The sequence below is a fragment of the Ricinus communis genome, chromosome 7, assembly GCF_019578655.1.
Source record: "Ricinus communis isolate WT05 ecotype wild-type chromosome 7, ASM1957865v1, whole genome shotgun sequence".
Taxonomy (NCBI): Eukaryota; Viridiplantae; Streptophyta; class Magnoliopsida; order Malpighiales; family Euphorbiaceae; genus Ricinus; species Ricinus communis.
In genome coordinates, this window is record NC_063262.1 from 4,769,091 (window position 1) to 4,833,138 (window position 64,048).

A 64,048-nucleotide genomic window follows, 5' to 3' on the forward strand; every position below is an offset into this window, starting at 1 on the left:
TTGGTATACAGCCCACTCGCTGACAAAAGCTTTGGATAATTCCTTCTTCTTTAAAATTCATGTCTTATTTTTGCACAAACTAGCTTATGAGTATAAAACCACCAATCATTTTCTTCAAATACGGTATCTTTCTTTCTTTCTGCCACAGTAGCAAGTAGCAAGGGCCAATTATGCGAGTAGCATGATTGAGAAAAGGAAATTGATAGAACATTTCATATAATTTAAAATGTTAACAATAGGTAAGGGTTGTAATAAATAAATATGAACTTTGTATAATTCTTTTTATGAAAAACAATTGCACACTCATCAAGGTTTCTTTTGTTCTCTTTTTTCTTTAACTTGATTTGTTGAGGGAACTTCTGCTGAGTTTGACACTGTGTCACAATTAATTATATTTTACACTGTTAAGTTCTTAATTGAACTGTTTTATTAGTATGGAAATCACCGAGTGTTTTGTTTTTTTCACGGGAGATATTAACTAAATACATAAATTTATAATTAGGGTACAAAAGATAAAGATCTTTTATGCATCAAATGTAGCAGGTTAATGCTTGGAATTTTTTCACTTTTGCTGTTATGCTAATAAAATGATTTCGGTTCCAAATGCGAGCTGACCCAAAAGTGATTTTGCAGTTTAATCTAAAAGAAAATATATTAAATTAATTATTTTCTTTTAAACATCATTGTCTAATTCACATTACAACATAACCAACAAAGTGGAGTACAAACTGATCTCTTCCTAAATTAGGTTCACCTTTGAAATTATTGCGATAATATTATAGTGGTTAGATACTTGTCCAATAATAAGCACAGCTAATGCTAACAATCCATCCTTCTTTTTAGTGCACTTGATAATTAAATTTTAAAATTCAGTTTGATATTTTTATTCCCATAATATTCATCCAATAATTAAAGAATAAAATCTCGCACAAATTATTCTCGTTTAGTATAATCTTCTTCTTATTTTTTTTTTCTTTTTTCCTTTTCACCTTTTCTGAAGTTCAAGTAATTTAATTATTATTACATATATGTATATATATACAAAAGTAAACAAAGGTTAAGTCGTTTTCCAAATAATGAGTCATGGCACTGGTCAGTGCTCACATCCACTGAACATATGTAAATTGCATAAAAGCCTAACACTGTCCATTAATTCTTAGGGCTGCTTATCACTACTGCTGCTTTTTCTGTATTAATCTTATAGATTTGTATTGGACCAAACTTAATTAAAAGAAAAAAAAAAAGGTTCGATCGAAGTTTCAAACTTCAACAGCTAATGAATAATCTCTTAAATGCCGCCCTTAGCTACATTTTGTTCGATATGGTGCGCGCCGCACCTTTAATTTTGTTCATCCGGCCTCTTCAATTGGACCAATATGACTGCCCTATAATTAAGGCATAATAATCTCTCTCGTCAAAAATTGATTTATATATTAGTTAGTTAGTCAGTAAGTTATAATGAGAATTAATGTCAAGTTCAAGTTGACAAGTATGTAAAAATATCTTAAATTTTATTTATTTGTAAATTATTTTACAGGATTCAAGCATATCTATAACAATTTATCTGCGAATTATATAAATTTATATATAATTTTTATATAAACAATAGAATTAGAATGGATGGAGTGTTATTTGAGGTAAATTGAAATTGAGTTGTACCTCTTAAAGAATTATTAATAAATAGGAAGCAGAAGATGCTAGTGATATGGTGATGTTGTTCTAAACTTGTGATATTATTAATTAAATTTTAGGTTTATCATGTTTTATGGGTGACCTAACTTCTCATCAGCATAGCCGACAAAGCAGTATCGAAAGTGCTGTGTAAATGTATACGTAGCAAGTAGGTCCCAAACACACTCCACATCAACTTTCTAGTTAAGCAAAGATCCGGATTCTTGTTGATGAATCATATTCTGGCACCATTATAACTCTTTGAATTTGAAACTTCATTTGTGTCTTCTACCTACTTTGTTTTCTTCTTTTAATTATTTTCCATAATTTATATATATATGTATATATATAATTACGCATGGACACAACAAATCAAGAAATTCAAGAAGCCAAAAAAGCCCACTCTCCCCCTAGTTATATAGAGATAGTGGACATCCCTTTCCTAATCTCTTCCACATTCATAATAAGCAAGAATAAAACTACCCACCATCCTCTCTTTAATTTAAAAAGATATGTTAATCGTTTTACAAAACTGGAAACAATTCTTCTTCTTTTTTTCAAAAGAAAAATAAAAAGAATGCTATTTTGGTTAGCAATGTGACATGATACCCATCTCTAGCTAGTTAAACCAAGGCATGGAGTGGGAGACAGATCATGTGGTTTGTTTTAAAGGATACTTATTAATATCCCCAATAATGGCCTTCTCCAATCAAATTCTCAAAAGCATGATATTTCCTTTTTAACTTTTCATTTATTGTTTTCATTATTATTATTATTATTATTATTATTTTGGTAACAAGTACCCTCATTAAGTTAAAGCAAAGCAATCTTTAAATGAGTGCAGAGAAGACACAAGTGAGTTCAAGAAAACAAAAGAAGAAGACATATGTGGCCAATTATGATCAAAAGAATGAGAAACAAAAATATCATCAGTAAGCAAGGGTGACAATAATAGGAGTAAACATGGGGTAGAAGCTGGCTAATAATTGATACATGTAAAAGAGAGAAAAAAGAAAAAAGAAAAAAGAAAAAGAAGAACGTAAATACGCCAAAAAGCATATAGCAAAAAAGTAAGTAGTAATAGTTAATTTTGGTACGTTAATGGGTGGCGAACCGCTGAGCGAATCATTCCCTTGATGTGTCTCCCACTGCCATGTGAACTGTATAGTATCCAATTCTAGAGAGAGAAAGCATAGAAAAAGAAAAGGGAGCAGTTTTTTTCTTGTTTGTTTGATACGATAATGAGAATTGGGAAGATAGAGAGGATAATATTAGTGGGGTTCAAATGGTCAACCTTTGTATAGAGATAGAAAGAAATAAATAGAGAGAGAAAGAATTAAAAGAAGAAAAAGAAATTAAAAGAAAGAAAGGAAGAGTGAGTCTTTCATAATTTCCATGCCTCCAAGATTCGTTTCTCTACTCAATTCATTCCTTTGATTAACAATAATAGCCACCCACCCACCCACCAAAATAAAAAGTCCAACTCTCATTCTCTTCCCTCCCCCTCCCTTAAAAGACCCTTTTGCTTCTCATATCTCTCCATTCATTTTCCTCTCTTCTTTCCTCCTTTCTTTCTTTCTTGCTTTCAAGAACTTAAAAATCTTTTGTTCCCTTATATATATCTAAATGGGTTGTCTTGATGATGGGTGCAACACTGGCCTTGTTCTAGGTTTAGGTTTCACAACGGCAACCATATCAAACCCAGACAGCACTATCAACAATCAAAACAACCAAAAGCCCAAGACTAAACCATGTCTTAAGTTTGACCAAATGGTGGGAACGGCAAGTTTTGAGCCTTCACTTAGTTTGGGTCTCTCAGCTCATCATATCGGTTCTAGTAATAACAAGATGAAGATAGATGTTATCAAGAAAGCTACTTGCCATGAGGATTCCGTTGATTTGTTTCGTCAAGCTTCTCCTCATAGTTGCAGTGCTGTTTCTTCTTTCTCTAGCGGTAGGGTTAAGAGAGAAAGAGATTTTAGCAGTGAAGAAATTGATGTAGAAAGAGTTTCTTCAAGAATTAGTGATGAAGATGAAGATGGTACTAATACAAGAAAGAAACTTAGGCTTACTAAAGAACAATCTGCTCTTTTAGAAGAAAGTTTCAAGCAACACAGCACGCTTAATCCTGTAATTATTTATTTGTTTATCTCTCTTCTTCTTTCAAGTTATCTTTTTTTTTTTTAATTAAGCCACTAATTAATTTTTGTTGATTATGTAATTGACAGAAGCAAAAGCAAGCTCTAGCAAGGCAGTTAAATCTACGGCCCAGACAAGTTGAAGTATGGTTCCAAAACAGGAGAGCCAGGTATGATATAACATCACCATCATCATCATCATCTTTGATCCTCTAAAATTACATTAACCATCAGATTATACTATTTCCAAGCAACAGTTTCCATGACCCGTGAAATAAGCCAAAAGGTCCACATAAGAAAAGGAAAAAAAACAAAGTTCACTTATTTACAACTTAATTTAATTAAATCTATAATCAATAATATCTCCATCCATATTTAACCCTGTGATTTATTACTAATGATCGGTTTGTAATTATTTTTCAGGACAAAGCTGAAGCAAACTGAAGTGGACTGTGAGTTCTTGAAGAAGTGTTGTGAAACACTAACAGATGAAAATAGAAGGCTACAAAAGGAGCTTCAAGAACTGAAAGCATTGAAATTGGCACAGCCCTTTTACATGCATATGCCAGCAGCAACTCTAACCATGTGCCCATCCTGTGAAAGAATTGGTGGCGTTGGTGATGCTGCTTCAAAGAATAATCCATTTTCAATGGCTCCAAAGCCCCATCACTTCTATAATCCCTTCACCAATCCTTCTGCAGCATGTTAAGGTGCCAGCATAAACATTAGGAGAGATACAAAGAAGAGAAGAAAAGAAAAAATAGAGTATAGAATCCCACAATCCCTCTAGTTTTTGGTTAAGGGCTTGTACTCAAAGTTTAGTGTAATTAATTATTTTGTAGAAAATATTAACTAGCGATGATCAATCTCTTTTTTTCCTTTTTTCCTTTTTTTTTTTAATATAAGTTTGTATATTTTTCAGCAAATATATGCATGAAGGGAGGACTATTATTTAATCATTTGTTGATTAGTTCCTATCTTGTAAATTTCCTTTGATAGTCAGTCTTTATTATGTGAACGGCATTATGTACATAATTCGTATAATGAGACGGAAAATATTACTGAACTTAATCAATATTGAATTTACAGTATACTTGTCAAACATTTGAATTTTCAAGTCCATTTGGAATCTATAGACCTTGCCATATTTTTATTTTACATATTGTTAATTAATATATCTTTCTCTTTTTTTCTTCTCAATACAAATTTTCTAATAAAGCTGAGATATCTGTTTATATGTTTAAAAATATAATCTCACATAAAAAAAATACATGTAAAGAAAAAGAATACCATAAAAATAAACTCGGAATACGTATTATATGAGATCAATTGACCTTTAATCACATATATATATATATATATATATATATATATATATATATATATATATATATATATATTAAATTAATAGATTTAATCTTATAATAATATTGAAAGTAAAAAAAAAGGGGGGGAAGAAAAAGGAGAAATAACATATTTATTGTTGAAGAAAAGAAAGGAAAGTACTCTTAACACTCAACTACATGTTTAATTAATGGTTGGAGTACTTTTTCTTCTTCCAACAATCAACTCAACCATAATAATAATAATAATAATAATAATCACCAAAGTCCAAATTAACCTAATTTGCAGTTACTAGAAATGAGTCATACGACAATGATGAGTGAAGACTAATAGTAATGAGACATGATGCCACAGTCATGCTTTTTAGTGCCAAACCCTTTTTATGTTTGGTAGTTTGCTGGACTCTTTGTTGTGTCTATAACAACAAAAGAAAAGAAAAGAAAAGAAAAGAAAAGAAAAGAAAGGGATAATGATAAATCAGTTGAAGGTGATGATTAAGTGAGAAAGATAGAAAAATGTGGGGGTGAGAGGGCGGTTAGCTCACGTGTACCTGTTCCTAATATATTCAGTTGTGTTGTAAAGAAAGAAAAGAAATGAAAGGTGAAAAGAAGAAAAACTAAAACAAAAAGGGTCGAGAAATGGGTGGTGGTGGGAAGCGTATAGACAAAGAAAGGAATGGATGATTCACTTGAAGAAATTAATTATTTAAATTAAGTTTTTTTTGTTTGTGTCAAAGGTCTCGTGAGGTGCTCTCTCTTTAAGGGTACTAGTGGGTCATATGCCACGTGATGTACCAATGGCTCCTTCATCTTCTTCTTATCTATCTACAATCTTCATCAATCATCATGGGATTTTTGCCATGAATTCAATTCAATGTCACCTTCCTATTACATGGGTCCCCTCTCCTTTTTTTGATGGCTTAAATTCCAAAATCCCATCCTAAAAGTTTCATATTCTAAGTTTACAATAATGGAACATATCTTAGGTTTTATTGCCTGTGCTACGGTCTTCCTTATTGAACGATCTAGATTCATTGCTAGGTATTTATTTATTCATACATTATAAGTAAACTAAAAATGATAGAGTAAATTAGAAAGCAACTAAATTAACATTTCTTTTCTGTAAAAATTTAAAAGATTAAGTTCGAGTCTCTCACTATTAGTACTAATAAGGATTTAAAATTCATAATAACTGTAAAGTATTACTATTTTATATATAATTTATTATTTATTAAATTTTTAATGAGTAAAAAGAATATCGTCGGACCCTGTATTTAAATTTTTTAAATGTTTGAAAGTCTAAAAATAACATCAAGAAAATAAATATATAAAAATTGGGTGGTACGGAGAAATATTATAATACTTGAATATTAAAAAAAGAAAAGAAAAAGAAAAAGAGTTTGTTATATAATTCAGTGACGAAGACCAATATATCAACTCTTTGAAGTCATAAATACAGAAGAGGAAAAACCCCCAATGTATACGTTATGATGATTGGTGTGGACATTGAGTAGCACTGAAATGATGAGAAGGTTCTCTAATATGATATTATAGTCTAGCAACTATCCATTTGATGCCCTAAAATTATGGTGTGGAGTGGACCAGTAAATCATGAGGGGACTTTCCTGCAAAAGTAAGAACTTTCCACGAAACTTGTTCTCTTCGTCCCTTTCATCACCACTCAAAATATTTTCTTCTTCTTTTTCTTTTTAAATACTTTACCATTATATTAGTCTCCTTGTGCAACTCTTCAAAAATCAAAACCTCCCACCTGCCTCAATGATTATCCTTTTTGAAAAATAACACAACTATCTGAATTTTCTTTATTATTATTGTTCTAAGTTTAAAATCTTAATAAATTTAATAGTATATTTGTACACAAATTGTCTCTTAATACATGTGATGTAATGAACCTCGTTACTGTTAGAAATTTTCAAAATCTGGAAAGATAATGCATTATTTTCACCAAATTTAAGTCCTCTTGCTATCTTTATCCTAAGAACTTTTCTTTTAAAAGGAAAAGAAAAAGTCAATGTCTATAATTCATCATTGCATTCAATGTTATCATTTAAATTATTACTGGATGTTCATGTCAGTAATTAAAGCAATAATTGAGCTCCTATTTCAGCAATAGGAAATATATTTAAATTTTATTGACAATAACTTTTAATCTAGGCAAGGCATATAAGTGTGATTCTTTATAAATCTTATTTAGGCATTTTTTTTTTTGAACATGTGATTTTATTTTAGGCAAAATATTCGTTCAATTTTTATTTTTTTTGTTAAAAGTGCAACTAAATCATCAAATTTAAAAATAGCTCAAATACGCTCTTAAGTATATAACGAAAAACTATTTTACGTATTTTTAATTTATGTTTTATAGTGTGTGAAATGAATTACCTCTCCCTTTTAATAAGTAAGAATCATCAAATGATAATTTTTCTTTTAATTTGACAAAAAAATATTATCATTATTAGTTAAAAAAGCTTTAAAAATATTTATTTTTTTCAAATTTTAAGAATATAATTAAATCACTTTAAAATTTAAGAATTTAATTAGATTTTGGCAAACAATTAAAGGGTTGATCTATACCTTTTACATTTATTCTAATACTATATTTAAAATTTTTTCTTAAAAAGAGAATTTAACCTTTTCTTTTAAACTTTTCATGCTTCTTTTATACTTTAAAATCTTATACTAATTGAAAGAGAATTCTTTTGGTTTGGCTTTATCATAAAGTGAGAGTTTTTTCGTTTTGTTCTTTGGACTCATATAAAGTGGGAGTCTTTAATTAGAGTAAACCAAATGAATTGAGCTTTTGTAGGAAAATAGCAAAACTGTGGTAATGAAAATGGTGACACAGTAGAGTAACAGTTGCTTCTTAAACTTATACTATTCCTACTAAAACAACTTGGGTTATATTACAGAAACAAATCAAAGATTGGATTTACGTGTGGAAGGACGTAATTGTAATAAAATACCAAAGACATGTGTCTGGTGTTGGCTTAATTGTCGGCCTGTCGAGTTTTATACCAGTAAACATGGACATGATGTTATGGATTATATTACGCCATTATTAAATTTAATCTTTCAATTATTAGTTTCATCATGCATATAGCCACTGAACTTTAAAATTTTAAACACCCAGAGACCAGATGCCAGTGGCTTCTATATTACATGTATAAGAGGCCACGTGTGATGCATATTTAATGGCAAGCAAATCAGTCCTTCTATATCTAAAAAAAACACGTATAAATATAATTAAAAAAACATAGCTGCCTTCTTTTTTTTAATTTTTATTAAAATTTTATTTTTTTGACTGATCAGCAGTGGTTTTTTTTATTATTAATTAATTTTAATAAATATATATTAATATTTTTAAAAAAATTTATACTTCTCTATTACGAAAATTTTGAATTCTTTTTCTATAGAAGTTTTATGGTCCTCCATTATAAGGGATTGAATTCTATTTCTATAAAAATAGTGAAAAGAAAAAAAAAATCTGATATTTAAACAAGTCAAAAGACATCTATAAATTTGATATGCGGTTTAGTGTTACCGAGTGGAGCGTTCTTCTTGCAGAATTATAATTTACTGCACCGTCAATATAATTAGTAATTATTATGAGTAAAATTTCTTAATTATATTTTTTGATATTTAATATTTATTTTTATCTTTTATATTAAAATGTAATTGTTAATTTTTATTAATAAAATATCTATATTTCTTTTTAAAAAAATATTTTGCAGTCGGATGCTTCCATCATTCATATCCTTTTTTATTTATTTATTAGAAATGTATACATGTATATCAATCCCAATTTGTATAGTGTTTTTATTTTTCTCTATTAACATTTCCTGATTCAATTCCAAGTGCGAATTAACTTCAATTAGCATTGACGTATACTTGTAGAATGCTAATATTGGAATTACTTATATGTATTTTAACCCATATAAGTTTAAAGACTAATAACAAAAATTCTTTTTCAGTTAGAGATTTGTTTTTTTCGGTTGATCAATGCAATATACAAATAGTGACTGATAGTTTATAGCTGATAAATTAAACTGTTTAATAAGATTTTATAAGTGATTATTGTTAATATATTAAATAGCCATTGAAAATATAATTTATCTTAAAATATAATTTATTTTATTTTATTATTTTAATAATATAAATTAATTTATAATAATTAAAAGTATTATAGTTAATTTTGTTTAGTTTAATTTTATTCATTATTAAAAATATTTATAAAAATTATTTTAGTATAAATTTAAATTTAAATTCCATTACTAAAGATTTTAATTTTTAAATATCATTATAAATATCATAATTATTTAACTATTAAGTATAATTTTAAAATAATAATTATTTATTATGAAATATAAAAAATAATTATATGAGATAAACTTAAATAAATTTTTATTAATAAATTTTAATAAAGAAAATATTATTTTATAAAATAAAAAATAAAAATCGAATTAACTATTAGTTGATAAGAAAATACTTTAAAATAGAATTGATATCTAACAACTGATTATAACTAAAATTAGCTACCAACCGCTTATTTTGATCATCAACAAACACTTTAGTATTATTATTCAGTAAAAAATAACTATTAGTTGCATTAAACCTTCGAACTAAACAACTATTTATTATGCAATGTTATGGTATATTATGAGTATTAGCAAAATTCCTCCTACAAAAGAATCTATCAGTCGACAAAGATATGAGCTTGGCTTAGGAGAGTGAAAGTTGGTTTTCTAATATTCTTTTAAGAGTTATATTACTCTAGTTGGATTGGTTCAATTTGGTGTAGAGATATTTATGAGGATAAATCATGAACCAAAATTCATTTTAATAAATTTATCAAACCATAACCAACCCATTAATTTATTAAATCTTGGGTGTGGTGCGAAAGGTAGAAAAGTCTTGAATTTCAGTTTTTTCATTCATCAACATTAATGGAAATTATCACTCTTCTGGTAAATAATTTAAAATAGAAAAGCTGTCAGTATATTAATTAAGCTGCCTTTCTAAATTACTTTCTATCACTTTACGTATAAAATAAAGAAATAAATCATGTAAGAATTAGTACAATGTAGTGCAGCTTACTCTAAATGAGCGGTTTTTGGAGAGCCCTAATTAGGATTACATGTCAAATCATAAAATACCAGAGTAGAGATGATAAACAATTATATAGTGATGATTAATTTAACATAGGGTGTGTAAACTTTATTTATTGTCGGGGCTAGCCGTTGAGGGACCATTATAACTGTAAACTGCCTTAGTTAGTGGGGATATGGTTAAGATAAGAGGCAAGGGAGTGGTCTCAAATGGAGATTGAAGAATAGAGTAGGACCTTTATTTATATCCTACCCCAACAATTAAAATAGACTAGACTAGACTAGACTTGGGTTATCTCTAAATGGAGAAGCCGACCTAGAATATTGTTTAAAAGAATACAATAATTGAGCTAAAATGAAAGAAAAAGAAATGTATATGTTGGACTTAATTATAGTCTGATTCTTACCTGTTGCACACATGGCATCAAATATGTCAAAAACAATGACTAAACCTTCATACATGTTTTGATTCAGCAACAATAATGGCTGATATGAAAAGGCAAAAATAAGACTTAAGATTTGAGAAATTAAAGCAGAAGATCTTGCTAACATGTGATTTTGTAGCCTTTCTTTAAGACACAAGAATTCCCCTTGAAAGGCCCCATTTAACTACACACTAGATACTGAACACAAAAGCAACAAATAAATTAACACCAGGAGTGAGTCGGCAACTGTATTTTCACTTACATAATTTTAAAAGCTTTCCACTGTTACCTTTAGGGTGGCTTTTTGCATTAAGAAATTTTAGTCTTGTTTTCTTGCTTTTCCTACCTATAAAGTCTGACTCGAACAAGATTGCAACTCTGAAAAAGAAAAAAGAAAGAAAGAAAGAAATAGAACATAAATTGCATCAGTCATGGGTTCAATGAGTAGTACACTATAGTATTGATGATCAATTATGTCCTTGTGGGGACATTTTCTAGTTAATTTCCTTTATATCATAATAAAACTATACCTTGCCATATATAATATACTTTTGAAGTTGAAATCATGAACTGGTTCAGGGACAAACTAAGGTTGCTCACATGAAAGGCTAGTTAATTAGTATATGTTGTAAAAGGCACTTTATTGTTTTTATAAAATTGTTTTAAAAAGAAACAGATAAATTGAGATTTTTCTAAAAAACAGTATATTCAAATGTTTATTTATTAATTAAAAAAAAAATTCTAATTCAGATTTATTTTCTTAACATTCAACATCAACTAAACCTGCGCTAAAAACTAGTCACTTTGTTTGACACCTTTTTTCTTCTCGTAACTTATTTTACTTTTTGTTTTTAGGAATAAAGTTAAAATAGACTTCTAAACTTTGTGAGTGGGATTAAATGAATATTTTTTTTTATCATTTTATATTATTTTAATTTTAATTTTTAATATTTTAGCTGAATCACTCCTAAATGTGAGGGCAAGAGCCATTCTCCTTTAAGAATAAAAAAAGTTAAAATAAAATAATTAATATTTATTAAAAATTCATAATTTTTCATGTTATTATTAATAGTTAATTACTTATTTAATTTAAAAAAATATTTTTTTATTATTTTTATTAAATTTGCTCTTTTAATGGTCTTATTTAATTATTAAATTATAGCATAGGCATACATTTCGACCCAATTTCTTTAAAAAAAATAAAATAAAATTGCATAAACATATGCCCCCTTGGACGTACTATTATAGAACTGGAACAGTCATAATCATTTAAAATTGTTGTGCCCTTTGGTCAAAAAACAAAATTTGTTGTGCCCTATGCAAGGCGCAGCTGCCGACACAAGCAAACCAGGTATTTATATATAAAAAAAATAAAATAAAAAACTAAGTATATAGTGAAAGCACAGATAAATGATATTATTACAAAACTTGTACAATTTCTATCTTTATTTTCTCAGTAAAAGGACGGACTTAAACATTTTCTTTTTAGGGATCTGAGAATTAAGAAAGTATTGCAAATGAATTTAATGTAGATGCTTATGTGGACCTCAGGAATTTATATAATTATTTTATATTAGAAAGTTAACTGAGATCATTACAGAGCCCATGTGAGTGGGGACACCAAACACAAAGATAAAGGAGGCCCAAAGAGAAGCTTAAAAATTGCCCATGCTGAAACCAACATTACATTTAAAACATCCCAACTCTGAATGTCTCATAATTGATTAGAAACTTGGATTCTACGATCTATCCACTTATTAAAGAGACCGACACCTGCCAACATAATATTTCCTTAGTGGATATGCACGCTCTTTTTTTTTTAATGAATTAAATTATTTAATAAAATTTTATTAACAATTATATTATCTATTTAATATATAAATTAAATATAATTATTTTATTTTATTTTTTTAATAATATAAATATTTTATAATAATTAAAAATATTATAATTAATTTTATTTTATTTAATTGTATCTATTATTAAAAATATAAAAATTATTTTAAAATAAAAACTTAAATTTTATATTTCATTAATAAAAATATTAATTTTCAATATTAAAATTATAAATATTAAAACATTAAATATAATTTTAAAATAATAACTATTTGTCATATAAAATTAAAAAATAATTATATAAAATCAATTTAAAATAAATTATTATTAATAAATTTTAATAAAAATAATTTTAAAACTAAATAATCTATGATCGTAGTAATAACTAATTAAACATAATTTTATCATAATAAAATGGTCGTTGATTATATAACTCTCAAATACCGATTAAACATGTCCATAAAAGAAATGCTAACTAAAAAAGTTACTAACCATGTGAATACTACCACAGATAGTAACCAATTTTACACAGATTACCAGCAACATTAAGCTGCAACTATGGCAGCGGCAATGAAAGGCATGGCAAAGATAGCAATACCAAAATGGCCATCAACAATGACAAAGATGATGCTTTGAACAGTAAGTAAGGGCGTCTGAATCGTTGGTAGTGACACCCGAACGTAACAAGTGTAGCCATCCCAAGAACAAACATAATAGCACCTCCATTAACGATCAGATAAACAACAACCGCGATGGATGCGCCGCCTGATTCAATATCCCAATGATTTCTACAACATCGACAACAAGGAGCATAGGTAGGCACCACCGAAGACTAGGACCCTGAAACAAGAGACTTATTCTATCATATTAGTTGTACAACAAACCAATTGGGTAATAACATATGACAATCTTTATCAAATGTTATATTTGCATTAATTGATGTTTAATCATAAATAGTTTATGATAATAAATAAAACAATCAATATGAATATATTATTTAATAAAGAATATTACGTGTTATTATGCAATGAGTTTGATTTATAAAAAATGTTATAGATTGTGAAAAAAGAAAAAGAAAAAAAAAATTATAAGAGCAAAAGTAAAGAGTTTAAATTATTTTAAACTTGCTTTGAATTTTTTTGGTTCATAATTTACTCATAAGCATTGACATTTCTAAATTAGTTTTAAGGGTGTTTGGTTAGCTAATGGAAATAGCTATTAATTAATTTACAACTAAAAAATAAATAAAATCAATTTAGTGAAAATTTAATATCAGTTGATGATAGTTGATTTAAACTAAAACAACAGCTAATAAAATCGATTTATTTTAAGATATTTTGGCCAATTGGTGATATTATTTTTATATAAGAATATTTTCTTTATTAATTCTTAAAATTATTCTTTTTTATAATCTATACTTTTATTCGCAATATTTTTCACATTTTATATTTGTATATTAAAGTTTAAATATAAATTACACATATTTATCATTTTACATATTAACAACAACAACTTAAAAATATTTATCAAATATTTATATGAAATTTTTTGTTTATTAGAGTTTAATAGACAGTTCTACCCTGATCAAATCTTATAAAAAAGACTAAAAGTTATATATTTTGTTAAAATACTTAAATTCATTAAACATTATAAACTCTTTTAGTCTATATTTTTCATAACATTAATCATAATAAGTATATTAAATACAAAAGAGTATAGTGTCCATGAGACTTAAAGAGTGTACTTTCCATGAGACTTGGCTAACTATGTAGCAACTAGATTAAGTCAATAATACATGGCACATTGTGGGTTCTTTTATTTAGGTGGGTGGTGCAAAGTGCAGAGGCATTATATTATATTATATTTGGGTTACATAATAATACTATTGTGGGTATTGAGGAGAGTAGCCGACATCCACTCTTCATACCAAACTAAAAAATATCTAAAAACTAGAAAGCAACATCCATAAGAAAGCCTTAGATAATGACATTTTCTGTTCGATGCAGAGCCTACAGGGAAAACCTTATAGTAAAATTTATACACAGGATCTGTTGGACCCATGAATACTGTACCACAAACTTATATTTTCCATCATCTTCTTCTCATTGTACTTCATGGTTTGGTAGAATTATCCCCAATTTTTGGTCCATTTTTTTGTTTACATAACCAGTCACCACACATGGCATATTAGTCTCTGTTTTGGTTGACGGAGTTGGGAAAAAAAATGCTCGTATATAAGATGATCTTGCATTTGGGACCACATTTGCTCTTATATTTACTCAGATATCTTGATTATTTATTTCAATTTTTTTACTTTTAATTGAAAAGATGCCTATACTGATTTTATATATAAATAAATCGAAAATATAAATATAATGCACTAATAATAATTTAAAAAATAAAGCGATCCATATTTTACTAGTCGTCTATTTGTGATTTAATGTGTATACTATTTGTATTAATGTGATTATAAATAATTTTTTTTGAACAAATAAGAATTGCATTTTTTTTATTTTGAAAAATTTGTATGTATAAAATTTAATTGATAATAAATTAAACACATATGATAAAAACTCTTATTATTATTATTTTATAATAAGAAAAACTGGAAGTACACCTTTTTATTTGAAATATTTTAAATGCATAGAAGTTGTTATTTATAAATCAGATTTATATAACAAAGATTTAACAAGTGAAATGATTCACAATATTATCAAATTCAATACTGTAGATTCTTAACTGATAGAATTTCTAATATTTTAGGGTTCTTATTTCCTTTTCTCCTGATATTACTAGTTAATTTATAATTTATATATTATTTTTAGGATCATAATCATTGTTAATTAAAGAAAATATTTTATTAGTTAATATATTAATAATATTTGTTTAAATCAGTATAAAGATATTTTATAAATATAAAAATTATAGATTATCAGTTCACTACCTGCATGTGACGAAAAATATTGTTGTTATCTTGACTATATATTTCTAAATTTTAAAATTAAAACTGCACCTTTTAATTTAAACATATAAATTTGTAAAAATGAACTGTTAATAAATTAAATATATATAATAATAATTCTAGATATTATTTTTATTAAATTTTTTGAATTAGAATATTAGAATTACACTTTTTTTTATTTTAGAAAACTTATTTATATATAAATTCTACTGATATTAGATTAAATGATATAGTAATATTTTTTTTTATCTTTCTAATACCATAGTTATTAAATTTATAAGTTAATAGCAAAAATATATATTATTATGATATATTTTTAAAATTAGATCTATTGTTCAATTAAGAAAAAACTTATTAGTTTATATATTAAATGTATTGTATAAATCAGTATAAAAAATATAATAAACATAAATATTATACATGACCACTATATTTATATATCCAAATTACGAAAATAAGTCAAACTTTTAAGGCTCGGCCTTTATATATATCAATTCTAGGTATAAGAAATTTTAAAAAATTAATTAATAAATTATGAATATGCATTAATATGCTATTATAAGATATTAATTTATTTGATGGGCCAGAAGGAGTTCCGTTGGGAATTGGGATTACCGGATTTGAAGTGAATCGGGTTGGGCCTTTCAGAATGAGATGGTGTCGGCCGCATAAGAATTTACTTAGGAGTAGAGGAAAGTCCAGCTCGTTATCCCATTAATCAAACATTATTATAAAGTGATACTCCCCTGTTCACAAGAGTTTCTTCTTTTGGGCTCACTTTGCTAATGCTACAGTGATCGCAGCCACAGTATTTTTCTCATAATTATTATATGCCAATATATATTTATTAATTGATTTAATATTTTAATTTTTAATTTAATCTGACAGATATTTAAATTTTAATTTTTAATGATATTTTTAGATTTAATTTAAACGTATCATATACATAAATTTTAATTTTTTGATAATACTTAAACACTCACATATTATTACCGTAAATGTATTAAATAAAAACATATTAAAAAAATTAAATTTAAATATATAATAAAACCATATTAAAAATTAAAATATTAAATTAATTAAATAAATATAAATTTTAAATATATATTTATATTTGAGCACTATTATGTCATGAATTTGACTTAGTGCACATGCGTGACGATTTGTTCTTTTTTAATTTTAGATGCTATAATGCATTACATAAATAAATTTTTTTATTACCACGTTGCATCTTTCAAGAATATCATATTAACAATAATTATTATTATTATTATACTTTTATTTCAACTTTTATATTTATAAGGTATTTTGCATTTCCTTTTATACCAAAGTTATTTTTCATAAAAAAATACTATATTAAAATTAAAAAAATTTAATTAACAATTACAAATAAACATAAAGAAGTAATTTTATGTTTCTAAAAATAAAAATAATTTTACTTTTAATTTTAACTTTTCTTTTCCTCCCTTAATTTGTTCTTGATAATATGCTAACATTTTGATAAGAAATTGCCATCAATTATAATTTAAGAGATTTTAATCAACATAAATAAAAATAAAAATAATAAAAATAATTTTGAATAAAAATAATTTTAATTTTAATTTTTTTTTCTCAATTCATTTTCAAACATTAATTTTATTTTTTAATTTTATAAAATGACTTATAGGTTTATAAGTTATAAACTACATATTCATCATAGGTATACATGAAGTTCATACCTTACTAATAATTCATAAATTAATAATAGATATATATGTTAAAAATATATTCATCAGTAAAATATTATATATTTAATCATTCATAAATTAGAAATGCATTACCATTAAATCATAGGCTCATCACAAGTATATAAAAAATTCATAGATTATACTCTAAAAATTTATAATTTAAAAATAGATTTATATAAAAGAATATATTTATCAGTAAAAATGAATGAATATATAATTTATATTTAATAAATTTGATACTAATAACATATAGATATATACTATAAAAGTACTCACCTAAAGTTTATATTTAATAAACCGGACGGACATTGATAACATATGAATTATGTAACTAATCAGCCTAAAATTTGTATATCTATATAATAGCGTGATACGATCTATCTTTTTGCCATATATTGTTACACTGTATCATAGCTACAAGAGGTAAAACAACCTAGTTCTTCCACAAATACTCCTATATATCTGGAAAACCCGAATCCTACACTTCAACTGCATAAATCCTGTTCACAGAACTACAGTCATGTGTTAACTACATACAAGTAAAATTATAGCAGCATTTTGATTATTTATTTAGCTATCATAATATAATTTTTGCTTCAACATGGATCTATAAAATATATATGAAATAATTTACTCAAAAGGGTTCTGGAAAGGAAATTTTTTATAGCGTTTTGAATCAGAGGTTTTCCCTTTTCGATCATGTGTGGTCTAGTTATTTGTAATATGAAAAATACTGCATGCTCAAGGGATCTGACAAGTACCACCTCACAAGCTCACAAGATATTGTTATATATTCTACCCACTCATCAATTTGCTCCCTGCATGCTTTTCATGGTTTATATATTTTGAACTGCCAAAACCTGAGAACAAGACCACCGTATATCGTTCTCGTACTCTTTGGCTTATTACTTATATGTTTATGTATATATAATCCGAGCAGCACTTCTTGAAGAATACCCATTTCAGTATTTCTTCTAGCTTTTCCAATATCGCAAGTTACTATTCAAAGACTGCTAGCTACTTTTGGTGAAGCAATTAACGATCATTAGTCGGGTGATTGATCTGCAAATATATGTTACTATATACATGTTTTCATGATTTGAGTAGACATTCAAGCAAAGAAGCTGACAAGAGTTGATGGGCGCAATTGCTGTTGTAGTGATGTTGCTGATATTTCTAAATTTTGGAGCTGTTGCTGTTGCTGTTGCTGATCATGAAGGAGGAGCAGCCTCCAATTTCACTCGACCTGTTTCTGCGTTTTGCATGTCTTCATGCAATAACACCATTTTGGTTGATAAAAGAGGCGTCCCAAGTGGCGCCAATCCCCTGCATAACAGGTAGCTACATATAAAATAAATGCCCCTTCTTTGTTTCTCGAGAAGAAGAAACAAAATTAAGCTATACTTGTGATAATTGATCTATTTAGCTTGAAGAAACTTGGGATCTCTTTTGTTCTTTTCGGGGTTTAGAGCGAGCATTTAGTCTTAGCTAGATTGGAAATATATATTTATTATCATTATGTAATTTGACAAGAATAAAAAAAGGTATGTCTTAAGTTTTGTTTTTATTGCTTTACCGGTGGTGGTGTTTCTGACATGTATGTGCATGAGTTGTCTGTTGGTTTGGCATTTTTCAAAAGTGGTTCTCACAAGACTATTATAAGCATGTCTTTTGTATGTTTTTTGTTGATAGTCTTCAGTATAATGATGAATTCATCATGCGCCTTGTATAATTTTTCCTTGTTAAATGGTGCGGTCCTGCCAAGAATTATAATGCCTGTCCCCTACGCCAATCTCACTCTTTTAAATCCTAAATATTTGCCAACCATCGATCAAGTTTGAAGTTTAAGCTCGAAACCTAGGAGGTCTAAGTTCAGACTATAATCTTAAATTCCATCAAGAAACAAATTTGATAATTAAGATTATATTTATCTGCTAAGTTAAGGTGTAGTTAGTTTTTACTAACACGCGTGATGTTTATTAATTATGTACTTTATATAAAGCATCAGATAAGGTTTTGTAATACAAATTGATTAATGTATAAATGCTGCAGAGAATTGAAGAATTCATTTAGTTGCTGTTGTTCTTTAGTGCCATGGATGCTTCTATGCTTGTCCATATTACTTTTGGGACTCTGTGGATGTTCCCTTTCTACGTCTCTTCCTGCTTGTTAAGTTTCCTTTTAGTGCTTCTAATTAATTAATGCTATAATGCTTCACTAATATATGCAGAAGAATATACATATATATATATATATATATATATATATATATATGGCATCTGCGCGACATATGGGGAGGCCAGTTTTCAAGTCCAAATTTAATGTTATTCAGGAGTGCGTTAGAGAGAAGAATTAGCTAACTAAATAATTACATATATCAAGTTAGCATACGATTAAATTTTTATAACAGAAAAGATTTTTGGACACAGGATTACAATTAGATTGCTTCCAAACTAAAAGTATACTTTATAATATATATATATGTTAATATCTGAAAGGAAGAATACAAGAAAAGCATGGTGAAACTGAAAGCTCATATCCAGGCTAGACAATCCTGCTGCACCAAATTTGTTTCTCTGCAGATGAAAACAATGCCTTTGGTACATTAGCACACTAGTTAATTAACAATCCGCAAAAAGACAACAAATAATCAACAATAATCTAGCAATTAAATTTATTGTAAGTAACAGTTTAATTAATTTTTAATTGAAAAGATAGCACGACATGGCAGAATGCATATTTAAATATCTAAATTTTAATTATTTAATCATTTTAATATCTTAGTTTTCAGTTTAAATTAATAAATATCCGAATTCTATTTTTTGTAATTTTTAAATATTTTTATTTTTTAATTTAACATAACACACTTAAAGTATTAAAGTGGCTAAAAAAATTAAAATTTGGATGTCCTAATATGCATTTAGCGGATAAAGATCAAATTGTAAATCTTTTAATCATAAAATTTTATAACATTGAAGGTGAAAATTTAAACCGTTAAATAATATTTGATTGGAATCTATAAAATTTATATACTTTAAATGAAAGTTAATTTAGTATTCTATATAATCAAATTGATATGTAATTGGTTATTACTAAATTAAATTCTAATAAAATAAGTAGAATTTTTAAATAAATTCCATATTAATTAGTTAATATATTTTATAAGACCAAAATATTTCTTTCAACTTTATTATTTTTATATTTTTAATATTTTTTAAATATTTTTTTTTTTTTTATAAATTTTAAACAAAGATAGCATTAGAGAGAAGACACTGTTACCGGAATAGATGCATGGAAGGGAAGAGTCATGTATACGATGCACAGCTACATTTGCAGTGCGACATGCATCTCTTGCAGTCGGATAGTGTTAGCATCGCACCCTCGCAGTCGCACTTCTTAATACACTTTGCCTTTGAAGCGCCAGCCCACAAGCATCGAGCCATGCACTGTAGGATTGGTGCACATGCTGGGCAGCCGTGCTTCATCTGATTAGTAATGCAATCTTTACATGCATTGCCATTCCCCGATCCACAGGCCAGCACCATAGGACAAATCATCAGCCATAAAATGACTAGAAGGGAGAAGGAAACCAGCTGCCTACTAACCATTTGCATCTCTCACAGAGACAAAAAGTAGATGGCTAGTCTTCAATTCCTTATGTGGAATTCTCTGTATAGATATAGAATTCCCTGTGAGACTTTGATGGGTATGTTGTGATTTTCACATTCTGTAGCTGGACTGATTTTTAAAGACCATCTGATGAGGCTACTTTATTTATCAGTTAATTCGTAAGATCTTCAATTTCATTAAATAACCTCATTAATAACCATTGAATTTTGCAATGCCTTGGGGTGCTCAATTTCTCTATCTGATCATCATTCATCTCGTGTCGTGGCTACTCACTAGCCAAAATATTTCGACTACTATAGAATATTAAACATTTAAAAATTTCAAGTATTTGTGATGTTAGGGTATCCTAATAAACTCTTAAATCATACTATTTTTTTTTTATAGAAAGTATATATATTAAAATAAATTTTTAAATTTTTTCTATTTCATCATTCTTTTTAAAAGGATTTAAGAACTACATTTTCTCTACTTAAATTTTAAAAAAGAAGAAATCAGCTCTTAAATTGTTCTTAAATATATTCTAATTAGTATACTTTTATTTCATTAGATAGATTCATAACAGAATTAGTGCCAAATACATTAGCTATTAATTTATTAAATGAATCTTATAATTAGTATTATTAAAATTGATTGATTTATTTTTTTTATTAATTTTAATATAGTTTAATTAAAAATAAATAATAATAATAATATATGGATAAAATTTGTATGGAAATGTGACTGCAAAAATCTGTTTGGATGGGAGTTCTTTTTTAAAATTTTATAAAGTTTGAAATCTTCAATCCTTTTTCGGGGAGAAGTACTATTTACGAAATAAGTTTATAAAGGTTTTTAAAAACCTTTAAAATCCTGCAGATCTCAATTTATTAAATTAATGGATAGAAAAATTCTATATTACCTTCTCAAACAAAATAAAATTAAGACTATCTTGCCTTAATTTTACCTCCATTTATTTTATAAAATTTTACGAAACTTTAATTTTATTTTTTTCAAATATAATGTAAAGAGATTAAATTTTGGAAGCCCGACATGGATAAAAAGAATTTGAAATATAGCCATGTTCTAAACAATACTCTATATATTTGTCCTTGTTAACTTTTTATTTTGATAAAGATAAACTATTACCTCCCTATTTTAATTTATTTTGAAACGGGTTTGTGGTCCAACAATATTTTATATTTTATTTTCTAATAATATCTTTTATTAATAAAAAATAGAAAATGCGATTTAAGAAAAAAAAAAAGAGAAAATTAACAAAATATTCTTAAAACTTTCTCTTTAGATTTAGATTTAGGCGGAGACGATGTGACAATTTAGAAAAGAAATATAAATTAGAAATGCTCTTAAATGTCAAATTTTTACGCATACTTCCTGAAGTTGAGAAGAACGATTAGCCAAAAAGAAAAAGAAGAGGGATACTAGGTACGATTGATTCATTACGCATGGACAACGACCAGCCATTTGGTTGCTGCGATCAGACGAGAAGTTATTGGTAACTTATTGGTGTTATCCTTAGTTGTTCTCCTTATATATCCAACGGACAACGACCAGCCGTTTGATTGGAAGAGAATTTGCAAACAACAGAAGTCCCAAGTTTCTTGTCCATAAAACTCCGCGATTTCTCTCTCCCAATTAAATGGTTCTTTCTTTCTTCTTCTGCTGTTCTTTACTAAGATTTGGTTTGTGTGTTTGATGAAATTCCTACACTAATTAAATCATCATTTTTTTTTCAATTATTGCAGGAATGCAGCGAACAGAAAACATGCATAGAAAAAGCAAGTGCTTCTTCATTTTACCGTTCCGTATACTCAGAGGTAACTTGACTTTATTGTCTCGTCACAAATAATTCCCAATTTAAAATTCAACATTTGTACAGCAATTACTAGTGAGTGAACACTGTAGTATTTGGTAAGTCTGAAAATGTTGAATTCGATTCTATCTAGTCCAAACTTTTTTCCGTTTGGAAAGGTCATACTTGCTAGAACTCAATTCTTTTTTACTTGAAAAGGCATTTTGCAATAATTGAATGGAATTGAATTCTTACACATGATTTATTCCAAACAAGTAATTGTTGTTTTTTATTTTGCTTAATTATACAGATAGAAGAGATTGGATGGGAGCATCTAGTTAGTATGGCTGGAGATCTAATGTCCCTTAGCTTTCGCGTTTTGTAAGATATTCATTTTTATTAATCCAATAATAAAAGGATAATTGGTTTTTCTGTTGCATTCCATGAATGCTTTATGTGGTTTATGACTTTATATATGCCTATAGTTACGTACGTTTTTCTTTGGATTTTCAGATTTTAATTGATGCAAATTACTTGATATTTAGTGGGCCAAGAGCTCAACATATTGTTTATTCAGAAGAAGACAGTGAAAATCTTGATAAGATTGTTGGGAAATGTATTCTTCTAAATTGGTGAAAATCTGAAGAATAGGTTTTAAAGGGTTTTCTAATTTCTAACTTGGAAATTTTTTCCTAATGACTCTCTTTGCTTTTATTATTATTATGGAGTATCTTCCCTGCTATGCATTGATATTTTACTTGTATGGAAGTTTACCTTATTTTTAGTGGATTAACCTTTGTATATCTGAGTAGCAGAGATAAGAAGGGACGAGTGCACATTCTGGAAGTTCAGTTGGATGAGACCCATCCAAGACATCCACCTTCAGTTTCTGCGGTTGGTCTCTTGGCAATAGCTTTGTATTTGAGTTCTTAAATTTCTAGGCTGAAACTCTTTGTGACTTCTTCTAGGATGTACCATATATATTCAGTGTTCGATGGTCAATGAACTCAAGATTGAAAGATTTGATGCAACAGTTCCATGAGGTATTATATATTGTTACTATCATTCTTGCATATTTCTTTAGTTTTATATGAGAAGAGCATTAGGCTTTCAGTGACTTCTTGGGGACATAGTGTTTCTTATCAGTATGTAGTATCAAAAGGATAAAGGGTTTCAAATAAGTTTTTTTTTTTTTTCCTTTTTTAAATAAATATATCAGCATTTGGAGAAGCTTCAGGAATTTTGGTCTACCTTGGAGGATATTGATAATTCCCTTTGTGTAGTTGATATTCACAAGTCATCTCATGCAATTTCATTTCGCCAAATTGATATAGGTAAAGTGATTGTCAATCCCTTGTGTTGATTTCATTTCTCTATTTTCTATGTTGTTGCTAAAATTCCCTTATCTCATTCTCCTTACATAGTTTACCTTTCTCCTTCCAGGAAATGACTGTTTTATAATGTTGTTTATAAATACCAAAGATCCTAGATCTTTACCAGAGTAAGTTGTTATCTCATATTAATATAACTGCTGCAAATAGCTTCTACTTTTCTTTCAGTAACGAATTATAACTTGTGCTAGGTGTCGCTTTTTGGGTTCAGGTCCAGTTGCGCATTCTTTGAGAAAGCGATGGCAAAGAAATTGCAAGCAATGGTACATTCATGGACTTCCTTTTGATGCGACCAACATCTTGAATTCCATAATTTGTCTTGGAAATTTTGGATTTACAAATTAGTGAAATCTTTTCTTTCATGTTCTCAAAAATTTTCATTGGCAGTTAATAGTAATCTCTGAATGCTCTATACGTAGACTTTATTTATTTTGCAGGATGCAGGACAAAACATTTCTTGAAAATCTCCTGTCCATTCTAGAGACTGAACTACCGAAGCCCCCAGATGTCCAGAAGAATGATCAGCAAATAGAATGTGGCATTTGTTATGCCCAGTATCTGCCAATTGGTAACCCTCCACAGCATTTGTGCCAGCTAGGTGGTTGTAAATGTATCTGCAGTTGACTTTAAAATGTCCATGTAGATGATGAGCTTGGACCTCGGAGTGGGACTGGTACTGACTACACATGTGATAACAGCAATTGCAATAGGGCATTCCATAGCATTTGTCTTGGGGACTGGCTGCGCTCTATTACAACAACAAGGCAGTATGTTCACTTTCTAGAACATGTCTCGTGTATTTTGGCTCCCATATGTCTAGAACACTTGTCCACTCAAATGTTTAACCTTGCTAATAACTTGGGTATCTCTGTCCTGGAGTCTTTTCTTGTCCTTCATGGCATTTCTGGCACAACCTTGAATGTGTATAAGGATAGGACTAAACCACGCAACTGCGAATTAGAATCAATATTGATAAGGCAACCTATTTCCATCACACTTCTTGACAAGTTTAAGAGGTCTATTTAAAGAGAGAGGCATTAAGGATAGAACATGTGCATATCATTCAATATCTACTATTTTTCTTTTGCAAATAATTTCAAGAAATAATTGTCATCATCAATGTGGCCAATGAAAATGAGTAAACAGTAAAAATGTAGTGAATGCCGACACTAAAGGATGCTGTCTTTGGTGGCTTCACTCAATTACACATTGTCACTTATACAATACCGTGTTAGCACTTTCTTATTCATATACGTCTCAAAATAATTGCTGTGAAAGCTGAATTACCTTGATAGCATGTCTGTTCATAATTGTTATTAGATACTTCCAAGTTGTTTACTGGCGATATACAGAGGGAGAGTAACACAGGGCACGGTTACCTTTGATTTTTTTTTTTTCTTCTTTCTGTTAGGTATCTGGCCATTTGATCTATTAGCTTCTATGTTTCTTATTTTACAGATCATATAATGTTCTGTTTGGGAATTGTCCCTACTGCTCAGAGCCAGTTGCAGTTAAAATCAACTATGCAAAGAAGTAAGTCTAGGTTTTCACCACATCCTTGTATCGGTAAATGATCTTTTGGCTCCGAATTCCTCAACATGAAAAAGTAACATTCTGTTCTATGTTTCTCTAATTTAATTGAAATAGTTATTTATCCAGTGCAAATCCTAATCAAGGAATGCAGGCTTTGGAAATGGCAAGCATATTAATGTTTAAGCAGCATCAATATAACCCCATACCACCTACTTTCTGTCATATTTTTTGCTGTTTCATTATCTATGACAAGCGATCCAGCAATGATATAATCCATTATTTTTGTACTAACCTTATCTGTTTGGCTTGTTGACTACTTGATTACACTTTTTTCACGCTTGATAGTTAATTGGCACCTGCCAATTAGAACCATCTTATCTAAACTTAATGATTTTGCCAGTTTCATGTTGCTGATTCACCTTATATTTCTTGAATGCGCATGCCTGTATACTTATTGCAGCATTCATTGAAAATGACAGGTAGGCTATCTTGGTTGAATCATTATGGCGCGAACTCTACCATGTTTTCCCTTCTTCGTTAAACTGGCAGATATAGCCAAGTGCAACCAGTTTACCACTTTATGATTTATTGAATTTGGCTACAGTTTGAAAGGATGGTCCCCTACTTTGGACAGCTGGGTCCAACCACTGTTGAGGGCAATGGTGGAGGGTCCCCTTTTATGTGTTTTTGTTAGAATATCTCGTTCAAGTTTTACGACTGTTAATAATTGGACAAGGCTAGAGAAAGGAAGGAATCACTGTTTTATATTTTTCTTTTTCTATTTAATGTTTTCAATTTCATTACTCTCTTAAGAAACATTCGTTTATTTGGTTAGAAGTCACAGGACGCAAAACGGTAGGGCATGTTTTATCACATACCTTTAAATGTTGTACCATTGGTCATGAATTCATTATTATCTTTAGAAAAGAATTCGGTACGATGTAGCATTTTGAAGGTTTTAACTGTAAGCTATCAAATTCTTGCATTTGTTCTTGGTTACATGGAATCTTGAATTTTTATATTTTAAGAATAAAATGACTTCAAATTATAATTCAATGGCATCAAGATTTGTCACAAATTATGAACTATTAATGGTAATATCACTTGCAATAAGATATGTCACATGTGGTAATTGTGTGCATTTCATCCTTGGCAGTAGGCGTGGCCCCAGTTCGAACCGGCTGGAGCTGGAATTTGACTGGCAATTTCGCTTTCACTTATGGTGGAATAGGATCTTGAACCATAAATAGGCAGTTCGCTCCTTATACTCATCTCATGTGTTAAAATGATAAATTTGCTATAATCCCACATGCAATATGAATTGTTTAAATCCTAAAACATTATGTGTTTTAAAGAAAAAAAAATTTCACCTGATAATATTTTGAACCAAACAATAGATTTACCACAAATTCCTGACATTTACGAAATTCGTCATTTAAAATTATTATATTCAAACCCACGTACTATAATATAACAAACTTGTACACAAATCTTATGAATAAATCCTTTAGACCATTCACAAACTATTTCTTCCGTTTCAATAGAAAAAAATTAATGTTACATTGGATATATAAAAGTGATAAGATAATTAAAAAATTTAATTTGAAAATGTGACAGTTATAATGAAATGGAGGGAATGGAGGGAGTATTTCCCTGAAGATCCACTTCAGCCCCCACTCTTACAAGTAATGAATCATGGCATGACCACCCATGATTTGGGGACCATGCGTTTGGGGAACTATGCCAAGTGAAGTTCAGGGACCATACACATAGCACATATGAATCATATTCGTACTTAGAGGCCATTAAACAGAGCATAGATGGCCAAAAGGAAGGGGACCAATATACGAAAAGTCTCAAGTAAAATTATAAAATTGAAGAAAATGAATGCTATACTCTAATATCTGCCCTGGCTTTTTGGCTTAGATTTTACATATTTATCATAATGGACCACTCAATTGGCCAACCATTTTCTCCGATTCAGATTCAGCAATCACAAAGTACCAAAACTATATTGAATTTCAGAATTGAAAATGAATGAAGGAGAGTGCTAACGTCTAATCAAGTAACATCATCAATAATGCACAAGCTTTTTATTCATTTTAGTACAGAATGCTGTGCATCCATATACAAACACGTATTGCACCTTACAAGTAAAATATATTGATTTTTATCCCACCCCACACAATAGAAATTTATTTCACCTCCACATTACCCCCATTCTATATATCTTTGCATGGCTCTTGTGACACTAGTAATGTACTAGGACACGCACGTAAGATACACTTAAAGAGACATTTAAAGTATGATGATCTTATCAATGTCTATGTACCAAGTTGCTTCATGGATTGATTGTTCTTGTTTTTTTCCTGATATTTATATTCCTGCCATGCACTCTAGTGGAGTAACCGGGTACCGAGACTTGTCGGTGCAGTAATCGTAGATCATGTGGTTCATACGAACCCATCTGTATTTTCTAGCTTCCATGGCATTGAGAGCTTGATAATTAGCACCCTCCCACCAATTCCTTGGGTTTGAGGCACAATTTGCTGGTCCCGGTACTGGGCATCCTTCAATGTCAAAGTCCTTGTAGTACGCATAGAAAGGTGCTCTGCTCCAATCAATTTTTTCAAGTCCACCTCTTGTTGCCCAATCATCAGCTTCCCATAATGTTGAGTACACACCCATGGGCTGGAATTTTGGAAATGGGATTCCTCTTGCTTCATTGTTCTTGTATACTCTAATAGGCACATCATCTACATAAAACCTGCAAAAACAAACCCCATATGCAGTTAAAACATCAACAAAAATTATTGCCTAATGGTCACAACTCACAACTACTCAGCCTGCCATTTAATGTATGAAAATTAAACATCAACTTTTGTCAATGGTTGAAATGATGAGCTTTAACTCAATGGTACTGGTACTGAACTGAGACATTACAAGCTTGAACTTGAGTCGTAATCCAATTAACAAAGAAAAAGGTTTAATTATTTTTATTATACGATAAAACACATATCCTCTTCTTTAACTTACACAATATGGTGATGGTTCCATAGAATAGTGTAGAGGTGGAAATCTGCAGAAGGATCAAACCATAAGTTAATTCTTTGCTCTCTATCACCCTTTCCATGAGCATAGATATTTGTTTGAACCGTGTATGGCTGCCCTGTCCTATTCCCCAAGAATTCAAAGTCTAGTTCATCTCGTACATTGTCGGTGTTCGAATTCATCTGTAAAAAGAAAATTCAAGCAAATAAAAATCAATTATATATATATATATATATATATATATATGTATGTATGTATGTGCGTATTTCAAGATTCTAAAAGCATAAGAATAATGTATTCTACTAATTCTGCTTTACTACATTAATAAACATACATAAAAGGCAGTGACAGTTCCAGCGGAATCTCCGGGGACAAGCTTGATCCTCATGCTAACACGACCAAACAAGTACTGCATCTTTGAGGCAAACCCACATCCTGAAATGCAACAAAAATGTTAATAATTGTTGGTTATATTCTAATAATAATACCCGCCCCCCGCGCACCACCCCCCCCCCCCCCCCCCAAAAAAAAAAAAAAAAGAAAATAACATGACCCCACTAACATAGTTTAACCTGAATTTTGGTCTAGAATGAGTTGGATAGCCTTTCCAGCATCGAGTTGCCTGATATGGGATTCAGACCATGTGACTTTAAAATCCTGAAGAAAAGTTGCTGGTCTAGCAGAGACTGAGAGAGAAGACGCAAGAACGCATAGGAAAATAAAGAAGAGATGATTATGAGAAGGAGACATGGCTAGATAGCAGCTAGTCAAGCTTTAATGTTGTTACTAGATGTAGTAATTAAGCGAATGGGAGATCAATAAAAGGTTATAATTATGGGTATGGTTTAGATAAGTGATAGGGTAATATGTGTATATATATATATATATAGGTGTGGAAGACTTAAGATAAGCGAGCGAGAGAAAGAGAACGAGAAAAGGATATTGATTATTGCTACATTGAAATGGAAAGCAACAATGGAAGGTTTTGCTTTCAAGTCCAGCTAATGGCAAGCCGTCATTAGGGCCTACACCCCTCCCCCTACTGTGTTTTAAGTTATTTTGCCTTCACAGACTTGCATATTATTCTCTTTTATCGTCTACCTCAAGATTTTCTTGATCTTACATTTTGAACTTGCTTACTATTCTTGATACTTAGAATGGCAGATGTCCATAAGATTTTTACTATCTTTGTGTATCACTGAATATGGCATTTGTTAGCTCAATAAATGAATATTGGTGGTAGCCTTTCAATTATTGAGTTCAACTTAGTGTGCATATTAGAGTTTTGGAAATTTTTTGACAGGCTTAGTGTATATTTCCACTTAAACACCAAACTGATAGATGATTGAAACATATTCATTAATTTTAAATGATGAAATACTTGTCCATCATCTAATACCAAACTATATACTCATATACATGTGTCATTCTCTTATTAGTTGTAGTATATACACGAAATTTCAATATATTATTTTTATGCATATAAATATTGTTCCCCTGCAGTCCCCTGTAGAGCAGTCTCCTTTAGAGTCTTCCCTTCCTGAAGCCTTTCTAACTAAGCCCTCTATGACTTCATTGCCCTCACCATCCGACCCATCTAGTGAGTCCTTCCTTTGGAATACGGGTTCTTCCCACACATTCATATGCATAAAAATAATACACTCAATTAAGTTGGCTTTATTATTTGAATTAGTGTCTTATTTGATCAATGCTACATAAAATGCGAGGCAAGTAATTTTATTTTATTGATAAATGATATCACATCCTCACATATATATTTAGAGGAACTCAGAATACATGCATATATTATATATAATTAACTTAAAACAACTTTTTTTGTTTATAAATAATTTTATATTTAATTTTAGATTTATATAGAATTGAGATTTCATGAGACAGAAAATACCAATCCATCTTCTAAATATTATTTACAATCTGTACGAACATATCATATTTTCAAAAAAAAAAATTGAAAAGATGAAAAGTTGAAAGGGTATTATCTTCTAGCCAATTCTTATTATATGATCTCACGAAGCAAATTAAATGAATTGAATCTTGATGGAGAATCAAATGATGTTGTTTGACCACACGAAGAGTTGAGAGTTAAAGGTCAAACTATTTGTTGTATAAGAAGTTATTTGCATCCAACGGTCAGGACAACTAGTATCACAATTTTACAATTTATCTTGATTAAATGTAGCTGAATCAGCCCCAAACTTAAAATGGCAAGTAAAAAAAGGAATATATCTGTATTTGATAAGTGAATATGCCCCAAAAATTTGAAGTTTATTTTCTTAAAGAAACAAAGAAACAAAAACTATAATATCACATATTTAATTATAGTAATGCATGAAAGATGAAAGGCAAAAAGCAAAGATAAACTCCATATCTTAATCCAAAATTATAATTAACTATCAAATATTTAATTTATCTTATTTGAACTTAATGATCTTTAAGAACCTTTTAATAAATCAATGTTTGACGTACAACTACTTTTAGTAGAATCTAATAATTGTTTACATCCATCGATGAAATAAGTAGATTGAGTTTAATGAATTGAAAAGATTAACAATACATGTTAATTCGTCGGCTAATGACATAAATTAGACTTCGATTTCAATAATTGGGAAAGCCTTTAGAAAAAGTGAAACCCGATTAGTGATATTAATTTTTTTCTAAAACTGATTTAAAAAAAAAAGAAAAGGAAAAAGAATATTTTTTATTTAATAATCTGTAATAATTTATAGCATTCTAGATAAAAAAATTTATATACAATAAATTACTATTTCAAAATTTTAATACAAATACTTACTTAAAAAAGTATTTTCAAATATGATACAGCAGCTGGCCATAATTAATTCATTCTACACTGTACATCTGGGGACAGCCGTGAGATTGCGACTGACATGGAACGGCTCGATTGACAGGCACTTTACGATATGGGACCCGAAAATATGCGAGCAGTTCAGGCCAACTTTGGACCTATTTAGGCCCATCATTTCAACTCCTAAACCTAAAACTTCAGAATAAAAATCACCCTCTGCACAACTATTCACAATTACTGTGGAAAATAAATATATTATGTACACGTGGCTGCTTTTTCACCAATCATAAGTTATCACTATATTTCTAGATAATCAGCATAAGAATAACCACCGAGCTTTAGTTTGGTAATCAGATGTTTGAAATCTCAAGTTTTCGATTTCAATTTTTTAAAATATAGTGATTTATTACTCACTTTAAAAATATTTTTTTTTATTCCTCTCACTTTACAACTAATATACTAACCATATTTATTATCAAAAGAAAAAATAATAAATTCTAATTTAACCATACTTCTGATGAACAAGTGTAATTTATTTATTTTTTAAATTATATATTCTATATTTACTTTAAATTAATTATATTTTGAACATAAAATTAAAAATTAAATTACATACACGAGAATAATAAAAATATTAATTTTCAGTAAAACTTGAAAAATATTAAACTAATATTAAATAGTTAAATTATTTATTTAATACAATATTAGGTTATAATTTTAAGAATTTTTTATAAAAATAAATAGAATGTAAGATATTATTTTGTACGATTCAAAATTTTCTATGCTCTAAGATTTAAAATCTTTTTAGTTACAAAGTTTATTTTTTATAATTGTACTATAGTTGCTATAAATACAAATCTATTATCTTTATTAGCACCATTAAATTATTTTTTGTTTTATTTTAATTATATTTTTATTTATTATTAACTATATTTTATCATATTTTTAGTATATTATGATATATTTTTGAAACATAAATTTTTATGTCATCAAAACACACACAATTCATAAAAACTAAGTATAAAGATATAAAATATTAATAAATTTATCTCATTTGGTTGATTTCATAATAATACAAATTAAAATGATATTTTTTAGGTGTTATTTTTAGTATTTTTTTGAAAAAAAAAATAGAAAAAAAAGCTATATAAGTAAAAGTTTCTAAAAAAAGAAGTAATAGGAAATAATTTGAAAAAATTCATAAAAATACAATTTTTCACAAAAAACCACATCCCATGAGATTTCTTCTAATTTTAACCCACCTTTAGAAACTCTTAATTTTTCAAAATCAATTCAAGATAAAAAAAAAACTCAACAAATTACAGAAAAACTTGATATTTTAGTTCAAAAGCTTATTGTAAATGCTTCACAAATTCAATTTTAGTATTATTTCAGAAAAATTGAAAGGGAAGTCGGATTTAGAATAAATGGGACCATATCAATAAGGAGTGGAGTCCTTTGTAAAACGACAGTGAAAATGGAAAACTAAAAGACAAAGAGATCACTTTTTTATATTACAATAATTGGAATAGAAGAATCCTCCGTGCATGCAATCAGGAGCTGTCACGTGGTCGAGAAGGGACCTGCTTCCTAACTGCCCACGTTTTTCTTGGATTTCAGTGCCCCAACAGCAGAGCCAGGTCATATTTCTAGTCCACGTGGCGAAGTGGTATTGGGATGGAAGGTTCATCTGTAGACTTTGGCAAGAGAATGGTCTGAGTTAATGGTGGGACCATCATTTGATGCATTTGTCAGCATGGAGAGAGCGACTTGTCCGACCTTTCTCGCTTGGTTACGTGTCAATTTCTTAATGGTTCAAGTTTAAAAGCATAAAATAAAACTTTTATTCTCGCTTGGTTACGTGTCGATTTCTTAATGGTTCAAATTTAAAAGCATAAAATAAAACTTTTATTTTACCTTCTTAAATAATGAACTAATTATCACCCAAGCCCTTATAAACATAATTTTCACAAAATGTCACCTATAGTTTTTTTTTTTTCTAAAAAAATTATTTGTCGCCATGTATAGTTTATAATTAATTTATGGTTTATATAAAAAAAATCTTATATTTTGAGTTTGTTATCAAATGCATATGATATTTAAATGTTTATTTTTGATATTATATTTTAAAATTAATTTTGATTTTAAAATTGAGCGAATTATCAATAATTTTGTTAATCTAATATGAATTTAAATAACAATAAAGAATATTAAGTTAATGTTAGAGTTTGACTTATTCTCTTATTAAAATAATATCATTTAGATATATTAATTAATAGATTTTAGTTGTGTATGACTCATTGCAATTTTCTTGAAAGAGAAACTAAGAAGTGTGTATATATATATATATATATATATATATATATATATATATATATATATATATGGCTCTAAAATGTAAAGAAAATAAAATTGTAGAAACCCAATAGGTTATAAAATCTTCCTCCTAAAGTTGGCCTAAATTCAAGTAAGAATTTTTTATTTTTTTTTTAAAAGACAGCTATATATTAATGGCGTTTTCAGTTGAATTTATGCATAAACTTGGACTGGAGGCATCAAACTGACCTAACTACGTGCACTACCCATGTCAATAATTCAATGCCAATGAGAAAATTTAAAAAAAAAAAAACAAAATTCAAGAACAACATTTGGGTGCAATGTACATCAATGATTGAAGAGGAAATTTACAAGCAGGCGTTGAAAAGGGCAGAAAGATACAAAGGATGGCCGAAGCCTTGCTTGAATTTTGGTATTGCCCATTAATGGTGAAACAATAACTTTTTCATGAATTTCTTCTGAGCCATTTGAAATTTTAGTGCATCCATTTTGGAAGTTATGCCTTTTGGTTATACCAATAATGTATCACCTCATTGGACATTATCATTTGATGGGCTGACTGACTCAATACAGCCATCATTCTCCAAATCTCTGCTTTTTCTTAAGAAAAGAAATATTTATACTAAAATCTTTTTATATGATCAATGGCAAATCATTCTTATTGAAATAAAATAATTTTATATTTACTATTTTATTATCTCCATAATATAGAAATCAAACCTATTTCTTTTTATACTTGGATAAAATTTTAAAATATGACATAATTTAATTTTTTTTTTTTAAAGGTGGAAAGCTTCCTCTTAGAATTGAAAAAATCTGTGCCCTTTTTAGTTGAATTTGAGATTTAAAGTCCACCACCACTTCATTATATATAATTAATAGATAATCTAAAATAACATATTACTAAAATTATTTTTTAAATGTATAATAAACTTTGACTTCAAAATATCAAAGAATGAGGCTAGAGGAGCACCATCCATCCTACTCGTGATCGGATGGCTGGATTTTGTCTAAATTGAAAAAGAAATTAGGATTTTATCTAATTGGCTGCTTTATCGCTAAATGAGTTGTCGGTTTTTCCTTGTCACTTGTATTTTATTTTTTGAAAAATTTGTCATGTGATAATAGTATCAATAAAGCTCCTGATTTCTTATTATCATTTTCTTAACATTGTGTATGATAATGGTAACAATAATACATGTCATATTTAAATAGATGTACAAGATCAAACAAATTCGTTTTAATGTTTTTTGGCTTTAGTTGAAATGATGTTTATACCAATAATATTATTGGAATCATTACAAGAAATTCGACATTTAGCGACGGATTCTAGTAATAGATAGCATCCATCGCTAAAGGCCTCACTTTGTTATTGGACTAAAAAACCTATTAGAGAAAGAATGAATCTAAATTTTAGATGTAATAATTATTAGGAGAGTTATCACTAAGCTGAAAAAATGTCCTGATATAGATATTTCATTTCATTTCATTTCTTGCCCTTAAGTTGGGTGGCTAGATTTGACCATCTAACAATAAAACTACTAATGAAACTGGGGGGTAAATTGCTTAGCTGGTATTAAATCTTGGGACTGTTTATCAATTTGATATCAAAATTTTAATTTGAATCAAAATGGTACCAAAAGTATAAAAAAAGTATATCAATTTAGTCCAAATGTCCAATTTCAGACAACGGATGGTAGTGTGGCAAGCTTAGAAGACAAAGTTAATTGATGTGGCACACGCTGAGGAGTCAAAACAACCGAAATATACCTCCTCAGCTTGCCACGTCACCATCCGTTGTCGGAAATTAAACATTTGGACTAAATGGATATACTTTTATATACTTTTGGTACTATTTTGACTCAAATTAAAGTTTTGGTATCAGATTGATATACAATCCTAAAGTTTGGTACAAGCTGGGCGATTTACCCAATACTGCGGCTAATATTCTTCTTACATAATATTTGCTTCCTTAATCATTTTGTTGAGTAAGATAATGATAATAACAAAGTTTACTATTAAAAGTAGCAGTTTGGATCGTTCCAATACCAAATATTGATATTTCTCTTTCATTCAATTATATATAAAAATTAATTAGATAAATTTCTATGTCAATACTATGAAAAACTCTGTGTATATGGATTCTAATTAAAAGGCTAATTAAATCATTAGTTTAAACTACTGAATTTTACTTGTGAGTGTTGATTGAAGCAACAGGTAGATTTGCTATTCGTTCTGTAGAGTTTAATCAGAAACTTATATGTAAAAGCAGGAACTAATTAGATTTCAAAAACCCCTCTTACCTCATCATTGAGCAAATTTGAATGTAAGAATTTCTAATGCAGATCACAGACATTGTAATGTCGGAAATTATTTTTCCTTGGCAACAATAAATATGTATTTCCTCAAATGTATAAAAATAGCTAATTGATCTACGTGTATAGATAAATTCGAGATTTGTTATGGTGTCAACATCCGTTGGGTTCAATCTGAATGGTGCTAAAGACATGGATGTAGACTTGTGTAGTTGATGGATTATAATAGCTACGGTTCAATACAAAATTATAAGTTATCTCATTAATGGAGTTGGAAAATGAGTTGGTTTTCCCTGCTCTTCTCATATATGAACCAAACTACAACAGGCAGACCCACATAAAATGAAATTAATTCCTGTGGGGTGGGAGGGAGTTATCGAGAATTGCCTGTAAGAGGAAAAAGGAAATTAATGACTTCGCAGTTTTTGCGGTTTTAGAATCTATGAAGATCATGGATTTAAAATCTATGAATTTTAAATTTTTTATCATTCGGATTAAATATAAAATATTTATTTAAAGTTAAAAATAATTTGAGATAATATAATTTTATTAGATACTAATATTGGAATAAAAAATTATTATATGAAAAATTAAAACTCTAAAAAATGAAGAATTTTTGAAGAATAAATAATTTTTTAAGATCCATAGGTTTAGACCCTTTCTAACTTACCAAATAATAAACTTAAGTTAAATTCATGAATTGTATAAATTTCTTGATCCAAACAACTCTTTATGTAATCTGATTCAAACATTATTATTTTTTTCCATGGAAATAACAATCCCTCTTTATATTAATCTCCTCTTCATTTTGAGAGGCATTAGTGGGTAAGCATACAATGAAAAACACTTAAAAATCTCTATAAGTTATACATCAAGTATTATAAAATGTATTAAATATTCAATATCGGAGCCAATTCAGGATGTATATACTTGAAATGGTAAGGTCATATTCATACCCACTTGCTAATGAATTAATGGCATTAGAAATTAGTGAAAGTAGCTAAGGGTTCGCTGTGTGTTTGATTATATGGTAGTATTATACATATATGATGTGCATACAGTAACCACCTCTATTATTATTATTATTATTATTATTGATTGCATTAGATCAGTAATCGTCCGACAATATGTGGGTTATGGACATAAAGTTGATGTTCAATTTCTAGCAGTAATGGTTTGCAAAACCTTAGATCGTAGAGCCCAAAAGCATAGCCTAATGCATCTCCATATGCTATGGATTGTTGTTCGTAGATATTTCATTGTCTTCTTAATTATTTAGTCTGGTCTTTTAAGACAAAGACCATAGCCTCAGCTGTGATGAATAATTATTCAGAGTGGAACCATATGTTTGTAAGGGAAAATATATATATATATATATATATATATATATATATATATATATATATTTGTTAACAGTAGTGAAGTCACAATTTATAATTAAAACAAGCAGATATATATTTCTTCATTATAGGACGATAATAATAAATTTACTAATTTAAATAAGTTATTTTTATGATAAAATAATATAATTCTTTTTCATAGGACAAAAGGGAATTATCCCCTCTTATTTATATCTAGTTTTGCCGTTTTATGTATTTTCATTATTCTAATATACTTTCGAGTTAGATGGAATCAAAGTAGTAAATATATTACATTGTGTTTAGTTAAATTTATAAAATTTATTCGCTTTAAACGACGTTAACTTAAAATTCTAAATAATCAAATTTGTATAGAATTAAATATAATTAATTAAATTCAAACAAAATAGGTAAAATTTCTAAATAAGTTCTATAACTTATCAATATATTTCATAATGCTAAAACATATCTTTTAACTTTATCATTTTATTATATTTTATTTTTCATTTTTTTTTTGATAAATTTTTTGATGAATTTCTACCAACCATAGCATTAAGGTATTTCTCAAATCAAAAAAAGTGGTTCATTGAACAGCAACCAATAAGTAGTCACTAGTGACAGACTCATATTTTATTGAATTGTGATTTTATTATAATTTTTAAAATAGCTAAATATGAACTAATGCTATATTTAGTTAAAATTCATAAAAAATTATTTTATTTAAGAAAAAAGATATGAAAAAGTACATAAAATAAAAAATAATAAAGTTGAAAGAAATATTTTGGTGTTATGGAATGGATTGACTTACTAATGTGGAATACATTTGAAAATTCTACTTATTTTATTAGAATTTAGTTTAACTATAGTTTATTTCACATAAATTTGATTATTTAAAATATTAAATTGATTTTTGCTTTATTCAAAGCATATAAATTTTAGATTTATAAATGAATTTTATAAGTTTTATGGGTCTCAACCAAACACTATGTTAATGTATTTGTGCTGTGTTAATAATATACTCTACTCTTTGATCTTCCATATGCTAATTTATATGCCATAATTTTGAAATTTTTCAAACTATTTTTAACTTCTTTCATGTTTAGATAAAATTAGTGAGAAAAGAGCTTTTCATTCATGCTAAATTTCTTCAAAAAGGAAAAATAATATTTCATGCTCAATGGGAGCTCGACCGCACACCGAAAGTGAAGTAGATAAATTTGAAGAGAAGTTAGACTCCTATCAACATCAAATATAGCAAATAGAGTAATAGCATCAAGCGTTGAATAACTGATATGACCTTTGATCTATTGACTAATCGCCTTTCTCTAAATTGTACCAACCAGTGAATTGTTTATATTAAATAATTTTTTATTATTTATATCTATGGTTTCCAAATATCTTCCGGCCAATCGGTTGAATCGAATATCAATCTCATGTATGAAGTGGATTACTCTTAAAATTCCATATCCATTAAAAAGAAATTCATTGACCTGATTGGCTACATCAATGACCCCGTCACCAAGCAGTTTGACGGATCTGATTTTATAAATATAAATAATTAAAATATTATAATTTTATTGGTTCACTTCGCCATTTTGATAGTAAGAGTTAAACTCCTCTTATCATTCTATTTACACTTATATTTATATTTATTATGATGTAGTGGATCATCTAGTAGAGTTACTGTTATATTATATATTTTATTATTTTATTTGATTGTTAATTTTTTTAATATAATATAATAAAAAATATATTATGTAATTAACTATTTTTAATTATTATATTAAGTATATAATATAATTAATTATTTTTAATTCGATGTAATGTTGAATATATATAAAATCTATATAATCAATAATTATATATAATATATTTATATTTATATTATTTTTTATTAATATAATTTAAATATTTTCAACCACCGGATACCAACAACCGATAACCAAATTCTTTATTGAAAAAATTAAAGAATTATTTACTGAAAAAATTTAAATAAGATGTTTTTAACCCCTAAACATAACTTGAGAGACAATTGAGCATTTGTCCTATTTTAGTTGCACTAATAGTGCCCATATGCTATCTTTTTATTTCTTTTTCTGGTAGCAGTGTTTTCATTGTTTTTTCCCGTAGACAGTAAATTCTTTTATTTCGACAATTATCTTCTCACAATCAAAATATTTCGTATCAGAGTTTTCTATTAATATCTATTAGCCATAAATACTACGTTAAGGGTAGGACTCAACTGTTAAGGCAAAGATTGGAATAATACAAATATTTTGGTGCCTATGTTTTGACAATATTACAATTTAATTCTTTAAACTTTTAATTTATTATTTTTTTGTAAATTATGAATTATTATTTTAAAAAGATTTATTAAGAAAGAATTGGTGATTACTTTTTAATCATAAAAATATTATTATCTGTTTGTCATAATACTTATTATTATTATTGTTATTATTATTAAAAAGAACTTATATATGTATGTGTTTTCTTTTATAATTATACAATAAAATAATATAATTTATATTGTCCATTTAAAAGTTATAAGTTCTATATAAATTAAAAAAAAGAATAGAAAAATGTGATATAATAGGAAGCAACTATTTACATTCAACAAAAAAATTGTCAAAATAATATAATTATTCAAAATGTTTATTTTTTTATCTGTTTTTAAAAGTTCATAATTTACTAAAACAATTAAAAGTTTAAAAGATCAAAATATAATGTTTTAGAAGTACAGACATAAAACTAATTAATTTTCAATCGTGGCCTTAACAATACGAGTCCAACTTTATGTATTTTTCTTTTCTATTTTATTGATGCTTTCTATTCTTTCATCTTTGATACTCTTTTATTTCATCATCTTGGATTAAATAGCTTATTTAAAATAAATTTATTTATTTATTAATTAAGTATAACTTAATTTTTTTTAATATGTTATAAATTAAAAATATAGAAAAAATATCCAGCAACAATAATTATACATACGTCATTTTTGATATAGCAGAAATTGATTAATTAGAAAAATACTACTACTAAAAAAATAATTGAGAAAAGAGTTATCATTTGATTATTAGAATGTAAAAAGAGTCTAAGTTTGAACTCCATTTAACTAGAGCATAATGTAAAAGAAATCATTTATTTATGCAAGTCTTTGATTTTATTTCTTTTAATCATGTCGGATTTTCTTCTTTTAATGACTTTAAAATATGAATAATATGTCAATTTAATTTTAATATCTTTTTCGTTATAATAGAAAGATAACTATTTCCTTGTGAGTGCTGATTGTGAGGAGAGTCAAAGGTATACCATTAATGAATATGCAATAAATAAATTTTAGTTTTAATTATATTTGATTTTTAAATTGATTTCATGATTTACGAAATTTATGAAATTTTTAAATTTTTTTGAATGGACCTATAAAAGAGATAATTTCAAGCAATGAATTATAAGGGAAAAACTTAATAAAGTTATAATTTTAATATTTACTATTCACTGTTATTGCAAAGTGATTCCTAATTAAAATATTAATTTATTCTTTCGCTTATTTCATACTTCTCTCAATCAACTTTTTCAATCACCTCCTTGGTGATTGGTTCAACAACCAAAACAAGTGATAATATAGGAGTTGATACAATTCATAAATCCTACGGTTAAGATTTTTTTTTTATAAATATAAAATTAGTATTAAAATTAATATTATATTAAAGAAATAATAAAGTATTATTGATATAAGCATCGTTATGTACTATAATTATTATTTTTACTTTTAGAAAATAACAAATAAAATAAAATATCTTATAATAAGATGGAATATATTTATTAAAGAATAATTATGAATCTAAGTAAAATTATTTTTCTCGAATTAATGCATATAAAAATTACATGATAAATAATAAATGCAAAAAATTAATAATAATGAGTCATATTAGTAATATGTACACACATTATACGTGGACTAAAAACTAATATTATTAAATAAGAATCGAGTATGTCGATTTTATCACAATTTTTTACTCCGTTGGACTAATTTGTATAGTAAGTAATAAAAGATTAAGAGAATTAGAACAATTAAATTATTTTTTGAAAAAGAAAATTAAAAGGTACAGACAATAAATTTATTTCTCACCCTATTGGATAACGTTTTAATTATGATTATTATTATGGTACAATTTTATTTATTTTTAATTCAAATCCAACAAATTAAAATATCTCAAATCATTATTATTATTATTATTATTATTATTATTATTATTATTATTATTGAATCCTCTTGGATAACTGGATAAGGTATAGTTTTACACTCTGAATGGGTTTATTCTTTGCTGCTTTTCTTTTGCAGTACTGCAATGTGTTCTGTTCCCAAGATCATTCTGATTTTTGGTAGGTTAAAATAATAATAATAATAATAGTTGCTGGGGAGTTGGGTCTTCGGTTGTTTGGCGATGGGCTATTGCTTTCAATGCTGTGGGGCTCTTGGTTTCTTGTGGACTACACCAAGAACAAGAAGAGTTGTGTGGTTCAGTGTAAGCCTTCGCAAGAATTTTAATTTAATGGGTAACAGCCACCAGGAGGTAAGAGTGCAGGAATGTTTTTGTTTGTGGTTAGAAGAAGAATGCATTTTGTTTTTGTTTCAAGTCTGGACAACCTGGGTGGTCTTGTGTGTGTGGGGAGGGGGGGACCAAACACCAATGGGAAGCTCCAATCTTTTCAAGGCTCCATCGTTTGGGTTGATAAGTTTTCTTGTCATCATACTTGGAACCTTCTTTGCCTTATAAATTGAACCTGCTTGTTGGTTCTGCTTCAGATTGATTCTTTAAACAGCTACGGATTTGGAACATTCCAAACAATGCAGATGCATGTTGTATTTATTAGTTCGTTTGAGAACTTTTAAAGGAGAATGCTTGTCAACAAAAGAATCTCTCAGGATTTGAAAATCCTTTGTTATCATGCATATCCAAATCTTGAACAAATTTAGCTTGAATACTAAATTTACACCTTCACCATATCTTACCAACACAATTTTTATTTAGTACCTCAACTGTGTCAATCCAAGCATGCTATAATAAAATAGATTTATAAAAGCTGAGACTGGCTGCTGATAATTATTATTTCCAATATCCATAATTTACATATTTTGGCATACTCAAGAAACAAAATTTACCATTTTTCCAATTGGCACAATGATTACATTCATGAAATACACTATTAATAAAAGATAGGATGTAAATAAATCGAGGCAAGTGAGTTTCTAAAAACTTAAAAAACTTGATGAATATAAGTTTATGCTCTTTCAAAATCAATCAACTCAGAACGTATTCGAAATTAATTTGAGTCTAGATAGTAAAGTTAATTTTTCTACAGCATTTCAAACTATTTAATCTTTTTTATATTAATTAATTATTGCCTATGTAATTATTAATATCTATATAAAATCTTATAGTTATAAATATTCATTTTATATAATGAGCAAAAACACTATTTCAGAAATTATAAACATAGAAGTATTTATATGAGTGATTTTTACACAAATTATAATTACAAAGGATTTCATTATGTCTTATGGTGAATTAAATTAATACAAGCATTTAATTTGCTTTAATGGTTAGACATTAGATAATACCCTTATCAAGTTCTACTTCTACGGAAAACATCCCTTCCACATTATTTTTGCATCCTTTCAACAAAATTATGCATTTTTTTTACCAATTTTATTTATTTTTATATCTTTTATACGGCAGTTTCAACTGTTCATTTTATATACTATTGGCAACTGTTGGTTCTATATATTTTGATTTTTATTTGTACATTTTTTGCCTAATTTCTTTTTGTTTTGAATAGTTTCTTTTATAATCTTTTTTGTCGATTCTTCTTCTCCTACAACAAATTAAATATATATCAAAGATATACAAAATAAATATTAAAATATATAAAATGACATTAAAAAATAATTTCAAAGATTAACTATGTATATCAATTGTTATCAAATAGATACTAAATATATAATACTGAACATCTACTAAATAGCTTAAGACACAATTTATGAAAATAAATACCAAATTTATAAAAATATATATTAATTTATAAAATTCGTATACCTGACATATATTTTCATAAAAATATAAAGTAAGAAAAAAAAGCTAAAAAGTATATTTATAATTGTTTTTTAACCATGATTAGACTTATTTCTTTTGTATATAATTACGTAAACTTCCCTATATTTTAAAGGTTGAGCTCAATTAAACACACGACTTAAATCCAAATAAAATGACATAAAATTTGAAGGCAGATTGCAATTAAACAACTCAAGAGGCACAAGGCCCAGGTGATGTGAAATGGGTTTGGAACTGAAAAAGGAAAACAAGAAAAAACAAAGATAGGGAGCGGGCTTGATAGTGCATTCATTATCTGGATGTAGCAGTTTTGGTTTGGGTATTTCTTGTTTTTTGTTTTTAAGGTCCGGTTGAGGCCCGGCTGAATTTTGATTGGTTACTGCAAACAAGATCTGATTGGTCGAGCCTAAGAATGATACACAAAAGAAATCAATTTGGACCACATATATCATATGGCCCGTGATTAGTTCCAGGTACAGCCCACAAGGACGGTCAATAAAACCAGTCTATAAATATTCAAAAATGTTAAATATATATAGATAAATATAAAAATTTTGCAGGGGGCGTATCACATGGGATAACAGTGACATGATTGAAGAGAGATACGAGGAGGAGAGTACCTGATCTCATTTCTGAGTAGCTTCAGTTCCTTTCTTTACTAATTACTTCCCTTCTCTTGTCTTCGGTCACCAAAGATGCATAAATAAAATAATAATATATACCTGATGATATACATACTTACATGTTACTTGTATCATATTTGGCGTGATAAGGTGGCAAAGCTACAGCCAAATATTATTATAATATAGTATTATATGAATGAATGAAAGCGATAACCCAAAATATTCACAGCTGTAATAAAATGTCAGTTTGTGGTGAACTTGTCTCTCTCTCTCTCTCAATATCTGTTATGGAATTTCATGGTGTTTTTCTTTTGCTGTTTCGGGTCTTTCTTGTTTTTTTATCTTTCTATCTTTACATCCTCTAAGCTAACAGACCCTAATACACTACTATTTCCCTTCCTTTTCTCTCTTTCTTCTATTATTATTATTATTGTATGATCTATCATTGTTGCTTTGGTTTCTTTGAGGCTCAAGGACCAAGGTTTTAGCTTCTTTGCCTCCTTGGAGTTTCTTTTTCTACTTTCTTCTCTACCCTGTCCCTGCACTTCCCATTTGTCCTTCTTCGTTCCATCACCTCAAGAATTCAGAGTTTTGAGATATATATAATTTTGGAGTTATAGAGGTTTATGTATGTCTCATTCAATCACTGATTTTCTTCTTCTATTACGACGCACTTTCCATAATTTTATATGTTAATCATCATTCTCTTCTTATATATAATTTCGCTTCTCTTCTCTTTCGTTTTCACTTCTTTCTTCTCTACAGAGTTTGAACTTCAAACTTTTCCATATTGCACCTTCACTTCTACTTTTGAGAATGGGTTGTAGCGACTGTACTCATCACAGTTTTTTACTGTGTCAAAGACTTGGCTATGTTACTATTTCCTTCATGTTTCTCTTGATTTCCAGCTCAACCCAAGTTAGATTCAAGGCAGAAGGTAAATGGGTAGCCTTTGAATTGTGGAGTTTCTGGACTTGAAACCCCAAAATATGTTACCTTTTGCAAGCTTTAAGTGAGATTTTTTGTTTCTGGTTTTTGTATTGCAGGTAGAGCAACTCCAAAATCTGCTAGCTTTTCTCAGGTAAGCACTGATCACGTTTTCCAATTTTTTCTTAAAAAGACTTCTCTGAATTCTATTAGATATTCTCTAATAGCAGTTAACAAGTCATGAAAATTGATTTGTTAAAGTGTTGGTTAATTATTTATTGATTTGTTTTTGGGTTTAATTTTGAGTAGACAGTAAATGAAGAAAAGATGTTAATGAGATCTCAGATAGGGTCAAGGCCACCAAGATGTGAGAAAAGGTGCAGTACATGTGGGCATTGTGAGGCTATCCAAGTGCCAACAAATCCTCAAATTAATCACGGGAACAGAAACTACTCAAGTTCTACTTTCTCCAATGTTGCTTATGCAAGAGGAGATGATGCTTCCAACTATAAGCCAATGAGTTGGAAATGCAAATGTGGAGATTTAATCTTTAACCCTTAATTAAAAAATTTTGTTGATTATTGTATTTATATTAGGTACTTTAGGTGTTCACAACATAATATTATTTTGTTATTATTATTATTGTTTTGGTTGAAGAGAATGTACAATACTAATTATATTTAGAGAAGATTTTCCGTCAATTTTTCCTGCTTTATTTGCCTAGTGTGCAAAAAACATGGTTTTAATTTAGAATATTTATTACTCCCTTGTTGTTGCTATTCTCTTTTTTACTTATTCCCTGACATCTTTTGAGCTTGATTTTTAATCAGTCATGTTTTTTCATTTATTTATACATATTGATCTGAAGTTGTCAAATGATCCTGCGATCTTTAATAAAATGTCCTTTAAATTTTACCAAATGATCCAATGTTTTTTTTTTTTCTCTTCATATATGCGAGGAGTCTTTCTACATTAGTAGTGCAATGCAAATTTTAAATCAAAAGTGGAGTATCTAATCTATAACAATTCCGAAGGAGAGGAACAAAGATTTTCATAAAGCTACCACATTTCACATCCCCCCTCAAGAAATAAAATAAAATACAGTAAAAAGCAAGTTAAATAGTAAATAACTAAAATATATGTTCAAACAGTTGGCCCGATTCACTGGCAATAGACCCTTGTCCAATTGCCTGGTTTCGGGTGTGAATTCTTAGTATTTTCTTGACGTGCATGAAATCACATTGCTAGTATCAGTTTCTCAAACTTCCCCTAAATGGTGCTACAATAGCTTTGGCAGCTACCAACATAACTTGTACTAATGCGTTATCAGGTGTAATTGTGGGTGGCCTTCTTTCTTGTGAGTATGTCTGATTCTTTCTTTCTTTCTTCTTGTTTTGTAAAAAGTTTTTCTTTATCGTTCTTTATGCGTACATGGATTCAGACACATTAATTATCAATTCAATGTTCTCATTTAATGTTACTCAACTATTGCATGCTAAATCATAATCATAGTGCTAGTATAACTTAGTGAACACCAGTTATAGAAAACAATGATTGATCCTGCATGGAGTTTAACTACTGAATTTTCTTCTGTAAACAAGAGAAAAGATTGTAATCATAATACGACGACCTGACCAGTCGGTTAAACGCAGAAACGCACAGGTACTTGTAAGTGTAGAGAAAAAATCCTTCCTTTCTCGGCCAACAAATACTCAATAAATGCACTGCTAACAGAAAGTGTGAAAGGATTGATGAAAAAGAGAAATCAGTCAATCAAGTGATTAGAAGGATAGGCATGTCTACATATTAAACCTCTCCAATGATCCAGAAAATAATAGTTGGGTAGGGGTGTTGCTTAGGTTGGGACTTTCCCCTTTGGTTGATCTTTTTTAATCTTTTCTCATATAGTCACTACCTACAAGAACTCCTGCCTGCATCCTCCTTGTTGACAGGACATAACAGGAGCAATAGGGTAACACAAAATCAATCAAGACGAAGAGTGAAAGTATAGTCCTACTGAATGACCACACTTCACAGAGGACATAAGAGTGAAAATGAAAGGGATGGGTTAAAAAACAGCAGAACAGTTCACTAGTCTATAGCCCCAAAGAGAAAGTCGGCTGTGTTTGTTCTGTGAAATGATGTATATCTTGCTCCACATGTATGCGTGATGGGTATGACGGTGCTAAGCTTTCGTATTGTTACCTGTGAAATATGCCTTCCTACTGCCAACTTGTATATTCAAGAATTATCTTTTTTAGACGTTGGGACGAGAACTGAACCACACATAATAGACCGACGAGTAAATTTAGTCTAACTTGGCTACTCCACAGGCCACACTATTGCACCTTAATTGGATAAAGGTGCGACACCGAGAGGCTAATTCATATTTAAGTTTCATAATTACTATGTGTATTCAAATAAAAGAAAGTACGGGTAGCAGTTAATAGGATTTGAGATGTGAAATTAGTATTTGTGATACATGGATAAAGTATATATGCGGATACCCACTTAAGAAAATAGAAAAAGAGAATAAGATTAGTGTCAGTGTTACTAATGTAAATTCTATTTCTTTACTTATTTAATTTATATAACCTTTTACAAATTTGTTGGGATCATATTGGTTTATGATTTATTTGCATATCTTTTGATATAATATATGTTTGTATTAGTAAATTCTCATATTAGATTTATGATATATTATATTACTATTATTCTTATTTGTAAGTTACAATGTCATGATGTGAAAGTTATGACTACCATGACTCATGAGTTAGGGCGTACCTTAGACGTCAGTTTCTTCTATCCAAATTGAAAAAGTCGTTTTAAAAAATATCAAAACTAAAATAACAAAAAATATTTAGTACCGAATCGAAAATATTTTACTAATATAATACGATGTCTTAATAATAATCAAATTAGAATTGTACCAAAATTCAATATATTGTTTCGATTAGAATTGAATCATAAAATTAATTTTATTATTAATAAAATATGAATGAAATTTTATCCTACATATATAATTTTTTTAAAGAGAAAATATATACATATATGATAAACTAATTTATTAAACTGACTAATTTGTCAAATTAAGAAATTAAATCAATACATTACGATACCATTTATGTTTGGTACAATTTCAATCTCTTACATTTTAAATAGGACCAAATTTGATACCATACATCGATTCTCCTTCGTGATAACCACACCGGATCTATTCATACTTAGCCTATTATGAGTCTTTTAAATTTATAAAATTTTCAATTGCTTGCATTTTAGAAATAATATTTTTATCCTCTTAATATAATATTATGAAACTTTTAGTTGTAAGACCTTTTTTTTTGAAACTTTCAGTTGTATCTACTGTGTAATATGCAATGTGGAGTTGCTCTTTTATAATTGATCTAGCAATAGAGATAGAAAATATTTGGATGAGATACCATGGATAGTGAAATATTAAACGAGTACATACTCATAGCAGTAAATAAGAGGGTCCGGTTGTATCCCTAATTAACTGTCACCTATATGGTGGTTGATACAAGCAACATTATTACGATATGATGAACAATCATTACCACCAAACTATTGCCTCTATCAACATTGTCAAACCTATCTACTGATTATATGTAGGCTCTGGGTCTCTTTTAATTAATATATATTTACTTACTTTTTTCTTCTCAGTCATCCTACAACACTAAGATCAAGGATGATAAAGCTATTATCAAGATCAGAATCCTTTGCCAATAACTGAAAGAACCTAAAAAGAAGAAAAAAAAAAAGAAAGGAAAAAAAGAAAAGCAGTACTGTTATGTGCTCAGATTAAAAGGACAAGCTTATGAACATCTAAATAAGCTCATCTTTTAACAACCTGAATCGAGGTAAGGCACCCCATTGTCACCTTCATCAACACTCGGGACTATACATAATTTGCGATTCATTGGGAAAAGATCAAATAAAACGTGGACACCACCATCACTACTTATTAGACCCCAATATATCAGTCACGTGTGCCCATAGAAAAACTTTTGAAAAAAGAAGAATGTTGGTGCAAAGGTCAAGGCAGGACAGACTGAAAAAGCTGTTGTCTTCTAGCAAAAGTGAAAAACGGATTCTGATTCCCGATGTCTTTTGGACAATGTTTACTGTGCTGTATTCCAACAAACACAAATTGGAAGAGAAAAAAAGAAAAAGAAAAAGCGCAACTCATGGACAAATATACTATCCTGATCATCGCTTCAAGCAACAAGTTATCACACGATTCCTATCCTTTTTTTTTTTTTTTTCTGATGTAAAAATAGTCTGATAGGGCATTTTCGTGGGCCATATTGCCTTTTAGAAAGGATAAGATGATCAGATTCTTGAAAAAACTAGGCTTGATGTGGAACAACACAAACCTAACAGGAGGGTGCTTGCAGTACTTGAAGCCAGTTGATTTTGCTTCTGCTTGTGCTGTCTTCTATGATCTTCTGATGGAACCTAAGAAAAAGCCATATATACCGGAAAGAAAAAGAAGCTCGAACAAATTAATGAAGTTCAGATATGCTTTTTGAGCAGAACAAATTTTTGGATAAAGACGTAAGAAGAGGCTTCATTTATTTAGATTTCTGCCTGCAAACTAGAATATCCTGATCATCAACCCAACCCAAGAAATTATTAGTATGCACGTGCCGTGTGGTAGGTTAGAATTTTATTTTTATTTTTTAATGCAAATAAGGAACATAATAACGTTGAGCAGCAGAAACCAATAGGTATCTACTTTCTCTTGTTGTAAATTAGCGACTAGCTAACATGTTGTCTCGTCGAGTTTTTGGCCAAGCTAGCGAGTTGGCAGATATGAATGTCGTTCGCCAGAAGCCAGCAAGTTGCAAGATTTAAAATAGGGGTGCTCTAGGAAAGAAAGAAAGAAAGAAAGAAAGAAAGATATCATGGTACAAGATATAAGTCATGATATCAAGCGGAAAAAAAATATGTATATATTATAAATGAATCATATAATAATCATTTCAAACAGAGTTTGTTAGAAAACTTGGAAAATGCCTTGAAACGTATATCAGTCAGCTGCTTGGTAAGAAACAATAGAAGGCATCGAATGCAGATAGGCCAAGCGAAACAAAGCTCTCAGATTAAGGTATAACGACCCAAATTGTGGTTCTCGCCACCACCACTTCACTCATGTTATACATATAAAATCAATTGAGATTACCGTGGTGTGGAAGCTTAAACAACGAACGGGCTCTCTAGATCTGGACAAACCCTCCGCAGATATAACCCTGATTGCTCAGTGCCAAAAATATACTAAATGTGGCACTCTTTTACAATGAATCACTTCACATTTCTTGCAAGTTATATGCTAGACGATTAACATGATGCTAGGATGCTGCTTGAGATTCCTTTACATTGTTCCTGGAAGAACTCGTTTACAATGGAAGGGTAATAGATTTGTCTATCCTTGTAAAGCTTCATGAATATATCTACTGCAATCGTACTCGATTCAGATGAAAGAAATTATAAAGAAAATAACCTAGTGGGTTAGCATCTGATTGATGATAAAAAAAAAAAAAAACTCAGTTGGCAGGTCAGATGACTCCATTTACCACATCTCCTACACAGGTATTAATGGCAAACTGCAACTCGTAATGATAGGCAGGAGCACCTCATATTGATGATGGGATGAGTTTAAGAAGTGAACCAAGAATGGCAAAATGTTCTGGATAAATCTCTCACAAGACAAATCAATTAGCAGCAAAGAACTCAAAGCAGAAATGGCACCTTATACATCTCTGTTTTTTTTTTGTTTTTTTTTTTTTTAACTTTTCCCCACCGCATATGTTTTCTCGAATTCCATTGTATAGGGATGAAAACGAAATAAGGAGTTCAGGGAGCGAAAACAACACAGCAGAGGGAAGAGTCCATAGAAATACGTTCAGGTCGTAACACACCTAACTTCGATGGGGCTTGCAAAACAGCATTCAGAACCTAGAACATCTACCAAATTAGAACATCTACATATCATTGAGGTGGTGAAGCCACCCATACAAGATTTTCTTTTTCTTTTTTGAACAATAAAATTCATTAATGATCAGCTCTTAACAGAGCCAAAAGCGGATCAGGATGGGTGGCAATCCAGCATCTAGGAAGAGAGCCCTTCAGAGTTGCCTTAGCCGCCCAATCAGCAATCCGATTACAGGATCTTTTTTCATGGATAACTGAAACAAACTAAAACCACTAATCCTGTCCAAAATACAAGTTGGGTATTGTCTTTCATCACCACTGCACCTAGAGGCATGATTAAATGAGCAGGACAAAACTCCATTGCCATCTGGCTATCTTAGCAAGATATAGATAACAACCAGCGATTGCCTGAAATTGTGTATGACATACTTGTGAGGCACATCAAATTCCCCAGTTTTCAAAATCTGAAGCCTACTTTGAACAGTAAAACCTTTCACCTTAGAAGGGAGGAGATTGGAAGACGCGGTGGCAACCGCCAATCTAGTCGGTCAGATTCGACCTAGAGCAAAAATGACAAAAAAGGGAGCCAACAACTGACACTGGCAAGCAACCCAACTAAAATGACAAGAAACAGACTTAAAAGGGGGATATAGAAGAACGCAGATGAGGTAAAAGAGAAACTATATGAGACAGGTAAGGGAGAGATCTAAGACAGATCAGGATTAGCAAAAAGAACATGGGGCTACCACCATCAAAGGATGCCGATTGTGGCCAAATCTTGCTTTGAAAGGAAAATTTTCTTGGAGGGAGAGGATAGTAGACCTGAGAATAGATTCAAAAATCCCTTATCCAGCAAAACTTATCAGTATCAAGAGCTTACCCATAGGAAAAAACAAATTTATACAAAGACATTTACGTAAAATGCTTCCAATTTTTCTCTCAATCACTAAAAATAGATACAAAATTTCCCCATCATACGAAGCTATGCAATCTTTTCTTCATTAAAAATGCAAAAGAATTTTCTTTATTTCAGAGAAGATTCATCTCTGAAAATAAGTAAGGATTAAAAAAAAAACCTGAGGAAGGTGTGGGTTCACTTCTCAGCCTCCAATATGCCTCAATTCCCGATGATAAAAGAATGCAAAAGTGGTGACACAAAATATCTAGTGTGAATAGGAGCTCAGACAGATGCTCAAGAACATACCTTTCCCGTTAACTCCACACAAGCATACAATATCCTTCCACCAGCTTTAATGCTCAACTGGGTTTCTTCATGTTAGTACAGCTCTTCTGTTAGCTCAAACAGGTTTCATTTCAAGCATGAACAGAACTGGAAGGGTACATATGAGGCCAATTTCAAGTTTTGCACACTGATACTACATAAGAAAGAGACATCAGCAATCCTCTTCAAGAAAAGGAACCTCAGCAAACTCCTTCAAAAAAGTTTCGCACAAATCCGTCGTTCACATCTCATTATCAATTGCAACCTGCAGCTCTAACTGTTGGACACAAGTGAATCACATTTTCTATCTGGCTCCTGGATTAACTAATGCATAGCATACTTATATCAAATCCAAAATTTCAAACAGCTTCTTTCCTCCAAAAGATCCATCAATGATATGCACTAAAACAAGTTCTCTAATAGGGCAACTTATTGGAAAATTACAAACCACCATAGGCAAGATATATGAAAATCACAATATAAGTTCCTAAGTCACTCCACTAACTTATTGACTATGCAAACAAAACAAAAGGTAAAAGATGCATGGAGCAATCAATATCAAGTTGAGACTTAAGTATGCATGTACCACTCAATATCCAAAGCCCTAAATTGAGTTGAGACTAGTGGAAACAACAAGATTTATCTTTCAGATATTTGCTTTAAGTTTATACAGCTATAACTCACTCTCTTACTTGATTTTGGCTTAGCACTATGGCAGATTACTTTTGGAGGAAGAAAGAAAGGAAAACAAATAACAGTGATAAGAAAAGGGTGTCTGTTGAATCCAGGAACAAGAAAACTTCATATGTGATGTTCATCGGTAATTTAGATGCATTCCCAGTTCATGAACATATCTAACTTTTGCCAAAGGATCTTACATATTATTGCTACCATTGCTATATAGATTCCTAACTATTCAAGGAGACCATGTATATACTATATACAATCCATTCGTTTGGCTAGTATCATAATGAATATAGCAAATGTTTCAGCAGAACACCATAACAGAAATTCACAAAGTACAGATACAATATATAACTTTTACATCAGCACTATAAGCAAGCCTTATTATTCCTGTTGTCAAATTATGGTATGCTCATGCCTAGGAAAAGATAACTTCATCTAGATTAAGAAGATAACTAACACCAAAATTTTACCCTAGATAAACTAGGAAACTTCTCAGACGCATATTTAAAGATAGCACTGAGTAAGAACCTGTATGATAACCCATCTACGATCATGCCCTTAGGCAGCTCCATCTCACTGAGATATCTACATTTGGAACAAGAAGCATATTCGAACTGCCTAGCTGGCTCACATTCATAGCAGATCATCCTCTGCTAGCTGTTAATGTTGTGCCCATTGGATCTGCTTAATATCAATCCCTTCCTTGACCATCTCGTACAGCGGACTCATTTCCCTCAACTTCTCAACCTGCTGGACTGTAAGCTCAATAGCCCTATCAATCTCTGCCTCAGTGGTAAACCTCCCAATCCCAAACCTAATTGAAGTATGTGCCATATCCTCATCGACTCCCAATGCTCTCAACACATATGAAGGCTCCAAACTCGCACTGGTACAAGCACTCCCACTTGACACAGCCACATCCTTCAATCCCATCAATAAACTCTCCCCTTCAACATAGGCAAAAGAAATATTCAAATTCCCAGCATAACGTCTCTCAACACTTCCATTCACCACAACCCCATCAAGTTTCTCCTTAATTCCATTCAACAACCTCTCTTGCAAATCTCTAATTCTCTTATCATCATATCCCATCTCTTTCTTGGCCAATTCACAGGCGGCACCCATACCAACAACCAAAGGGGTAGGGACTGTCCCGCTCCTAATCCCTCTCTCTTGTCCACCGCCATTCATTTGTGGCTCAACTCGAATCCTTGGCCTCCTCCGCATATACAAAGCACCAATGCCTTTCGGACCATAAATCTTATGTCCACTCAAAGACATTAAGCTAACATTCCATTTATCCACATCAATGGGAATCTTTCCCAAAGCTTGGGCGGCATCAGTGTGAAACGGGACTTTAAATTCCTTACAAATTTTACCAATTTCCTCCATCGGTTGAATCACACCAATCTCATTGTTCACCGCCATAACAGAAACAAGCCCAGTATCAGCTCTAATTGCATTTCTTAATTTCTCTAAATCAACAATACCGTCATTTTTCACAGGTAAATAAGTTACCTCAAAACCCTCCTGTTGTAAATAACGGCAAGAATCCAATACGCACTTATGCTCCGTCTGTGTTGTTATCACATGCCGTTTCTTTTCTTTGTAAAACTTCATTACTCCTTTAATTGATATATTATTCGACTCCGTTGCTCCCGATGTAAAAACGATTTCTTTAGGCGACGCGCCGATTAAATCGGCGACCTGGGAACGGGCGGTCTCGACGGCAGAATCTGACTCCCAGCCGTATAGGTGAGTTCGCGAGTGAGGGTTACCGTAACGCGCGAGATAATAGGGAAGCATAGCGTCTAAAACCCTAGGGTCTACTGGTGATGTGGCTTGCATATCTAGGTATAGAGGTCTGGCAGAAATTTTCAAGCCTTTTACTGTTACGATTTCTTCATTGTCATATGGTGAGGTAACGGTGGCGGCTGCTGCGGCGCTGGTGGAGAGGTGGCGGCTGCTGGTGGTTTTAGAAATGGCACGGCGGACGGTGGAAGCTAGAAGCTTCGAGGCCATTTTTTTTTTTTCTTTCGGTTGGGTTTTGCGATATTTTTATTTTGTTCTTTTATTTCTATTTATGGAGACTCCGAAGGGAATTCTAGGGTCACCGACTAGTGGGGACATATGGGGACACGTGGTGTGTTTCTAGCCTCAAAGGCGTAATGTTTTGATTCATCTTTGCTGGGAGTTAATTTAATGATGCGATAATGATTATTAATTAAGAGGTGAATTTGAGAATAAACGACGACGTGGTGATGTTGTTTCTCTCTATACGACACCGTTTATATGGCTTTGAATGATGGTAGAGAAGGAGTGGGTTTGAGTAAAACCGAAAACCTTTTCTTTTTATTAGATGAAAAGCACGTATATATAAAGAAATCGGCATTTCTGGCTTTTCAATCAGTACGCTTCAGTTTCCTTTATCAGATCCAATCTAAGTAGAAAGTTTCGGCAATTTCACCAGAAAGATCAAAGTCTGTTTATTTTTGGGCACATTGTGATCTTCAAATAGAAAAACAAAAAAAGTCTGCTTTTTGCAGTTATTGAAGATTCAGGTGCCTCTGTTTCCTTTTTTTCTTTTCTGGTTTAGTATTTCTTTTCTTGTTTTGTAATTTTTATGGAATTGGGTTTTGATTGGAAAGCTTTCTTGTTTATGTAAAGAGTAGATCCGAACTTTTGTCTTTATTACGTTAGGAAACGCTCTCTGCTCATGCATTTTTATATTTGTGTTTGTTTTGTTAAAAATGTGTTATTTGCTGCCAATGCATTGGTTTTTTTATTGTTTTGACTGAATTTCGAAACTGATGAATGTTAATAAATTTCTGTTATTTATCCTTAGTTTTAGAAACTCTGTTTTGGTACTTTGTTTTCTTCTTTCAAATTTGATACTTTTATCTGCAGATCAGATTGTTTATTGCTTTATTGTTGCTTGTAATAACATGAATGTGCTATTTATATATTTGTGACTTCCTTAGATGTATTATTTCCTACTTTAATTTGGTAAATTGGTTATGTCAGATCTGTACTAATTTCAGCTTAGGTGTATCAGTGGTTTTATTTACCATGTTACTGCTTTAGCCTAGGCAATTAACTGATATTTTCTGTCAGGCAGGTTGTTGGAGGGGACATATTGTCTGTGGTTTTAAATGATGGTCCGGTCGTCACCACGTAGGAACCAAAGATCAAAAGGTTTCAAGGTGAAGCATGCAATACAAATATGTCTTCTGCTTGGTGTTGGAATCTGGCTGCTTTACCAAGTCAGGCACTCTCGTGACAAGAAAGCAGCATTTCAGGACAGCCCGAAAACTGGGAATGACATTGTGAAATTAGTAGGGAGAAAGGGTCTTCCTGAAGTTGAGGAAATAATTATTAGAGATGCGAGGCACAAGGAGGAAGAAGAGGAAAGCAAGAATGATGAAGAAATTAAGTCTGATGATAACGTGAAAAATGTGGATGGAGGTGAAGAGATCCAGGATCCTTTTCATGATAAAACAGAAGAGGGAGCTGAGCGGAGGGGAGATTCTGTAGACTCAGAGAATGTAAATGAAGAAAGCAAGGAGAATATTGGTGAAGAGATACAGAGGGAAGATAGCATAGATAGCGTTGATCACAAAACTGAGAGTGAAGAGATCAAGGAGATTGTTAGTGAAGATCAGGTGACTGAAGAGAACAAAGGGAATGATGGTGTTGATAAGGAGAGCAAAGAGACTGATAATGAACAAAGGAAAGAAGGGGAAGATAAAAGCAAGGATACTGAAGAGACCATGGAGAATAGTAGTCAGGATAAGGAGAATGAGGAAAGTAAAGAAACAGAAAGCCAATATAAGTCAACTGAAGAGAGCCAAGAAAACACCATAGAAGAGAAGGTTAGAGTAGAGGAGAATGGAGGAGGGATGATTAAAGAAGTTGTGGAGGAAAACGTGACAGAAACTAAAGTGAGAGAAGATAAGGAAGATAAAACTGAAAATTTGGGCTCAACTGAAGATCAGGTTACTGATGGTCACAGTAAGGAGGCAAGAGAAGAGCATTACAATGGGGATGATGCTGCCAGTGCAGTTGTCCATGAATCTCAAAATGTTGATGCTCAAAATGTAACACCTGGAGAAGATAAAGGTAATTTGGAAAAAACTAACGACTCAGAACAGGTAGAAAACAAAGAGAAGAATGAGTCTGGCGTTGACAATAAAACTGAGTTAGTTGAAGTCAATCCCAATGAACTTCCAAATGCGATAGAACATGAACCTGTGGAAAAGAACAATGCTACAAATGTGACCAATGAAGAGGTTGGCAGTGAAAACAATAAACAAGAGCCCGTGGAGGGTTCCCATGACACGCCCACAGGAGCAACAGAATTGAATGAACAACAGCAGGCGGGTTCTAACTCTATTCCTGGTGCCTCAGAAAATATTGATTTAACATCTCTGGATATATCCAATACAACTCTGGTTCAAAATGAAACACCAGAAAACAGAGAGTCAAAAGGAGAAGAGTCGTCTGTGAACGATGTTGAACAAGTGCAAACAGAGAAATCTGATTCGGATGCCAGCAGCCAGCAATCAAGTTCAAATGCATCAACTTCCACTACTACCGAGAATGTTGATTCAGCTAATCAAGAATCATCAGATTCTAGCAATTCTGAGTCTGTCGTGTCTGGTGGGGAAACTGCTAACCAAAATGATGATGCAATTCAGGGAGAAAAGCCTGATGGTCATTCTGGAGAAGGCAATCAAGAAACTATTCTATCGTTAAACACAAACGAAGATGCTGATGCAGGGAAGAAGGAAAATATTGATTCTTCGGGCTCCCAAGAGAATGAAACATCATCAACTACAAATAGAAATGACGATGCTAGTGAAAAGGAACAGGTTGATTCTTCAGAGTCCAAAGAGAAAGATGCATCCTCAAACACAAACGACGATGGTGATGCCGCTGAGAATCAGAATGACAATGCTGTTCAGAGCAACACTGACAATGGTAACACAGACGACAACAATGCCACAGAAAGCAACAAGAATGATAGCAGCAATGCAAGTGACAAAACAGATTCAAGCCTAGAACAAGTTAGTTCATCTGAATCTTCAAAATCTCAAGAGGAGAGAGAATCTTCATCAGACACGAATAGCAACAATGATGACAGCCACAATGACTCGAACGATTCATCACAGAATGATTTGGTTGACTCTTCTGACTTGAATAATTCATCCCAGAATGATTCAGTTGATTCATCACATTCTTCAGTTTCTCAGGAAGAAAAAGAGGCTCGTACAGATTTGGATACCTTGCCAGAAACAGGAAACCAAGGGATTAATGCTGGGGATGCGGCAGCAGCAGAGTGAAGTTTCTACTAGGTTATAGTTTGACCAAAACATATTTTCGTCACTAAGATTTTGTTTGCTTATTCTGCCTGAGATAATCAGGTAAACTTGTATGGTCCTTTATTCACGCTTGTGCATTTATAAGAATTATAGGGTCTAAGGTATGTTATTGTCTTCTTATTCTACCTAAGAGTACATAAGTTAGAAAATTTATCTTTCCTATGTAGTAATCAGAGATCTATATTTCCCGACAAATTCTGTTATTTACTCGATGTTTTTATTTAGTTAACCATTTGTCCCGAATGGAAGTCCTTCTAGCAGTGGCAGGACATGCAGGAAGAATTCACCGACTGTCAGGATCTTTTCAATCTTAAAAGAGAAGTGGCGCCTTGCCTTTTTTCATAACATCTGTTTTAGCTTGGAAGCATAAAGTAATAATCAAGTCCTGACAACGCTCCAAAACCTGAAATGAACTTTTAGACTCCAGTTAGTACATCTACCTAAGCCTGAATGTGACAACTTAACCTCTGGCTTTTGAATTAGAACAGCACTGAAATAATATCTAGCAACTGATTTCCTTTTTTCCCTCCCTCTATTCTCTAAAATTGATTTGTGAACGTGCAATGTTTTTGAAGTAATTTCATACTGACTAACAACAGAAGATTAGGATGTAGACGGAGATGTTTTTCCTGCTTCATGGATTGTAACTTGATTTGATATCCCTTTTCTAGCACTACTCATTCCCAATATAGCACTTCAATTGTGTATACAATCGGAGGGGCTTTTAAAACATTGTACTCCAAAAAACAAAAAAAAACAAGTGAAAGGGAGCGCTTAACAAACTTGCAGTATTATATAGCACACTGGAAATCAACATACAGAGCTATAAAAGCATCTCATTATTAGCAAGTTACAACCAATGTATAATGATTAATACAAAATGGAAATGAAGCAGCAAGCTTTAATATAAGATTATGATCTAATGGTTGTTCATCCAGAATTGTTTCTGGAGATAGTTCACTACACTCTTGTCCACTTGGAATGCCTTTGTAAGAACATCAGGGTTAATTGGTGGATTAGATCCAAACACTGCATTTGCAATTGTAATAGCTCCTGGATTTTGGCTGCTCAATCCAGCAAAAGCAACCGCATTAGTGCTTCCAGTGTTGAATTGGAAGTGAATCATACCAATTGGAAACACAAAAACATCTCCCGGTTTCAATGTTTTTGTAATAAGGCGGTTGGGGTTTGACGTCACAAAGCCGACATAGAGGGTGCCTTCAAGGACCACCAGGATCTCAGTGGCACGAGGATGAGTGTGAGGTGGATTTAGTCCATACGGTGCATAGTCTATACGAGCTAAGGATATGCCAAGAGTGTTAAGTCCTGGTATCCTGTCAACGTTTAATAGTGTCACATTCGATCCAACTGGATTTGATGTGTCCCTAGGAATGTTGAGACCTGAAAATGAGAAATCATTTGCTGTTGCAAGCTTTGGGTCCTTGCAGAATTTCCCATTGACGAACACTGCATACAAAAGTTAACACTGTTAATTAACATCAACAACAAAACCTTATATCCTGACAGAGTAAAAATAGAACTGAATACACATTCCAAAACATTAAAGAACAAAAAGAAAAACAAAGAAAGAAAGAAGCAACACACCGCCATCCTTAGGATCATTGCTGGCAACACAAAAGTCCTGAAGAGGACTAGGATCAAAGGCCAAGGCAAAAGAGGACGACAGAGCCAGAATAACAAAAGCTACAAGGACATTAACTGCTTTCATATTGGAAGAATCAGGTTAGGCTGTCTTAAATAGCTTCTTAACTAAGGAAGTGCGTGCTTGAGCTATAGAAATCTTGCATGGGAACAAAGTGGTATTTATAAGTGGGAGTTATTGAATTATTCTTTGTTTTCTGCGTACAAGAAACCAGTAAAAACTTGCTTAACGAGTCTTTAATGACTAATCTTTTTGGTCTTGTTATTCCATGGACGAACCATTCTTCAACCAATAAACCACATTTTACAACATCTTCATCTTCCTCTGCTTACATCAATAAAAAATAGGCTTGGAACTGGTCCTTCTTTATATATCCATGTTTTCTTCTTTCCTTCTTTCAGTATCTATATGCTGTCCCTATAACAATTAATTAAATAGCCATTGCAGTTCGTTCATTTTAATTAAAAATAAGAAAATCACTTTTTTTTTTTCTTATCAGATGAGAATTCAAAAATAAATGTCATATACATATGTCTCACAGGTAATGGGTATAGGCTTGGGAATTGGAGCAAGATTAAATATTTTCTGGAATAGTTAACAGTAGTTTAAAGAAAATAATAATAATAATTGTTCACCAACCTAATTCTAGACCTTGTATATTCAACTAATATTGGAGATTATCTAATCTAATTGCTTTTAAGATTATTAAAATTTTATTATACGTATGCGGTGACAAGATTTGTGCATAAGAAATAGTCAATGATGGACCTGATCAAGACCTTAATTTATAATGTAGAATCCTTGTTTTTGGACATATAACTCATCAAAATTTGGTGAAGCATCGCCCATGAACATGAACGATAATTGAGATTCCGATTCTTTACTTGTTGGAAGTAAGATGATAACTTCATGATATATATTTTCCTATCCAATATTTTAATTTTGGCATGTATATGTATGTTATCAGACTATGAATGAGGGCCTTGATAAATGCTAATTAATGCATGATCTTAAATTTCCATGGAATTGAATGAGTGATAATAAATGGACTTGCAATCTCAAGATATATTATGCTTATGCAAAAGGCTAAATATATAAATAGATCCATGAATACGTTATATTTTTATAATTGTTCTTTCAAACTCAATTTTATTTCAATTGAATTTTTTTATTTCATGAGTTGTACAAGCATAAATCATTCTTCCTTATCCATTAAGCACCATTCTTCCTTTCCATTGCTGCTTTGAAGGCTCTCTTTTCTTATTATGAATGGTAGATGAGTTTTGCTTTAGGTTTGAATACAATCAAAATTCTGGATTTTGTTTAAGAACTAACGACAAAGTAAATAAAAAATGATACAAAAGAAAAAAAAAAAAAAAGAATTCTCGTAAGATTTCATTTCACAATTCAAATAGTATTAATAGACCAGATAAGTTGAATTCCTTTAGGATATGGTTTAGCTCTTTATTTGGTTAAGATTCAAGTATTATTAGAAATACTAGACTTAAAACTATATAAAAATATTTTCTTAGATAATTTATTTATTCAGTATATACATAAGATAAGATGAATAGAAGAATCTTCATTCAATATTGTCAATTTTTTTAAGTAAGTCATCAATTGGCACTATATGTGAAAAGGCTCGCATTGAGCCCAAGTCTCCTTGACTGAGGGGATTTATAATGACATCATTATCCCATATTGATTAAGAGTCAAAAGAATTTGGGTCTTATAAGATTAAGTACCACATCTTTCTCTTACAGGCTTTTTTTCTTATTAAGGGCGGACAATACTCGAAAAGCAGATTACGACTTAATCTATAGTGTTGGTCTATCATCATTGGAGCCATTTGTAGGAAGGCTGGCATCGAGCCTAAATCCCCTTAACTGGGAACATATGAGATAGCGTCGAGCCTAAGTCCCCTTAAGTGGGGACATATGAAGAGACATATGATGACACTATATCTCATGTTTGCTAAGAGTTTTTATTTGACGGTGGAGTATTGTTTAATTTTTTTTAGTTATTATTTTATATTATTTAATTATTTTATATTTTAAATATATGCTTAATTTATTAAAAAAAATAATTAAATCAACTTGAGAATTAATGGTTTTAAATTGTTTGAGAATATTCGATTTAGCGCATCATGACCATTTTAATGCACAAGAGCCTCCTTAACATTTCCATCCTAATTATTTGACAGCACTCAGTGATGTATGATCTTGAAGGGATTTCGTGGCCCTTCTCCTTTGTAAGAGCTCTTATTCGTAATAAGGATGATATTTATTGTTCAAATTTTTTATTTTCTTTTAGAATTAGTCATTAGTTCCAGAATTAGCACTCCTATATTTTGTCACTTCATATACAGGCCAAGAGGCATTCGCACACATTGTACTTAAATAGAGAGAGAGTGACAAACTGCAATGTATTATAATATACTGGAATTCATTATGGAGGCATAACATCACCTCCTTATTATGTTATCACACAATTGGCGTAATGATCAAAGCACTAACGGAAAGTTGCATGTTAAATATTATCACTCATAAATATTACTGCATGCATCTACGTTTACTCTTTAATGGTTGTTGGTCCAGAATTGTTTCTGAAGATACTTCACCACATTCTTGTCAACCTGGAACGCCTTGGTCAGAACATCAGCGTTAATGGGTGGATTGGATCCGAATACCGCATTTGCAATTGTGATAGCTCCTGGATTTTGGCTGCTCAATCCAGCAAAAGCAACCGCATTAGTGTTTCCAGTGTTGAATTGGAAGTGAATCATACCAATTGGAAACACAAAAACATCTCCCGGTTTCAATGTTTTTGTGATAAGGCGGTTGGGGTTTGATGTGACGAAGCCAACATAGAGGGTGCCTTCAAGGACCACCAGGATCTCAGTGGCACGAGGATGAGTGTGAGGTGGATTTAGTCCATACGGTGCATAATCTATACGAGCTAAGGATATTCCGAGAGTGTTGAGTCCTGGTATTCTGTCAGCATTTAACAGAGTTACATTGGATCCAACTGGATTTGATGTGTCTCTAGGAACGTTGAGACCTGAAAATGAGAAATCATTTGCTGTTGCAAGCTTTGGGTCCTTGCATAATTTCCCATTCACAAATACTGCATGCAAAGAATAACTTTATTAGCATCAACAACAAAAAATAAAATGGAATGAAAGAAAAGAAAAAGAAAAACGAAAAGAGTAATTTCACTTGAAAGTATAATTAAATTCATGTCTAAACTCGTTTTTTTTTTTTAAATGTTTGGTACATTAGTAATTTTGAAAAGAGAATAGAGCTGTTAAAACCTTAAAACTCTAATATGACCTTCAAAATTATTAGGCAAAACACATACTAATAATATACATTAAGAAAGCTATACGGAGGAAAAAGGGGAACATATATATGTACCAGCATCTTTAGGATCATCAGTGGCAACACAAAAGTCTTGAAGAGGACTAGGGTCAAAGGCCAAGGCAAAGGAGGAAGAGAGAGCCAGAATGACAAAGGCTGCAAGGAAATGAACTCCTTTCATGTCGCAGTTGCTGCTTAAGGTAATTAAGTTTTTCTATAACTTGACGAAGAGTGCTTGAGGTAGGCAGGGGGATGGAAAACCTTGCATGGTAAACAAAGGTATTTATAGATGCTAGTCATTGAACTAGTCCTTTATATTCAATATATTTTAAACAACTACTGCAGATTTGCTTAACTAGTTTTCGACACTTTTGGTTTTCTTATTTCCAAGGATGAACCATTCTACAACAATAACTCATATTTTTCTATTTGGGTCTTACATCATCTTCCAATGCCTGCCTCACGGCTTCGTGTTCTCTTCACTTGTTCTATTTAAATTGCTTTATTTTTAATATCAGATGAGAGTTAACAAAAAATGTACACATTTTTACAAGCCATAAGATATGGTCAATTTCTTCAACTAATATAAACAAAAAATGCATTTAAAGGAGATGTTTGAGTACAACCGGCAGTAATTAAACATATCTTAATAGACTTTTTCTATACAA

General features: G+C 30.3%; 9 protein-coding genes across 15 annotated transcripts; 4 read left to right on the top strand and 5 right to left on the bottom strand.

Annotated features, from left to right (window-relative positions):
* The first annotated feature begins 3,050 nt into the window (after positions 1-3,050).
* Positions 3,051-4,768, top strand: LOC8267677 (homeobox-leucine zipper protein HAT22). The gene is made up of 3 exons (XM_002530545.4): positions 3,051-3,801; positions 3,900-3,979; positions 4,233-4,768. Exons 1-3 carry the CDS (start codon positions 3,298-3,300, stop codon positions 4,516-4,518), a joined length of 870 nt encoding a protein of 289 aa, XP_002530591.2. The 5' UTR covers positions 3,051-3,297; the 3' UTR covers positions 4,519-4,768.
* A 14,832-nt stretch (positions 4,769-19,600) lies between these two features.
* LOC107262273 lies at positions 19,601-20,982 on the bottom strand. Its single transcript, XM_048377102.1, has 2 exons — positions 20,505-20,982; positions 19,601-19,801 (listed from the first exon to the last, which is right to left on the bottom strand). Exon 1 carries the CDS (start codon positions 20,837-20,839, stop codon positions 20,531-20,533), a length of 309 nt encoding a protein of 102 aa, XP_048233059.1. The 5' UTR covers positions 20,840-20,982; the 3' UTR covers positions 19,601-19,801; positions 20,505-20,530.
* A 1,135-nt stretch (positions 20,983-22,117) lies between these two features.
* On the top strand, positions 22,118-26,335 carry LOC8275946 (E3 ubiquitin-protein ligase FANCL). Of its 4 annotated transcripts, none has more exons than XM_015727107.3 (12): positions 22,118-22,494; positions 22,598-22,669; positions 22,955-23,025; positions 23,457-23,538; positions 23,613-23,687; positions 23,864-23,978; positions 24,088-24,145; positions 24,227-24,298; positions 24,473-24,603; positions 24,679-24,802; positions 25,494-25,568; positions 26,029-26,335. In XM_015727107.3, exons 1-12 carry the CDS (start codon positions 22,492-22,494, stop codon positions 26,036-26,038), a joined length of 888 nt encoding a protein of 295 aa, XP_015582593.2. In that variant the 5' UTR covers positions 22,118-22,491; the 3' UTR covers positions 26,039-26,335. The 4 variants fall into 4 exon arrangements, with proteins under 4 accessions (XP_015582593.2, XP_048233241.1, XP_015582594.2 ...); XM_048377284.1 differs by having other exon boundaries at positions 22,119-22,494; positions 23,460-23,538; XM_015727108.3 differs by having other exon boundaries at positions 22,122-22,494; positions 26,048-26,335.
* Positions 26,336-27,626: 1,291 nt separating this feature from the next.
* Positions 27,627-29,504, bottom strand: LOC8275932 (probable xyloglucan endotransglucosylase/hydrolase protein 6). Its single transcript, XM_048377410.1, has 4 exons — positions 29,192-29,504; positions 28,954-29,054; positions 28,605-28,801; positions 27,627-28,335 (listed from the first exon to the last, which is right to left on the bottom strand). The coding sequence occupies exons 1-4, from the start codon at positions 29,367-29,369 to the stop codon at positions 27,945-27,947; spliced, it is 867 nt and encodes a 288-aa protein (XP_048233367.1). The 5' UTR covers positions 29,370-29,504; the 3' UTR covers positions 27,627-27,944.
* Positions 29,505-44,387: 14,883 nt separating this feature from the next.
* LOC8275933 (EPIDERMAL PATTERNING FACTOR-like protein 2) lies at positions 44,388-45,831 on the top strand. Of its 2 annotated transcripts, XM_015727104.3 has the most exons (4): positions 44,388-44,817; positions 44,955-45,126; positions 45,236-45,270; positions 45,426-45,831. In XM_015727104.3, exons 2-4 carry the CDS (start codon positions 45,006-45,008, stop codon positions 45,675-45,677), a joined length of 408 nt encoding a protein of 135 aa, XP_015582590.1. In that variant the 5' UTR covers positions 44,388-44,817; positions 44,955-45,005; the 3' UTR covers positions 45,678-45,831. The 2 variants fall into 2 exon arrangements, with proteins under 2 accessions (XP_015582590.1, XP_002531987.1); XM_002531941.4 differs by having other exon boundaries at positions 44,405-45,126.
* Positions 45,832-48,572: 2,741 nt separating this feature from the next.
* LOC8275935 (cysteine desulfurase, mitochondrial) lies at positions 48,573-55,132 on the bottom strand. 2 transcript variants are annotated; one of them, XM_048377301.1, is made up of 3 exons: positions 53,506-55,132; positions 52,273-52,567; positions 48,573-50,519 (listed from the first exon to the last, which is right to left on the bottom strand). In XM_048377301.1, the coding sequence occupies exon 1, from the start codon at positions 54,997-54,999 to the stop codon at positions 53,638-53,640; it is 1,362 nt and encodes a 453-aa protein (XP_048233258.1). In that variant the 5' UTR covers positions 55,000-55,132; the 3' UTR covers positions 48,573-50,519; positions 52,273-52,567; positions 53,506-53,637. The 2 variants fall into 2 exon arrangements, with proteins under 2 accessions (XP_048233258.1, XP_048233257.1); XM_048377300.1 differs by lacking the exon at positions 48,573-50,519 and having other exon boundaries at positions 51,980-52,567.
* A 147-nt stretch (positions 55,133-55,279) lies between these two features.
* LOC8275936 (dentin sialophosphoprotein) lies at positions 55,280-58,587 on the top strand. Of its 2 annotated transcripts, none has more exons than XM_015727105.3 (2): positions 55,280-55,538; positions 56,092-58,587. In XM_015727105.3, the coding sequence occupies exon 2, from the start codon at positions 56,130-56,132 to the stop codon at positions 58,317-58,319; it is 2,190 nt and encodes a 729-aa protein (XP_015582591.1). In that variant the 5' UTR covers positions 55,280-55,538; positions 56,092-56,129; the 3' UTR covers positions 58,320-58,587. The 2 variants fall into 2 exon arrangements, with proteins under 2 accessions (XP_015582591.1, XP_002531990.1); XM_002531944.4 differs by having other exon boundaries at positions 55,308-55,538; positions 56,096-58,587.
* A 545-nt stretch (positions 58,588-59,132) lies between these two features.
* Positions 59,133-60,148, bottom strand: LOC8275937 (germin-like protein subfamily 1 member 13). Its single transcript, XM_015727103.3, has 2 exons — positions 59,964-60,148; positions 59,133-59,825 (listed from the first exon to the last, which is right to left on the bottom strand). The coding sequence occupies exons 1-2, from the start codon at positions 60,085-60,087 to the stop codon at positions 59,278-59,280; spliced, it is 672 nt and encodes a 223-aa protein (XP_015582589.1). The 5' UTR covers positions 60,088-60,148; the 3' UTR covers positions 59,133-59,277.
* Positions 60,149-62,432: 2,284 nt separating this feature from the next.
* On the bottom strand, positions 62,433-63,628 carry LOC8275938 (germin-like protein subfamily 1 member 17). Its single transcript, XM_002531946.3, has 2 exons — positions 63,438-63,628; positions 62,433-63,147 (listed from the first exon to the last, which is right to left on the bottom strand). Exons 1-2 carry the CDS (start codon positions 63,559-63,561, stop codon positions 62,600-62,602), a joined length of 672 nt encoding a protein of 223 aa, XP_002531992.1. The 5' UTR covers positions 63,562-63,628; the 3' UTR covers positions 62,433-62,599.
* Between the last annotated feature and the right edge of the window lie 420 nt (positions 63,629-64,048).

Bases quoted from the DNA above. Each gene is read 5' to 3' on its own strand.
- LOC8275933 (XM_015727104.3), top strand. From the start codon at position 45,006: ATGGGTTGTAGCGACTGTACTCATCACAGTTTTTTACTGTGTCAAAGA. The intron at 45,127-45,235 runs GTAAATGGGTAG...TTTGTATTGCAG, and splicing joins AGTTAGATTCAAGGCAGAAG to GTAGAGCAACTCCAAAATCT. The intron at 45,271-45,425 runs GTAAGCACTGAT...AATTTTGAGTAG, and splicing joins AATCTGCTAGCTTTTCTCAG to ACAGTAAATGAAGAAAAGAT.
- LOC8275938 (XM_002531946.3), bottom strand. From the start codon at position 63,561: ATGAAAGGAGTTCATTTCCTTGCAGCCTTTGTCATTCTGGCTCTCTCT. The intron at 63,148-63,437 runs GTACATATATAT...CTTTGCATGCAG, and splicing joins TGATGATCCTAAAGATGCTG to TATTTGTGAATGGGAAATTA.
- LOC8275935 (XM_048377301.1), bottom strand. From the start codon at position 54,999: ATGGCCTCGAAGCTTCTAGCTTCCACCGTCCGCCGTGCCATTTCTAAA.
- LOC8275936 (XM_015727105.3), top strand. From the start codon at position 56,130: ATGATGGTCCGGTCGTCACCACGTAGGAACCAAAGATCAAAAGGTTTC.
- LOC107262273 (XM_048377102.1), bottom strand. From the start codon at position 20,839: ATGCAAATGGTTAGTAGGCAGCTGGTTTCCTTCTCCCTTCTAGTCATT.
- LOC8275937 (XM_015727103.3), bottom strand. From the start codon at position 60,087: ATGAAAGCAGTTAATGTCCTTGTAGCTTTTGTTATTCTGGCTCTGTCG. The intron at 59,826-59,963 runs GTGTGTTGCTTC...TTTTGTATGCAG, and splicing joins CAATGATCCTAAGGATGGCG to TGTTCGTCAATGGGAAATTC.
- LOC8267677 (XM_002530545.4), top strand. From the start codon at position 3,298: ATGGGTTGTCTTGATGATGGGTGCAACACTGGCCTTGTTCTAGGTTTA. The intron at 3,802-3,899 runs GTAATTATTTAT...TGTAATTGACAG, and splicing joins AACACAGCACGCTTAATCCT to AAGCAAAAGCAAGCTCTAGC. The intron at 3,980-4,232 runs GTATGATATAAC...ATTATTTTTCAG, and splicing joins TTCCAAAACAGGAGAGCCAG to GACAAAGCTGAAGCAAACTG.
- LOC8275932 (XM_048377410.1), bottom strand. From the start codon at position 29,369: ATGTCTCCTTCTCATAATCATCTCTTCTTTATTTTCCTATGCGTTCTT. The intron at 29,055-29,191 runs GTTAAACTATGT...GTTGCATTTCAG, and splicing joins CATTCTAGACCAAAATTCAG to GATGTGGGTTTGCCTCAAAG. The intron at 28,802-28,953 runs GTATGTTTATTA...TTCTTTTTACAG, and splicing joins GAACTGTCACTGCCTTTTAT to ATGAATTCGAACACCGACAA.
- LOC8275946 (XM_015727107.3), top strand. The intron at 24,146-24,226 runs GTAAGTTGTTAT...AACTTGTGCTAG, and splicing joins GATCCTAGATCTTTACCAGA to GTGTCGCTTTTTGGGTTCAG. The intron at 24,299-24,472 runs GTACATTCATGG...TTTATTTTGCAG, and splicing joins CAAAGAAATTGCAAGCAATG to GATGCAGGACAAAACATTTC.